The sequence below is a fragment of the Haemorhous mexicanus genome, chromosome 4, assembly GCF_027477595.1.
Source record: "Haemorhous mexicanus isolate bHaeMex1 chromosome 4, bHaeMex1.pri, whole genome shotgun sequence".
Classification (NCBI taxonomy): domain Eukaryota; kingdom Metazoa; phylum Chordata; class Aves; order Passeriformes; family Fringillidae; genus Haemorhous; species Haemorhous mexicanus.
Window position 1 is genome coordinate 59,450,128 of NC_082344.1, and position 60,948 is coordinate 59,511,075.

The window sequence follows — 60,948 nt, forward strand, 5'->3', positions numbered from 1 at the left end:
CCCACTGCTGAATACAAGTCAGAGCCCTCAGCCACTACCTTATCTAGTTTTATGGAGTTCTTCCTGGTACTGACTGTTTGATGCCTCCACGATTTGTCAGAGTGAATAAGCAAACATAGCATCCATCTCACTAGAACCAGGAGATTATATTTTAAATAGATTGTTATCAACAAGCATGAGGGAAAAAAACCATTCTCAGTGAAAGTTAAAATAAACAGTAACAAACCAAGAACAAAAAGGAAAAAAGGTATGAAATTCAAAGGTAGATCAAGCAGTAATAATCAAATTAAATTTATAGATCTACTTTCACTGGAATAATAACTTAGTAAGATCACAATATAATCAGTTAAATGGATAAGCCAAGTGAAATTCTGGAGTAATGTTACAACTTTTACATATCTACATCTTGTCCAGAGCAGTTAAAGGAGAAGCATATACTTGCAAAATGCTCCTAAGCCACATGGTAGTACTAGGTATAAGAGCAATTATCTGACATTGAACAATCAGAATTCACAAAGGAAAATATGCAGAAAAGAGACTCTTTTCTCCCCATACAAGAGAGCAGCAGGGGCAAAGAAAAGAGGCAGCACTCTAGAATAGCATCTACTCCAATGGTTCTTGTGGTAATTAGAAGGTTCTCTTTCTATGTGATTCAAACCTGGAGTATATAAACAGACCCCTTAATTACTTGTTAAATCTGTTGTACTTTTATAACTAAGTATTTATGTGAAGAGAGAGGTTATATCCTTTCTACGACAGTCTTTCCTGGGATGAGAAAAAAAGCTTCAGCTTCTTGATTCAACTGCTTTTACTAACTGGACCAGTTTCCAGGGAGGTAAGAGAATGCTCACCAAACTTCACTTAAAAAAGGCTGAGGCTGAAGTCCCAAGAGTTTGTGTAATTTGAATATAAACCAGGCAAACTTAGCTCAGTGCCATTGCTATTCGAAAGCATACAGTCAGGGTTTGATGGGAAATTTCCTCAAGAACCCAGAGAAACTTCATACCAAAGCTGAGAAATTTTGTTTTTTTCCAGACAGACATTTTCAAATGAAAAATTATTTTGCTATTATATTCTCAGTAAGCTCTGTTGCAATTCCATTTTTTTGCTCTTTGCCAGTGGGCTTTCTTTCTTTATTCTCTCTAAAATGACTAGAAAGAACAGGATCAAGCTGGCTGTACTTTATGTATCCTATCTTGTTGTTTGCTTACAGTTTGCTGAGTATTGACCACATATATAAAGTGATGGTCTTCGTGCTGAAGAGTCTGGTGTGGTCACAGCAATAAACGTCACTACAATGGTCTGACAGTTTTCAGGGATTTGACATACCCCACCAGTTGAAAATTAAACTTACAGGTCTGAAAAATCATATGTCAGATTTGATGGCAGTACTGGGTCACTCTTCAGTTTCATAGTAGCATAAAGCAGCGTGAATTTACCACCTGGATTTTTAGTAAAATGAACTATTTTTCATATTTTTGTAGTGCATTCAGAGGAAAATAAAATGCAGTACATGTTTGCTTAGTATCCATCAGTTGTGCCTGTCTGAGTCACTTGACAAAATATTTTCTCTGATCTTATACTCAATTTCTAGTTACATCAATAGCAAGAAAATTTTAAGGAAAATAATAATAATGCAGGAGGGCAGTGAGAGACTTTCAAGTCTCTTGAGAGACTATCTTGACAGGAGGAATTTGATGCCTCCGGGAAAACAGAATTCATTTACACTAACTCTATTCAACTGTAATGACAAGCCTTAAAACAGGCTCTGAGATGCTGTACTTGTTTTCTTTACCACTATCTTTTAGTTCCTACTAAATTTTCCTTATTCTTACGGTGTGGGAAGAGCCACAAATTCTGCTGGTGAACATAACTTGTTATTAAACCCTACATGGTTATTTGCTATTTCTAGGACAGACAACAGTGCCAAACTTTCCAGTACAGCCTGGATCAAACCCCTTAATTTTAAAGATGCTTATGGAGAACTTAGAGCCTTCTTGTCCAAGTTGGGTTTGATGCCACCAGCATCTTGTACAACCTCATCCACAGCCTGGTGTTTCTGGGGATTCCAATTGGCGTCAGGTTAAGTATGTCCACAAAAGAGAATGTTTGAACTGAACAGTTCCATGTAATGAGTGTTTGCAAGCAATTTTTAGGGGCTGGTTGCCTGCTTTAACACCTGTGCCCACCATGCAACCCATTTTTTGACCATTTCCACCCTAGGCAAGCTAGGAAGAACCTAATCAGCTGCTTTCCAATGAAGACTTTGGTATTTGGAGGCCAGAGGTTTCTCTAGACAGAAGTGTGCCTAAGAGTCAGATGCTGCAACATCACTGGGCTTGGGAGAAATCAGGCTTTAAAACAAAATTATTCAAAGCACTTGCATATGAACTTATGCATAAAATATTACTACTAGAAAATCTGTACAACAGAACACTCTTGACTTTAGATTTTCAGTCATTCAGAAAATCTAAAAGTTAGGACAGTTCCTTTGTGTTTGTTCATTTCCAAAATAATATTGTTTCCAAATTTGCAGTCTCTCCTCTGCCTCACCATCTTACAACTTTCCCCTCAATTCTTTCCATGGGCATCCTGCCCACCACCTGTACTCCCTGCTCTTAACTGCTGCTTTGCCTTGGTTTTCCCCACTTCTTTGGCCAGACCTCAACACCAAGTTTCATCCTAGAGTTGGTGTGTACAGATCATAGTCTGTTCCGTCTCCTCCCCAAAATTCTCTCTTCTCTACTGTCTGTCTAGAAGAGATACGCTACTCTGAATTCCAGTATTAAGTTGCACTAACAGTCATAAGACAGCTTAAAAAAGGAAAAAATAATAAGAAAATAAAGACTGCCTCAAATTTTAATGCGACAGGAAGCATCTAATTCACAAAGGAAAGCAATATATTGGAGGTCTGAAACCACTGAAGAGGAAAAGAAAAACACCATCATTTTAGTGATCTTTGTTGTTTGCCTAAGATATGTCCTTCACGGACTTGACTGGCCACAAAAGGATTCAACACAAATTAATAACTGCTAAACTGCTTCTGATCTGCAGATCATATTGTCCTGCTGACAGATCATGCATGGTGAAGTAGAAGAGCTGATACAGGATAGTGAAACCGGCAATGAACCCGAGAAAATTGAGAAGGTGCGGCTGGAATATAAATGGACAAAAAGCAGCCTCTAAAAAAAGGAAAGGCAAAAGTAAAGGAAAGAAAACAAATATGGAAACAGACATAAGCTAAACATAATGGTAACCCAAACAAACACAGTATACTTCCTCCAAAATGTGTGCATGAAGTTTTGAGCATGTGGTTATCATCAGATTAGCAAGAACATGAAATAGAATTATGCCAATATAAATTACCAAGATTACTAAAATGAACGATTTATCTTTTATAGGTTATATTCTCATTCAGAGGTATTTAAACCCTGATTAAATGGAACACTGAAACATCCATGAAGAATCAGATCGAAACATCCTTCAGAAGAGAAGCACTACATGTTTGCATTACATTTCAATTATGTAGCCTGTCCAGATCTTACGGATTTACACTGTCCAGATCTTACGGTTTTTACTCATATATTTCCTTACAGTTGAACATAGATATAATGATGGTGTAAGTGCAACAGACTAATGTTGACAAAAAGAGGCTGTGAAATTTTGAGCAATCCCTCCATTTGCTTACCCATGCATACAAACCCAGGCTATTTTCTTTCTTAATTTATAACAAAGATGATGATTTCTGAAAGCTGTGCTTTAGAAATGTTGATTAAATCTCCTACAAATGAAAACTGTTGTTGAAATCTCTTACATATGTTTACCTGAGTACTTGCATCAATTAAACACAGTAGCTTAGATCTGATTCTGAATGTGTAATTTGTCCAGGCCAAAATTTTTTTTCAGAAAGTTTGGAGCTTTCTTAATGAAATGTAGAAAATGCTTAGAGAAGTGGAGGGTAATCTGGTGAAAAGACAGATGAAATCAAGATACTAAGGGAAAGATTGATCACAAAGCAGAATTGCAGAGAAGGAAGATGAAACACTAGAAGCAGATAAGTTTATCTAGTGAATGTATAGAGGAAGAAAGCAGAGAAGATAACAGATCTAGAGACAAAGACAATGGGATGGTAGCTGAAGAGGAAGGTTGAGAGATGATTTTTTGTCTCAGGCATTCACTGTGTTCTTCTAATATCGGCAAGGCAATGGTACAAAAGCAGTTACTGCAGCAGGGAGGAAAAAAACAAGACACCCTGTTAGTTTTGCAATTAAAACAGCAGACTAGTACTCATGAAACCGGCAATTTAGCTTACTGGTTTTGTTTGAAACTTCAGTTTTCTTGGGCAAGGCAATCACTACTCTCTTCAGTTTCCTATTTATAAACTAGGGTGATAGTATTTCTTTTCTGTCATTTTAACTTGGTTGCCTGAGTTACGACAGGACCCACATCTCAATCTGTTCCTGCCTAGAGGCTGGAGAAATAGCCTGCTTCCAACTGGGACTGTTAAACTGGGGTTTTGCAGAAACCATGGGTAAGACAGAGAGGAAAGAAAAGTGAAAGAAACTGACAAAAGTTTTGATATCAGGAACTGAAAGGGACTATGAAAAAATACACATTTGGGTCCTTTTATTTTCTTTCTGATCCTATTAAATGTACTCCAGGCACATTTCAGCTCATTTTTAATTTATTCCCTTGAATCTTACTTTTACTTCAAAAGTAAAAAAAAAGAAAGTGGTTATTCTCATACAAGAGCTTGGGCTTTCTGAAAAACACCAGCTCTCATCAGCCTTTTGATAAAATCATAAGAGCTGAAAACATTGAAAATTCCTTTTGTTTTAATAACCTTTCTTGAATATTTACTTCTCATTTGAATACTTATCATCAATAAAAATTAAAACCCTACGTTGGTGAGGAGTGCGAGCATATTTGGGATTAAAATGAGTGACATCCCTCAAAAATGAGGGCTTTTGAAGGGCTCTCTTTCTTAAAGCAGTGCTTTAAGAAAGAGAATTCTGAGTCCAGCATGCTACACAACCAAGAAAACAAAGGAGAGAAATTCTGTAAATGAGATGCAGAACTAGGAAAAAGATTCTTTTTGGTTCATCTGCACTAGCAGTTGTATAACTTTAACTATTAACACTAAGAAAATGTTTGAGTTTCTAATATAATTAACAATTCTTTTAAGCAGTGGTTTAAATTACAGCTCTGGTTAATTTAATTTTCATTATTTCTGATTTTCCTGTGCAAATAAGGTGTTGTTTTCAGAAACAGTTTGCTGAGAAACCAGCAAGGAGATGCAGGATTGGAATATATCACACACATGACAACATAAACCACAGAAAAATAAGGACAAATAGCAAAGACAAATGTACCCTCTACACCATTAAAGTTACAGAATGCCTAGAGATGAGGAACAGCTAATAGAGGAGAAAATGGTTCATGGAGAAAATGTCTAAGTTAATAATTTGTAGGTGAAATGTATGAACTTTGAAACTGTCCAACTAAAGTTCCGGACTAAAGCTAGCTGCTCTCCTGGACTTTTTTTTTTCCTTTTTAATATGGAGATAACCACAGGCATTTATGAAAATTGATAATCTTCCATTCAAAGAGAGTTCCTGTTGAGTTTAGATATGGCCTAGGTTTCTTTCTATGTAAGCCATTAATTAGCACCTGGAACAGAAATGTTCTCAGTGGGAAGGCCAAGGCATCACATGCTCAAAGGGATGTGAAATTGTCAAATAGGGCTCTCCAAGCCTTTTTAGAGAACAGAAGGACATTGTGCCTAGGCACCAAACCACAAACAAATCTTAACAATGGGTAAATTGTGGTAAGGAACAAGGCATCCATATTTTATCATGCTGTTTGTGGTGTTATTTAAAACAAAGAGTACTTGTGCATTAAACTGTTTGAATACTCTAAGCAATTACGCTAGGATTCTGCCTGGAAAACGTAAGTCCTGGGGATACTTGCCGTGTTAGGAGTACAATAAAGATAGCACATGATGTGCCTCACGGTAGACCAGGTTCTGGGGATGTTGTACCGGTGGGAGCTGCGGAGGGCATGGCCGGAGCAGAGCCATCAGGAAGGGTGAGCAGCGCTGTGTGGGTGCCGTGCTTGGGATCCAGTGCGGATGGAGGAGCGTCTGTGCTAACCGGGAAATAAAGAAACCAGATCAAGTCCTGGGTCATGAGGTTACTAACACCTCCGTGAACCGAGCAACAGCAGAGATCTGTGCCCAAAGTGGGCAGTGTTCCACTATCATGTTTTGAGAAAGGGGTTGCCTTGTCCTCCCGCTGTGGTTTACAATACACACCCAACACAGGTGTGTACGTAATTTTGTTACACACATATCTAATACTAAAGCTTCCCTGATGCCGCTTCCCTCATGAACCAGTCCTCACGGAAGTCTGGCTGTCCAGGGCCTGGGATGGCAGCAGTGCCGAGCTGTTCTGCAGGAGGCGCACGTAAGGAGAGGAGGACCCTTCTTTGGGACACACACCCCGGACACTCCCGCACAGCCCTCGGCAGGTGCCGCTCGGGCCCCACCGCTCTGCCCCGCGGCCCGGCCCCGCCGGCAGTTCGGCCGTGCTGCGGCGGCGGCCGGTCCCGGCGGCGCTCGGGGGGCAGGGCGGGCTGGCAGAGGTGGCCGCAGTCCCCGCCTCTCCCGCGGGTTGCTCGGCGAAGGCCGGGCCCGGAGGAACCGCTCACCGGCACGGCGGCCCGCCGAAGCCATGACCTCCCACCGCAGCGAGAGCGACTGGCAGGGGCTGCTGAGCGAGGTGAGGCGGCGGGGGAACCGCGGGCCGGGGCGCCCGGCAGCGAAGAAGAGCGGCGGGCGGGCCCGGCTGCTCCCCGCGCCTCGAGGAAATGCCGGGGAGAGGGGGACAGCCACCGGCAGGGGACCCGGCCCGCCGCCGAGCGGGTGGCGGCGACTGCGGCAGCGGGCGGGGGGCGCCGAGCTGTGCCGGTCACGGCTGCGCCGTGTGGCCACGTCTGCCGCCGGCCCTGCCCTGCTCGGGCTGCCGCCGCGGCCCTGCGCTGCTGCGGAGCACCGCAAGAAGGGCCTGTGAGCCGCTCCGTGTATTAACCTCCTGGGGCTGCGGAGAGCAGCTTCTAGGCCCTGCTGCCGCCGCTGCTGCTGCGGCTGGTTTGAAACCGCCGAGGATTCCCTGAGCTGCGGGGATGGCCGAGGCCTCGGGCCCGGAGAAACAGCGCAGCCCAGCCTAGCCCAGCCTAGCTGCGGCACTGGCCTGGGTGACCCGGCTGCCCCTGTGCCGTATGCCTTGCTTTTTTACTTCGCTTCAATCGCATATGAAAGGCTTTTGAGACCCATGGTGACTTTTATACTGTGGGAGAAAAGAGTGTTATAGCACTGTGTCCATGAGCCTCAACAGGTGTAGGATTTTCCAGTTACATGAATAGAAACTTTATTGTCCACTGCATTCTCATTAAAGCATCCACAGCGTTTACAGGTACACATAACTTATGTAGGGTAAGTTAGCAAACTCAAACCAACTTGAGGTCCGTATCATTTAAAGGAGTATTATTGAAAACAAATCTGTTTATTAGCCAAACTCATGAAGCAGGCTGGCATGCTGATTTTTACATTGCATTACTGTAAAAACTGTAATTTTATGCTTATAGCTAGCAGATAAAACTTCTGTGCAAATGGCATTGGTCTGGATAAACTTGAGTCTACTGTCCTACAGTATGATACACACAGGGAAATTCCCTTGTTTTCAGGTGGGCTTTGCCTGCTAACTGAGTGTAAGGCTTAAAGCCCTGACCTGTCAAAAAGATATTTGAGTTTACGTTGTTGAACCTGTCACTGCTCTTGGTGCTTTCAGTGGGAGTTTGTATGGGCCCAGATCTGTGCTAGCACAGTACATCCAGAATTGGAGACTGTGAATACAGGACTTCCAAAGACACAGAATGATCCAGGAGAAAGTGAAAAGTGCACTTTTAGTAGTATCCTGGTTGTGCAGTGTTGAATCTGACATCTCATTTATTCAATAGAGTTTTTTTTGGGATGGGGGTGATTTCAGATGGGAGGCAAATCACCAGGTGTGTTCAGAGGAAATGTTGTGGTTGCCTGCTTTAAAATGTCATTTAGAATTACTTTGGAACTTTTTTACTTTCTATATAGTTAAACCTAAAAAGTCTATCCTAAAATTGAACACCTACTTCAGTTCAGGGGGCTTCTTGATTGTAATAAAATTTAATGACTGTGCTAAGCTGCATTCTTGTAGATACTGAAACATACATATAATTTCTTTTTATCAGGAAAAAACAGAGGCATAGTGACTTATTTTCCACCTTTCCTTACCTTCTCTCTGTTTCCACAGCAGGCTTACAGCCTGTTGCTGCTCTTGCTATCAAGATACAGGTTTTCTTCTTTTGCCTACCTCTTACTTTGGCTGTTGTAATTCACTCCATGTGTTTTACCCATTAACTCCAAATCCTAATAGGTCTGTGAGAAAGTGGCTCAGACTTCTGAAGTAACTTGTAATAAGTTTTTTGAATTTACCATATCCCTCAGTGGTACAGATTTTCTCAAGGCCTCCTAGCTTCAGTGTCTGCTGGGCAATTTTTTTCCCCTGTGCATTTCATAAAAATCTTGAAATGCTTGCAAAATACAAGGTAACACAGGCAAGAAAAGCCATGGTAGCTCCAAACAAACACTCCTCCATTGCAGGTGGTAGACAGTTAAAACATAAGATGGGGTTAAAAATCTTGGTGTAAAAGATCAGAAGCTGGTGGGTTCAGACCTGTGGTGAAATACGTTTTCATTTGCAGAAGCCAAATCTTCTAGCTTTGAAAGGTAGGAATAATTGAAATACTTGTCAAAGCAGCTGTAACTTTTAAAACTATGGTGCTACAGGTTTAAGAAAAGTGGTAAGGATGCATGTTAGGTCCTTATGCACAAACACTTGAACACACAGCATTTATTTTTGTAGGTTGCCTTTTCATTTTTCATTAGAAAAGAGGATATGTTTTTGTCTGTTTCTGTCTTTTTCTATGTTTACTCTTCTTTTTCCTTATGACTTTGGTTCTATTTCAATGCTTTTTGCTCTGTACCCTTTCACATATCTTTCTCTGTTTTTATTATGCTCACCACTAACTTCTTGCTTGTTCTTTTGCCTCCATATTTATGTATTTTTCCTCTTACTTTACAGCCACATGTTTTTCAGGCCTAGAGTGCACCTGGTACTCTGAACAATCTTTGCACCACATATACCTTGAGCATTCTTTAACTGAATAGAATGACGTAGGTAGGAATACTGGGACAAAGCCAACTTAGCAAACACTGAAGGAGCATAAAAGAGTCATTATTTCCATTGATAATCTCACAAACTGGATGCAGAAGAACTCACTTCAGGAGCAAAATTCCACATTTTACCTGTTCTCCATACATCCATCCTGTGATGGATGTATGGAGATATATATATAGAGAGAGAGAGGGATATATATGGGTATATAAAGAGTTACCATGTAATTTTTCTGTTTGGACTCTGCTTGGTTTTCATCTAACATTTATGTCACTCAGTGACCCACGTTTAGAGTGTTTAAAAGCTGGTGTAAAGTTGTAGGGTGAAGACCTGGTCAATAACTGCTGGTTTGACACAAGAAACTGAGCTGCAGCAAGAACTTTCTTGCTGGTGGCCCAGGTCCTCCATAAACCAGTGATCTTCATAAATCTCAAAATACTATACCAAGAGTACATTCCATTCCTCATCCCCATCCCTGGAGTTGTTCAAGGCCAGTTTGGATGGGAGTCTGAGCAGCCTGGACTACTTGGAGGTGCCCCTGCTTATGGCAGCAGACTTGGAACTAAATGATCTTCAAGGTGCCTCAGATTTGCCAACTTCTAGTATTAAATCCAATGTCAAAATGCTTCTCTTTCGTTTGTCACCTCCCACACATTAGAGTGTTTAGTGTATGCTGTTTACAGCTACTCATATGTGACTGTGCCTCCTACAGCTGAAGAGATGTAATTTCCGTTTAATTTTTCATTCACAAGAGGCTACTTCTTGGTTGTTGACTGTGTATGGTCTTCAGCAGCCCAGAGGGAGGTGATATGCTTGTCTCTTGAGCTCCCTTGCCTAGTAATTTTGGACTTACCAAACTGCTCAGCAGAGATACCTAGCCTGCTTGTAATTGGCAGAGCACACCTTTCCCATTGGTTGCGCAATTACTTATTGTGGGCAAGAGAGAAGAAGAAGGAAAACTGGTGAGATTTTCATGTTTGTATTCTCTCTGTAACATTCTGTCATGTTTCCTTCTCAAACAAAGCATGAAATGTAATTTGCCAAACCTCTATGAGGGGACCAACAGGCTTCGGAGCCACAAGTTTAACAGCTTTTCTTAATGTGCACAAATGCAGGGGCTGTAGGGAAGAACAAAGAGGAGCGGATACTCTAAGGTCTCTGGTTGGTTGGGTTGGCATTGTAATGACTTCAACATTTGGAAAATGAAATGAAAATCCTAAAAGAACTGGCATTGTGATTTACTGTGCTCCAGAATTCTCGGGAGCTGTGGGAGGGTGCTATGAAGACCTGCATGCTGGACTTTTGGACAACAAAAGAAGTGTTTGCTTTTCATGTGTCCGTGTTTCAGGTTGGACTAAGAGACCTGCAGGGATGTTGTGAAGCAAACAGAGAAATTAATAATGTTGTCTGATGCACAGCATACAAAACTTCTGAGGGCTGGGCCACCTAGCACAGTAGTGTTAACTGGTGTTTCTAAATGGCTGGTGAAGATGGTGTGGTGTAGCATTGCCATCAAGACAAGACATTGTGTTCTGAGGAGCTGCTTGTATCACTTCTATCATCAGGGAATGATACCAGCCTGCTTTGTGTTTCAGCAGCCGGGAGGCAGCCAGTCAAGCAAGAGCTGGGCAGCAGGAAAAGCAGAGTTGATACGGTGGGATAAAACCAAGGTCACTGCATTATTTCAGGTTTTATCAGAGATAAATCACATCAGGGAGTGAATGGCAAGCAAATGGCCAGTAATTTCTCTAGGTCTGAGTGCTTGACTCTTTCAGATAAGTTAACAGTTTAATCTGAAGTCAAGGGGAGCAACATTATAGAAACACAGTCAACAAGCATCCCCGACAGTGAGATTGTAGTGCATTTTGGGATCCTTTAGTTTCTACAACAGAATTGTCTCCAAGACAATCAAGAGAAATTTGATAAAACTTAAGGCAGTTTGGTAGCAGTTGGATCTCTTGTTAAAGATAGTGAGTAGACTTCATGGTTTCTCAGAGAATATGGAAGATGATAGGTTTCAAGGCCCAGTGTAATGTAGCAGCCCTTCAGTATATGAGGACACAAGGCCCTCAAGTGTCAAGAGAAGACAGAATATGATCCATAGTGATTCCAAAGCACAGACTGGAGATAGTATCTCTGCTTCTATTCTCAGAAAATTAGATTTTTTCCATGACATTAATTGTCATTAAATACCAAAATATAGGCCAGTAATTTGTACAAATTAAAAAAAAAATTTGATAGGAATTCAGTGTGTTTGTTGGTTTAAAAAAAGAAAGTCTAAAACCTTGACCGTGTCCCAGCTTCATCAGATTATTAGACCATGTCTACAGCGTCATTAATGAGATCTACCCAGATTTGTGACTAAAAATAGCAATGAACAAATAGTAAGTGTTCGATGTAGAGGGTCACCTTGGAGCAGTTACACTCTCCTGTAATGTCAGTCTCTTTTTACTCAATTTCACTAAAGTAGTCATCTGGCTGTAAAGCAGTTCAGGCAGTAATGTAGGATGTCATATATATTCCTTTAATTATTATGTTCTTCCTTGTAGCAATTATAATTTACTTTATTGCAGATAACAGCACATTGGTAGATAAAAGCCACTAGACAGATACGAAAAGTTGTACACTGTAACTTTTAGATTGAATGTATACCCGCTGGTTCTCATTTCACTTTGTTTTTCGAATTCATAGATTATTTTGTACCAATAATTAAAAAGAAAAAAAAGACAGTAAGAATATTTCATAGTTACTATAGTGCATAACAGAATTTACTTTTTTGACTCACTGATAAACAGCACCTGAGATGTGGGCATTCCTGCAGTTGCAGGGGAAGAAGTCTCTGCATGAGTGAATGCCAGAAGCATCTACTGAATACTTTTTTTCAGACTGAGAAAATTTGCCTTATTGCTTTCATTGCTCCAAAACAACTTGTCACACTCCTGTGTTCTTTTTGACAGCATACCAATTTTGTTGCATTTATTTGTCTATATAAGGGAAATCGCTGATGGGACTCAGTTATTTCCCTGACTAGAACCCATTTCTGGTATACAGCTGTTAGGTCATTTTATGGCCATTATTGCTACATTGTTTTTTAACATTCAGAAATAAATATATTGAATAACCTCTTTGAGGTCCATCTTTGTGAAATTTGGTTTTCCTTCAGTAATGGTAATGGCAACTGCAAACATAGCCCTGTTGAATAATCAGATTCTACAGAAATGCTCTGGCTTTATTGTTTCTTGTACCATAAGCCCATGGAAACAAATTATTATGTTATAACTGATTTTATTCTATTTATTTGGGAAAGTCAATATGTGTAGAAGGCAAAAATTACTTCAAAAAGTCTTTTATGTGGTAATTTTTGTAGTAAAATCCAAACAGTACATTGAGGAGAGATGCCAATATCATCAGTATATAGTTCATCTAGTTAAAACAGATTTTAAACAAGGAGGCCATCTTTATTCCATTTCATTCAGACCCTGAATATTACTGTCCCCACAATCTGTTTATGGTTCATTATCTTCAGGCTAATAGGTAGTGGAGAATTCCCCAGCCCCTGCCAGTGCTGCTGTAAAAGGTGAAGCCTTCTCGTATGCTCTGAGTGTGTCCTTTGCAGGGCTGTGACTCATGGCAGAAGCAAGATTTCTTTGCTGCTAGGTCTAGATTTCCTGCTGGGTAAGCACTGGGTTTTACAGTGTAATCCACATGCTCTGGTTCACTCCTGACTCTCATACATGGTTTCATCCAGCAGCACTTGAGGCAAGGCTTGCTGGCACCTGCAGGACTGTGGGCGTATAAGGCAAGATGTTTGGCTTCTTTCCACTCCCATTGTGTGTGTGGTATAGGGTGCTCCACTCCACACAGGTGTCGGCTGGATGGGCCAGCTTCGTTCTTCATGGGATTCTCCCTGGTAGAAGAACAGGACAGGCTGCTTGGTTCAGGAATTAGGCTGTTGGGTTGGGGTTTTTTTAAGTGATTGTGAGGTTTGCTTTTACTCATTTTTATTTGGAACTACTCTATCAGATTGTTAATATTTAAAAACAATTTAGCAAAGGCTTGCTTTAGAATTACTTAGGGGATGAAACGGGGAAAAAAGAAGAGAGAGTGACAAATATTTCACTGTAAGGGAAGGAATTACTTTATCAAGTTTGAAGCAGTTTACTATAATCACTTACTGACAATATTAAAGTTTAGCTTCTGATACCTTTCAGTCCTTTATCAGGGGATTTGGCATTTGTGTAAGGTATCAGTAAGGACATAAGCACATAGGTACACTTGCCTTTGTTGATGCCAAGGCATCATAATCCAGAAAATTTATGGCCGGATTTCAACTTCGGTATTGCCAGAAATAAAATTAATCCAAGGTGGAAGTGTCCTTTTTGAGAGTTCAAATCCTTCTTGGAACTGCTTTTCTCATTTCCTTCCCACTTTTTTGCAACTAAGCATTTACCATTTTTGGAAAAAGTTGTCTGTACTAGTATACCAAACTCTCTTTTTCCTTTCTCATTGACTTGAAATTGAGGTTAACAAAGTTAGTTCCAAGCAAGTAGTACATACAAAGAATGATTTTCATCCCAAAGAATAGCACTGACTTGAACAGTATGGAAGTGCTGATGTTGTTGCTTTATGCAAGAGCCCATAATGACAAAGTATTCTTGTCAGAGGATATAATGAAACTATAAATTGTTTTCATGACTGCTGTGGTATTTGGTCTCTTGCAGATCACATTCAGAAAGTAGAGCCACGTCATATGTCAGTATCATCAGAAATGGAAATACATACTGTAGCATGGGCAGTGTCAAGTGATGGGTAATAAGAATCTGCTGATCAAACATCATGTTAAGTGAAAAAAGTTGCCTGAAAATTCTGACAGGTAACATTGAGGATGACATACATGTTACTCTTCCTTTCAATGTGGAAAGGCAATGAAGCAGATCAGACTAATGCAGAACAGCTAAGATTTGCAAGTTCTACTTTGCTTAGTGCATGACCCCTCCACATGAGAAGTGATGGCTGCAGGGGAAGGCTCATCTCTGCCTTCCCTCCCCTTTTAGGCGTTTTTGCATTCCTGCATTATTTCCCATTTTTTTGCCTCGAATGAGCATGTGCCTGTAGTATCACAGCATAATTAAGTTTCTTTTACGTGTGGTGTTAGGGCATCACACTGTAATTGCTTCATAGTCAAGGTAAATTTTGGTTATCATTCATGCAGCCCCTTCTGCTATAACATAGCTCCATTTCAGTGTCCAGCTTTGAGGCTGAGCCCAGAATACACTGCTGGTAGTGGGGAAAAGGATGGCAGTGGGAAGTGGTGCAGGAATGAGTGGTTGCTGCCTGGGGGCTGGATATTGTGAACACGTGTAGAAAAGGGATTTTGCAAATGCTTCTTCCTTCTAGCAGCCTTGTCAGGGCTGCTGGGCAAATTGCAAGGTTCCTCATGCTATTGCGTATAAGAAAAAGAATGAGAAACTCAAACTGGTAAATATTTCTAAGTCACAGTGGTCAGGTGAACATGTAGCCTTACAGATGGATTTCAAGCTTTCTATACGAGATATCTTCCCCATGATTGTCATTAATAAGTCAAGACAATTTGTGGCAGACTTTGATCTTGTGCAATCTTCCAGCTTTTCACAGAAGAACTTGAGCCTCATGTATTCAGTACTGGCTTGGCTAGAAATGGCTTGTTACAGGTATGGGTTTTTTCTCTTCTGCAGTATCTGGTGTGCAAAAGGAAACTTGAAAGTAAAAAGGAGGCATTGCTCATCCTTTCCAAAGAGCTGGACACCTGTCAACAAGAAAGAGACCAGTACAAACTTATGGCCAACCAGCTGCGAGAGCGACACCAGTCTCTGAAAAAGAAGTATCGGGAGCTGATTGTAGGTTGTTCTTTATGAAGACTGTATAACTGGGGGACAAAGGTGAACCTCAAAAAAAATTGGAAAGAAGTCCATAATGGCTGCTGTAAAAATGTTTAGGTTCTTGTTTGCAGTAGTCCTGCAGTTGCACAGCCCTGATCATATTATTACTCATTTGTTCTGCAGTGATGAGGCAGTGCTTGTTATATAGGACACAGAAACACAGTGCATGCTCTGAGGAAATTCGTTTCAGTGATAATTCCATTTAAAAATTGACTGTGGTATTATTATTCCACAGCAGCTTAATGTACCAGTATGAAAATTAATGCAACACAAATTTGTAATGAACTGCTGTTCTAGAAATGTAAACAAATCTTCAACTTTCGAAAATTTTTTTATGTTAAAGTTAGTATTACTGGTATTAATCAGCAGTATTTAAAAAAATTGCTAACATTTTAGTTAAAATACATGTTTGACCATTAGACTTGCAGAATTAATATAGTTTCTGATTTCAGAAATAAGCTGCCAATAAAATATATCTGTTTATTTTTAGGATGGGGATCCATCGCTTCCACCTGAGAAGAGGAAACAGGTAGGAATTTTTTTTCAACTGATGTTATTTTATCTGCTACAAAGGTATTTCACAAAATAATAAAAATATTAATTCAGAGATCTGGTTAAAATGCAAGCATTTCTGAATATTGAAAAGCTCAGTCTTTAAATTGCAAAATTCTGCTTTTGTCTATGCATTTCACTTTGAAATACCTGAACTATACAATATATGGCTATTGCTTTCGTGTTCACCTGAGACTCAAATTGGTCAGTGTACAGAAACTTGAGGTTGTTCTCCTTTTTGTTAATTCTTCCATATTGAGTCCTAAAAAGGATTTGTGACAGGACTTCTCATACTTAAAAGTAAGCTGGGAATGCATTGTCTGCTTTCCATAATTGTTAATTTATTGTTGTGAGGGCTGTTTTTCATTAAGTATTCTCTCAGGACACTTGGCACTATGAGTTAAAGTGGTAAAACAATGATAATTGCATTTTATGGTTCCCCTGAAAAACTTTTTGCCTGCTTGCATGCATTTTTGTTCCTTGATATCTACATAGTGTGTCCCTGTTGCAGAATGTTGGTTGTCACATCTTAAAATTATCTTAATTTTTAGAGAAAAATGGCACCCAAAACTAAATGTCTGGAGCAGGGAGATGAGGACAACCTAAAAGAACAAAATTGTTGCTGTAATTGCTAGTTTTGGAAGTCTTTTAACTATGTTTAAAACATGGTTATTACATCCTGTTAGTGGATCAGAAATTTTCAGAAACTCATAACCCTTTCCCTGAGAGTTTGCAGTAGTTCTTGCTATTTGCTTAAAATTTTACGGCTTAGGGTTTTGGTTGCTTTAAACTAAACTTCCAGAGGCAATATAATTACTCCTTCAGGCACTTAAACAAATAGCTGCCAAGAAGTCAGTGACTCAGTGTAGAATCATTTAAGTTCCTCATTATTTAGCATAATTTATTTGCAATTCTGTTATTTCAACAGAATTCTAATAAAACTTTATGACCAGATACATGTTTGTGCATTCTGAGTGTTGCTGAGGAATATCCAGTTGAAAGAAAAAAACCAAAGCAGTGTATGGATCATTACAGAGATAAGTAGGAAGGGAGATTTGCCATCCCATAGCTCTTCTAATTCATCTTTCATCTTTCAAAACAAATAAAACTGACAGTTGTTTCTAAAATACTAGCCAAATTCAGTCTAAATTCAGAAGCTGTGATTGTATTAAGTTTTGGCCATTTGTCTTACCAGGGTAAGTGCCTTGAAAACCTTTAATAATCCACCTAGGAGTAATTTTTTTTTTTCCTGAGGAAGTTATGTGTTCATGCTAGGTAGCAGTGAAAGAAAGAAAATGGGGTCATTGATAGGCTGAACAGAACAATATATATGTTAGGTTGTGTAGTAGTAGACGGTTAATGTACTTCTTGAGGTTTTATTTTCCTGAGAAATGTGTCTGTAGCATACAAGGTGGATAACCTAGAGTGGTTAGTGCAACCTTTCTGAAGAAGAGTATAGTTTTGCTTTGAGAAATGCATCAGAGAACAATAAAAGAAAGTTATGAAGATTTTTCCATTATTACCATACATACATTTCTTAGCATTTTCTCACCTAAGAAAGAGTGAAATTCTCTCTTGCTTTTGTGTTTCTTCCATTCCCTTTTTTCCTGGCATCCTAGATGTGTGCTGGGAGAAGTTTGTGACCTCAGTTACTTTATGAAAGGAGACCCTGATCCTCCAATGAATTGTACACAACACAAAAGTGCATACTGTTTCTGTGGTCAGAAATAAGATGAAAACACGATATGCTAAACAGTTTGCTATCTGTTGCATTGGTTTGCCTCAACTGAGAAATTACTGCTTATTATTGAAATTCCAGTCTAGAACCTTAAATGTAATAGGTGTGTTGGAATTGCTACTGTCTTCTCCTTCTTGTCTTCATTTCCCCCCTTTATTATCAGTTATGTTTGGTGACTGCTTAAAATGTCTTGTTTTCCACCATGCCTTCTCATCATGTTTTCCAGCACAGAATTTTCATGGCTTTTATGGAAATATCATGTAACCAGGCATTTTCTGTCAGCAAGCAGCTAACTCAAAATCTGGTTTTGTACAATTGTTACTTAAAGATATCTTAACATGCAATGCTCTGTAGTGTGTTCCTGCTCAAAGCTGTGTTTGCATCTCGGATCTTTTCCAAACAAAACAATTCTATCATACTATGATGATTCTATCCAAAGATTGCTCTGTGTGTATCACATTCCGCCAACCAGCAGAAGCAGAAAATGAGAAACAGTGCTATGAAAATCTTTATTTCTGCTGTAGATGTTTCACCATTAGTGTTGTTCACAGCTTGTGAGCTGTCAGTGCTTTCCTGGCCCCTCAAGCCTATGTGGTTGAAGGTACTTTTATAATGTCTTATGGTGTCAGGTGTAGAGTAATTTTTGGATAAGTAACGGAGGGGTGAAATGTTTCAGGACAATAGGAATTAGGAAGAGGGCGTTTTACGTTAAAATTAATTTAGACATGTTTGTAATGGTTTAATCCCAGCCAGCAGCCAAGACCCACGCAGCCCCTCACTCACTGCCTCACCAGGGTGATCAGAGAGAGAATCAGAAGGGTAAAAGCTACGGAACTTGTGGGTCGAGATAAAGACAGTTTTATAGGAAAAGCTAAAAGCTGCTTACACAAGCAAAGCAAAACAAAACAAGGAATTCTTTCATGACTTCCATGGGCAGGCATGGTGTTCACCCATCCTTGGAAGAGCAGGGCCCTTTCAACCATAATGGTGACTTGGGAAAACAAATGCCATCACTCCAAACACCTCCCTCCATCCCCTTTCCTCTTTCTTGCCCCCGCTTTATATACTGAACATGTTGTTACATGGTCTGGTCATGGTCCCTTTGGTCAGTTTGGGTCGCTTGTCCTGGCTTTGTCTCCTCCCAGCCTCCAAGGCTTCCTTGCCAGCACGGCAGTACAAAAAGCAGAAAAGGCCTTGGCTCTGTGTAAATCCTGCTCAGCAAGAACAAAAGCATCTACGTATTATCAGCCCTGTGTTCAGCTCAAATCTAAAGCATAGCCCCATATCAGCCATTGTGAAGAACACCAACTCTACTCCAGCTGAAACCAGCACAGTGGTAAACAGTAGACACTCCCTGTTTTGAAAGAAATATTAAAATATTTCTCTGTATACATAGCATCTGCTGAGCATCTTATATAAATAGAAATTCTACCATTCTGCAGTTCTGCAGTGATATGTATTTATATGCATTAACTGGGATACCGGACATTTTAATGGAAGTTTACTAGGTATCTGTTGGCCAGTGTTGCTGCACTGGGAAACTTAAAGAAAAAGCATAGATTGGATTTCTAGCTAAATATATACTGCTTGTTATTTTCATCTACATTGCTTAAATTTTCAGTATAGCTTCAGTTTGGGAGAAGCTTTAAATAAAAATTGTTAAAATAACAAATCAGTGAATCCTTCTACCTTCTATATGAAACGGAAGTTCTTTAATACAAATGAGATTCTTTGAATAAACAAAGATGAAGTAAAATGCATGGTTAGGAAAACAACTGTGTGGGGCCACAGTCCTAAATATGCTTTTCTTAATTTGGTCTCAGTGAGATCACTCAGTTGGAGATAGTGGGTTTGCACTGGGGCTGTGTGTCAAGAATAAAGTTGCAATGCATATGTCCCTGGGGAGGTCTGAGATTTGCATTTTAAATGTATAAGGAATCAAATTAAATGGAACTGAATGCTGCAAGACCACAGAAGAGTTAAGGTGGGAAGATAGGTCTGAGGTCAACCTGTCCCATCTTCTTGCTCAAACATGACTGCCTAGAGCAGGTTGCCCATTTTCAGTATGGTTTTGATTCTCTGTGACTCCACAGCCTCTCTGGGCAATGTTCCAGTGTTTGAGCATTCTCACAGAAAAAAGAGTGAGGGGGCAAGACCCTTCCTCACTGTCTTGCTGTCCTTTCTAAGGAGCCTGTATCCCTTTATCACAGCACTCCAGTTGCATGAGCTATCCCACTGATTGTCCATGATACCAGAGTTTGTAACCCTGTAACTGGACACAGTCTTCAAACTCCTCTTCTTTATTCCCCCTGCTGCATGTATTAGAGATCTTGGAGGGGCATCAGAGTGTGCTGGTTCTGTGGTACAGGCTTAGAGCTTTCCTACAAGGCTGTTCTATGGTAGTCTCCTTCTGTACATGCCTATGGTCAAAGGAATTACACTTCAACTCAGTTGCTTTGTGAGTTGCTAAGTCCTTTCTCTTCCCATTATCCCAGTCTCTTGACTTGCCCGCCCTATCCTAGGCTTCCTTATTCCCTCCCACATAATTTCAAGAGTAAAGCTCTCCTTTTGAAGTTCTCAGCCTACTGGCAAAGGTACTTTTGCCTCATGTAGTCAAGTGGATCCTGTGTCTCCCAAGCAGCTGCTGTGCCTTATAGAGGATCCCATGGTCATAGAACCATCTTTGAGGCTCCCAGTTCTGAGTCCCATAATGTAATGATGACGTATTCCTAGTACAGAACACAGCTTGATGGTTGATCTTCCTACCAGCCAAAAAGGCCCACCAGAGAACCTGAAGGTCACAGCCCTTAATGCTGTTACAGTTATCTGTGGATGTCCCAAGGTGATTCATTCAAACCAACATTCTGACTGCTTCAAGGACCGTTGGTATCACAGCAGCATGGTACCCACTCACTGAGATGCTGCTCAGACCCCTTGTCTCCTGCTAATGAATACATCTGTGGGCATGACTTTTTTGGGCAGGCATAACATCAGAAGGACCAGAGGTTCCAGACAGGATTATGCTGTGACATACCACAAATGGACCCATTTTAATCCGTTTCACTTCCAGCTTCTAGCTCGATGTACTCGGCTATCACAATTCACTTCTGAAACAAACTTCAGGGATTACCTTATGACTGTCCATGACATGATCATAAATAATGACTAATGGGGCTATTTCTTGTAAATTAATGAATTCACTAAGTTTTGCTAGCCTTGTGTTAAGGTGGAAAAGCTGCATTCAGAGTCCTATGAGATAAAATCTGTGGATAAAATACACTACAGGGTAAGGAATAATTTTGTATTTATCTCACAGTGGTGCTGTGAAGATTAATGTGATTTCCTCCTCTATACGAAGGGTTTGAAGATGAAAAACATTCTGCATGTGCCGAATGTGGATTGGTGCACTTTGCTTGGGTTTGTAGGTGCATGTGTTTGACTCCCATAGCATGAGGTAGTAGTTGGAAAACAGTGACATTGTTTGTCCTTGCAACACACAGAAAGCAATATTCCCATGGATTTCAAAATGTACCAGCTCCAAGAGCGTAGCTAGTCGAGAGATTTTTGTTTCTGGACTTCGAAATCTTTGATTCCGTTGGTCAGAGCGGGTGGTAGTATGTAAAACCTAGAACTTGTTAGCCACACTAGGAGTCATGTTTTGAGAAGTGACACTATTGTTTCTTCAACAAATAGATTTTGCACTAACACAGAATCGTAGAATCATTTAGATTGCAAAAGATCTCTAAGATCATTGAGTCCAACCATTAACCTAATGCTGCCAAGTCCACCACTGAAGTCTAGGAGAGAAGAAATGCTCATTCTAATAGACGTGATAGTCCCTCAGGCCTAATGTGTACAACAACTTCTGTGGTTGCTGTGTCTTACCTTAATGGAATAGAGAGATACTTGTGTACACCTCTGCATCTGAGTACTTTCAATAAATATTCCTTCAATTAATTACAACACTCAAAATGTTCAAGGGATTTTGATTATTTTTGTGCATTATCTCAAAGTTTAAGATATCTTCAGGAGTTCAAAATATTTAGGAGAGGATTTTCTTCTTCTCCTGTTCTATGTCAAATGACTGCTTGACAAAACTTTGATTTTTGGTGCTGTTTTCCAGCATGAAATATGAGTTAATTAAGTGTATTTTGGTTTATAGACCAGGATCTGTAGCTTTAAAAGTCTTCTCTGGTTTTCCATCTTAAAAGAAAAATACAATAATTTTGGGATTTTATTGCAAGGAAGCTAGTGCTAAGGGCAGTCATCAGTTCCCATATCTTGGAGTGAACAGTGGTAATTGGTAAGTAAAACAGGTTTTTCTGTATTAATTCAGCCATGACAATTGTATGAATGCATTGGAGGAGAAACTGCACTTAAATTTGTGATCAGTCACACCCATCAAGTGTGCTGAATGTTTCATCAAACCTTTTTCTGTCAGACCTATAATTCAGTGTTCTTTGTTTGAAGGTGTGGCTGGAACAAACTTATAAGACTGTGAATTGCAGTATAGGAATGTTTGTATTTAAAAATATTTCTAAACTGTAATGGTATGTTGGAAGTTTCCCCCTCTTCCCCCTTGCCATATTACTTTTTCAGGGAGTACCCTAAAGGAAAAAAGTTACTTTTTTTTTAATTCCCTTTTTTAAAGTGTTGCATAAGATTTATGTGCAAAAGAATTGAGAGCTGTATTAAAGACTGTTACTATCCATCATTTTTAAAGTGCTGTGAAGAAAAGAAATGCTATATGTATGTAGCTAGATTTACAAAATGATGAAAGGAGCCAAACTCCATTGTAGTGCATAATGCCAGGGATGACTATTTGGAATTACTGGTTTTTCTCATCAGGCCATTGGTCACTAGTGAGCAAAGATCAGTTGCTGCCTGACAGGTATTTACTGGCTTATGCTAATATGTATTAATTAACAAATTATTACAATTATTAATTAATATTAATTATTATATTTATGTTAATAAGTATTTATAGATATTTTTGTCAGTATTTTTTGATGCTCATCTGTAGCTAAAGTTCTTTTCCACCTTTTGTCCCCAAAAAAATGTTCTCGCAAATTTTAACAAAGCCTAAGTGGCAAAGGAGGAAGTCTGTAATCCCATCCCTCTGAATCTTTGGCTTTCTGGTCTGTTCTATCATGTTTTTTTTCATTTATGTAATAAAGGTAGGGACTTCCCACTTGGCACTCTCAGAACTGTCTTTTTTTCCTTTCTTCTTAGCTTCTGATGGGATTGTTGGCTGTGGTTGCATTTGCATTTGGTCAGAGGAAAAAGGAATATGGGGACAGTGTATTATGTCTAGCACTGCAGTGGGGGTTTAGACAATGCTCAAATCATGCTCCACTGAGAAAGTGGTTGGGCACTTGAACAGACTTCCCTGGGAAGTGGCCGCAGCACCCAGCATGCCAGAGATCAGGCAGCATCTGGACCACACTCCAAGTATGTGGCTTCCTTCTGGGGCAGTCCTGTGAGGCAGAGGCAGTTGGACTTGGTGATATTTATGAATCCCTTCCAGCTATTCTTTGAGTCTGTGATAGATGCAAGCTTTCCATAACAGATGTATATAAAACCAATAGCTTGTTGTGCTGCAGAGACTCCAGAGAACCTGCCAGAAATGGAATGTGGCTGGAGCTCTGGAAGCTTGTCTGATACTGGCCAGCTACAGAGACAGGGCTGAAGCAATACTTGTTTTGTATTAAAAACAGCTGCATTGAGAAGAGGGTAGGAGAAACAGTTTCTACTGCTGCAGGTTGTTGCAGAGGGAAGACAAGATGAAGCAGCAGAAAGGTACACCTGCATCTTTGCCTTCTTTATTCATGCCTCAGAAACCTCTCTTCATCAGTACTTTAGAGCTAGTTTTGTGTAATGTGAGTGAAAGAAGTAGTCTTTCACAGTTTCAGGAGTCTTTTAAAGGCTTCACCTAAAATCGAAAGAAACTCTTGAAGAAATTGACTTTAGAGAAGCTGAATTTGGCTAATTTACAGGGAGTTGTTCTCTGTTGCATGGGAAAATGGTATGAACTTTATTGTCTGTTGAAGTAACTAATCTTGGATTTCTGAGTGAATTCTGTGTTTGTTCTATGAATATTGAAAAGAAGTTGCCAAATGGAAAAATGCATAAATTTCTCCCCTTTCCTCAAAAAATACGTGCTTGCAGGTTCACTAAGGCAGTCCTCCATTGTTAGTTTTATCATCTTTCAAGCATATGGTATGTTTTTCTGTATATGCCAAAGAAATGGTACCAAGTCCAGGTATCAATCAATATATCCTCTTGGCTGGCTGTCCTTAAGCCTAATAGAGCACTTTGGAAAATCAAATATTCTCCATCTATCCGTATTTAACCAAGAGCTTTAATGAGGTCTTGCCAAAATCTTTGAAACTCGTAGCAGTCTAAATTATACATTGTATGGAATCTCTAAGCCAGGGAAATGAGTAATTGCTGGAGACTACTTCTGTGACATAGCTTGGTTGTTTCAGTTTAATAGAAGTACAATACAAGGCTTACAGGAAGGAGCAAATCTATTCTTAGCTCATTGTAATGCTCTTGGCATGGTCAAACAAGGCTGGTTTATTTTGGTGTCTAAAAGTCTTTGTTTCAAGTTTCTTCCAAAACCTCTGTCGTGAGTATAAAGGTTTTTGTCACGTTAAGTCATTTATATGACTGACAAATAAAATTCAGCATAGAATTGCAACCCCAGAGAAATGGTTTTAAAGGAAATAAATCTGAGCAGTAAGATTTAGTATAGGCATGGTAATGCCTTTCCTGCCATTACTGTGAGCCAGGTTTTAACTACAGAGTGCTGAAATCCTGGTGTTACGGTTGTAAACACTGATTAGTGAGATTGAGTTCTTTCCAGGTGTTGAAATTACATGTGCTATTGCAGTGTTAAGAGTTGTGCCAATTCATCATAAACAGGAGCTTTATAAATAGAGGTGTTTCTGAGAGGTTTGTGCAAATCATACTCCTTTTGACTAACGCAGGCTTTATTGAGAGGCAACTTTGTTTAAAAAAAAAAAAATGCATCTAAGCAGTAGCCATAGATACTTGAGTTTAAATACAGTTTCCTGCAAACATGGGTTCTTTGTTTTCTTTCTTTTAAATGGCCATTAAGAAGTACTTTTCAAAACCATTGATTGAATGTGTTCTGAAGCTCCTTGATTCATTCATCCTGTGAATGACTATTGCACTATTTTTTAAGAGGTAGGAAAAAGATCAGTCCACCAAAGCATACATGAGGAATCTTTTGTATTGCTTGAATGGTTGTTGTCTTGAAAATAAAATTAGAAGCAGGTTAATTTTAGTCCTGTATTGGCTATAAATTGGCTATTTATAGGGGTTCTTTTGCTATTACACTCTTCCCCCAGATTATTTATTGCAGTCCTCAGTTTTGTCAGTAGTTTAAAAAATGCTTTAATCTCTTCCAAAATTGTGTGAAATTTACCTTACTTTCTTCTGAACTTTTGGTCTCAAAGCATGAGAAGTGCAGAAGCCGTATCAGTGACTTAGACTTCTTGTTCATCAAGTAGGATGTTGTCAGTTTCTTGAGTTATTTTTCCTGTTTAAAAGTGTGAAGCTATTACTAATTTAGACCAATTTGAATTTGGAGTTATCTTCTTCAATAGTAACGTACAAAAGTTCTACTTGAGGGTAGCTTAATAGTCTAATCCTGCAAATGGTCATATGCATGCGCAGCTATGTTCATGTTACTATTCACATTCACACATTCCTCTTAATAGTTCTCTTATATGTAAAGCAGGACATGTAGAAATAGCAGTTGATAGTGAACAAGGAGCAAGATTGCAGTAATGGCTATCAGATACCTTGTTGATTTGACAGTGTATGAGTTGTAAAGGTAAAATTCATGAAAACATCCTATGAGACTCAAGTGGTAGTAGAATCACTGGGTAAAAGAGTCAGATTGAAAAAGAGAGAAGTCAGAATAGAGAAATGGGGAGTTGAAAGAGAAGCACAGCAGGTAGGGAATCTAAAACTAAACCTAAAATACCAAAAGAGAACTAGGAACAGTCCCTTGATGAATTACAGACAGTTAATGCATTGGCCTCAAATCCAGGGAGTATGTGTAAGGGTGGCTCAGAGATACTGACTCGGATATATAAGGCTTTACTAAGTCATACTTAGAAGATCCAAAAATTCTTTTTAAATTTCTTTTCATATTCTTGAGATATATGGCAATGGATGACACACCTGTCTGTAGGCAATGTCTTGAAAGGTTGCACCTTAGCCACTATGATTCTAACTCTCTTAGAAAAGCTGTCATTGGTAGGCTTTTCCTGTGTTGAGTCAATGTTTGTGTATTCATGAGACGTTTTTAGGGTAAAAATGGAATAAATTTGCCTGTACTATTTGCTCATTTTCAGGTAGCATATATAGGAAAAGAGCAGATTGCATTTATTTTTTGGTTAGTGATCATACTGATGTAATTAAATCGTAAGATCATAAACCCGACTGCTTGCCCTGCTAACTTAGTAGGTTAATGTGAGTGACTGCTTTTAACTTGGATTATTGGGTGGGGAGCAGTGGTTGGGTTTTAAACTCCAGCTTTCACCTCTGTTTTTCCAGAATCTAGGTGATACCTAACAACAAAAATCAGGTCATATTTGAAGTTTTGCAGTAGTAGATATCCATGGTATTGCTCCATACAGGGGCAGGGACTTTGGCTGACAGCCTCTTTACTGGCTGGAAATCTGCTCTAGACGCTATTAAGGACGTCCATTGTATCATAATTCTTTCTCAGCTGTGCCTTTTGTCTAATTATGTGCAAGTTTAAGACTATTATTTTGGCAGCGTTGTATAAATATTGTCAAAGTGTTCTGAATTTAATTCTTCCCACCAGCCATGATGCTGGAACTAGCATAGATGTTTTCACTTATTCTCGTTTGGGGTTTGTGTGCTGTTCTGGGAGTCTGTGTGCACTCATGCTGTATAGAAAGTATAGACTTTTCTTGTTATCTGTCTAATGAAGCATGAAGTCTGGGTACCACCAACAATAAAAGTAAAGATTGTTGGCAGATAAGGAGTAATTCAAGGGTTTCTTTTCAAGCACTACTTAGACTTCTCTCCACAGACACTGACTTCTGACTGATCTTTACTCCTTTTCTAGGCAAATCTTGCTCAACTACTGAGTGAGGCTCAAGATCGAAATAAACATCTTGGAGAAGAGATTGGAGAGCTTCAGCAGAGACTGGGAGAAGTACAAGGGGACAATAAGGTATTACAAATGGCATGGCATGGAATGTGTAAACTGGGCTAGAGTTTTGCATTTACTTCTTAGGAAAGCAAATAAAACAATGGGTTACTAGAATACTTTTGTAATTCAAATGTGCTTAGAACAGTGAAACTACAGAAGCTGTAAAGGATACCAGTAAGTGCATCTTCTTATGTATTTTTGTATGCTGCTTTTGCTCTGTTGTCCTTAACTATGTATTTTGTATTTAGCCTTGCTTTAATGCTGTCCATGTTCTTTTCTTTAAAAAAAAAAAAAAAAATCCCGTATTTTATTATTGGTCTTTCCTCTTAAAAATAAGTACAGATCAGCATGTGTTCTACATGGGATAATTTCCAGGTTTTTGTACTGAACTGCAAAATTCTAGTAGATGCTGGAGGAGCATTATTTTTCCCTTAAAAAAATCTGGAGTAGTTGATCAGAAACATGTATAGTGAGCTTTCTATTAAGCCCTCATCCCATTACCCTTACATAACCAATTTATTTCATTGCTAAATTTAGCAAGTTATATGGAACATTGCTCAAAATCTGCCATTTGGTATTAATCAAACTCCTGTTGTCTCCATTAATTGAAATATTTAAACTCAAGCCAAATGTGTGTAACATTCACAGCTGGAGCTTTATGCAAAAGTACATTCAGAGATCAAACTACCGAGAGGTTGAATTGGAGAGTTCAGGTGGTTAACAAAGTAAAAAATTGAAACAAATAATGATAACTCCCCTCCCTTAACTACAGTTTTAAAATTATGGCATTTTAAAATTTGAATAAAAATTACATGGCTTTTAATTATTCAGATGGGGTTTTTCTTTTTCCATTCACGTTTATTTTATTTATTTTCTTTTAAACATAAGTATATTGTGATAATGCAAGTTTTTTCACTGTTTGTCACAAAGACCTCCCTTCAAGGTGTTCATAGAGCTGGGAAAGGTTCAAGTGAAGCCTGATTTTGTAGTATGCATAGCATTCAGCATAACTTGCTCAACTCTTCAAAGAGCAGATTTCCCACTGTGTATTTTCATTTGCATGTTACTGTTTGAACTGCATTACAGTGTAGAAGTCAGTGCCTTTCAGTTCTTCAGTACCAATATTATGCCACACATCCTTTCCCAAGCCAGTCCTGAACAGATAGCAAGGGCTTGTAAGTACAAACAGAAAACAAAGGTAGGAAAACTACAACACATTTAAATATCAAGGTTATGTACCTCTTGTAGTTCCTTATGACAATATATGATCTTGGTAACACAGAGCCTCCTTCTTTGTGCCTGAACTGGCACTGTTTAGATTCACCTTTGTGGGTTAACATGGTATTAGATAGTTATCTTTGTGACATCTGTATTCTCAGCTTGAATTTAAATTTATGATCCTCAAAATGAATGGAAAAATACAAAAGGGGTTATTCTGCCCAGTGTGCCTTTCTCTGAAAGGTACAAAATAGTGCATCATTAAATACAGAGTGGGAGGAAAGAGCTGCATCAGACACAGATTAATTTAGACTAGGATTTTCATTTTTGGAACACGTTCTTCAGTCTCCGAGTAAATGAGAAATAGAGCTTATTTTAGAGTCAGGTTGCTGGTTTTCAAAGTGCCTAAAAAAGCATTGCCATCTCTCTGAGGGATTTAACACTCTCCTCCTGTGTCAGATTTCTTTCCCTACAAGCTTCAGTGATAAAATTCTAGGCTTGTTCACAAAGCCATTCTCTTCTGCTCATCAGTTCTTCTGTACTGGCAGCTGGGCTACCTCAGGCACTGGAGTCCAGATAATGCATGGTATATACAAAAACAAAAAAACCCCATAATAATTTGCTTGTTCTTATATTTTTCCCCTGCATTCTTCTCTCTGCTTTTTCCAAAGTGAGGGAGGGCATCCTGCCCAGCTGGTCTACGTCAGCCTTACTTCTGGCAAGAGATGAACAAACAGCTGCTTTTGCAGCAAGTGAAGCTGCTTATGGATGAACAATTCTGCCTATGTCTGAGCAGGGGTGACTCATGCAGGCTTTGTCACTGAGTGGCAAGAGCTTTGCAGGACCAAAAAAGAAAAAAAAAAAACCTCTTTAAATATCACACATTAGTTCTATTGATAAAGAAATGTTTTGATGGCTTGGCTTGTTTTTCACCACTTTAATGTTTGCTACAAGTAGGATACAGTCACTTGGATTAGCAAGAAAACCTTGAACCAGAGATTTTTTTACTTGTTGAAATCATGTTAAACACGTCATCAGGCTTAGGCAATAACAAATTACTTGCATTTGGTTTAACTGGAATAATTTTTTCCTCTCATTTCAAGTAGAATTTTGTTGGCACAAATAATAAAACTAGTTCAGACAGTCTCTGGAAGGATTTGTTGCTGCAGTTTGAAAAAATACAGCAATAGTTAGACTGCAGCATTCTAGTGACAGATATCTAAGGCTATTTATTTTTATGATTGATCACAATCTCGCAAGTTCTGACACATGAAAACCCTTCTATCTTTATGGTAGTTATTTGTAAATCTTTTTCCTTCCTAATGTTTTGGCAGCAATGCTTGGAAACAATTACTAAAACATATAACGAAATAGTTAAAATATTCAATTCTCTCATGTGAAAGGGTAGAAATGGAAAGCTTAAGAGAAACTGGAGACTTCTGCAAGAGAAGATGACTCAGTTGCCTTTACCTGAACCCCTACCCACGCAAAGAATTGCTTTTGTAAGCTGCCAGGAGCAGTGCTGAGCGAGAGGAAGGTGCATGGGGAACAATGGCTGCGGTGTTACTGTCAGTTCCTTACTGCCAGGCAGACAATCATTCATGCAGCAACAGGGAGAAGTCTTAAATGGGGGGGGTGTGTTTTGGCAGAACTGGGACTTCAGGTAGCATATTTGCAAGTTCTGGTCCACGTTTTAAGATTTTGTAAGATAACATGGTGAAGACAATTGCTGTGACTGTGGCTAAACATGATGGTTTCTGCCTTCCATGAAGAATTGGTTGCGCTTGTTTTCCTTTTCTTTCTGCATGTTTTATTGGTAATCAGGAGTGTCCAGCTTTGGTGCAGGGATTGTCTATGGACTCCTGGCCTGCGCAGCACCAATCCCAGTGATGCTGTTTTTAGGCGTTTCAGGGCTGATAAAGTGTTGCTACTTTATAAATAATGATTGCAGCTGAAAGTGATGTAAAAAGAAGCTGTGATATTAAAATAAAAAGACAGTGCTTGCAGCAGTGGATTGTTTTGGTTAACAATTTATAGGTTCTTGACAAACAGGAGTTTTCTCTGGGAAGGTGCCATTAATTTAAATCCATTCAGCTGTGAATGCTGTTTGCTGAATCCTGAGGGGTAGTGTTAACTTTAATGAAGTTGAATGGTCGTTTCCTCAGTGATTTCTGAATGACAGAAACAAAAATACTAGCAGCTAGAGGGCAGGTGTATAAAGTTTATAACAAAGCATTAATATATAAAATAAACCCTTAAACCTCTGCCATAACAGTGTCTCTTTGGGTCACAGCATTTTCAGGGAAGAATTTTATAGCAGGTGGTGCTGCCTCATGAGACATTGGCAATGCAGAATTAAACGACTTGGCCTGTTCTGCCCTGTCAACTCTCTGATTGGCCAACTGACTGGAAGAAGCACTCTGTTGTTTTATGGATTGATATTTTACTGTATTTTGTGTATGTTAATAATGCTGCTTTTACTGGATCAATTTGGATTTTTGAAGCATTCTTTTCATAAGGCTTTATGGGTTTTGGGTTTTTTTGCCTCAAAATTGGTAGCAAATAAAGAGTTCTCCTTTTATTGACAGACTGTTTGACCTTGCAAGTTCTAATTGCTTGCAGTAATATTTTATGCCTCACCCCCTCCTGGGCTGGAGGAGAGTTGGTCATAGTGCATGAGTGACAGCTTTGGTCCAGTTCCCAGCCTGGTGCCAAGAGTTATGCAGAAGTTTTCCTCTGCTGCAGGCTTTGGAGACATTAATAAAGTGTGATTCCTCTTTCCATTTCCATTTTTTTTTGAAAAAGACTGAAACCTCAAAATGTTATTACATTTGTTTTGTGTGGTATTTGTCACTAGAGAGAGATTCTAGAAATTAAAATAATTTATCTGAATTAAATTACATTACATGATCACACCTTTTGTTCATCAGCACTTTAGCATTTAAAAAAATCCAATAGCTATGAAGCCATTCTAGGGTTTGCTAGTTGCCTTTCTTACTTGTTTTGATAAAGAAATAATGGGAGTTACATCTCTTAGTGTCCACTCAGCCTTACTAACTATGCAGTAGTTTGCACTTCACCTGTGGGGATAGTGAAATACAGTTTGCCAAAACCAGTTACTTTGCAGCTGCAGCTTCCCCTGAACAAGTGAACTTCTTATCAGCACACATTGTACTAGCTTCAGTGACTTGCACTGAACTGGAGCTGAAATAAGCGGGGAGGATGATTTTGGTAGTCTGTCTTGCATCAGCAGGATTTAATTGGCACATTGTAGCTATGGTGACTGGCATCCCATAAATACCAAAGATAGATTTTAATGTACAATCTTCTACTTCAGAAGATTGATTTTTTTTTTCCTAACTCTGCAATATAATGATGGCATTAATTCCTTGGTGCAGTCAAAGATACAGGAAAAGTCAGACTGATTATTGTGGTGGGTTTCCTTGGTCTCTGTGGAGCTCCTAAAGATGAGGCCTAGGTGTACTGAGTATAAACAACTGTAAATGCTGAATGTCTTATAGATTGGTATTTAATACTCCATGGTCCTTGAAAGGTCGTTGCTTTTTGCTTTGGATATTGAATGTAAATGTGTATTAATTCAAGTCAGACTGTTTTCAGCAGTCACAAGCCCAGAAGTTCATTAGCTGCTTGAGCATTTTGGCCGAGTGTCTTTGTTGTTGGCCCATTTTGTTGCTTTTGACATGAATTAGCTTTTGTGAGTAGACTAAAATAATAATGCATAAGCAAATGTATTAGCAGCTGTTAATACAAATTCTGCAGTGATGTAGCACAGGAGGGGTTTTAAGTAGTGTCAGTAACATGAAGCTGGACAAGCCACTTTGTTCCTTTTTATTAACTAGAAAGACTTCTATGCTGCAGAGAATTTTAATATTTATATATTTACTAAGAGGCTTTCTCATAATTCTCTAATTTTAGTCTGAGTGGAATTAGCTCCTGTCACTCCTAAAAAACGTTGACCACATGTCTGTGTTTTCTTGGTCTTTCATAATTTGTGTACTCTGATGACTGTTGTTGCAGGGTCTGATTGAATTCCTGTGAATGCTTTGACTGTTCAACTGGGTTTTCTCACTAAAAACTGGATTTGACCCTCAGCTCAGAAGCCTCCCTCTGATTTAAATAATAGCAGCTGTTTGGCCTGGAAGAGCTGAAGTCTAAAGCTGACAGCTTTACTCCTTCTAATACTGATAAATTCTGCTGCTACAGCCTATGTTTTCTTGCTTACCAGATTCTGTTTTTGTCATGGCAGCTCCTTCGAATGACCATAGCAAAGCAAAGACTGGGAGATGATGAAGTTGGGGCTCGCCACTTTGCAGCACATGAACGGGAGGACCTTGTTCAGCAGCTGGAGAAGGCTCGAGAGCAGGTAGTAATTAAATGGGCCTACAGTGTCATGTTTTACAGAGCTGTTGTAGTAGTAAGTAAATCATTTCTGTTCTGTTTGAAGGGCTGGTAGCTGATTAATGTTGGAAGTAGTGGTTAGAGTGAATTCCTAATCTCCGGAATTTTTTCTCTAGCTCATTGATTCTCCTTTTTTTTTTTTAATGTCCAGCAACAAATTGAGACAATTGGATATTGTCAATGAATGTCAGTATAAGTACCCTTTAGTGAAGGCTCTTACAAGTATTCAACACAGTGTACAGTGGCTGATGTACCTCCTAAAGATACCCTCTGAATCAAATTTTCTGTAAAAGTGTTGTTAGTGTCCTCTTCCTCCTGCCTCCAAGCTATTTCTTCTCCTCTTCTGAAAAAAATCTCACATGAGACCTATTTCCCTTCCTCAAGTCTGTATGAATGCTCTTTACCATGCAGCATCAGACTTTTTCCCTAACACTGATCCACACATTTCTGGACAGTTTTGTGGCTCTGCATTCTCAGTTTTCCCCACACTTATTCCTACCAGTATCAGTTCCAACTTGAATTAGCCATTCTGTGATCCTGGAATTTCTAGTTCTTAAGTCTTCCCTCAATTGCAGGACCACTGTACCTTACTGGAAAGGCTCTTGGTCTTCTTACAGTGTGATCCTCCCTGCTAACTCTGTTACCAAGCTTGTGTTCTTTCTGTTCATCACCCAGCCTCTTTTAAATGGTGGTTTGTTGTCCTTCCCGGCCTATCCATGTTTTCTAGGGTGTGGGTGGAGACTTCTGTCTCTGCAGACTTTTCTCACACTCAGTTTCATCTCCTTGGAAATTTGAAGCTCTTTGTCCTTGAGTATCTTTCCCACTGGTCTTCTTCACTCTTTTGCTTAATAGCACAGCTCATCCTGTTGCCTCCATGATTGCTTAGTTTTGTACTTTTTCAGTTCTTACTCTATGGAACCTCATTGCTCAAGTCCCATGATTAGTGCAAATTCCCACTTACAGGCTTTTTGACAAGGCTTGTTGACTTAATACCCCAAGTCCTAGAAATTATATGATAAAACCACCTTAATATGTTTGTAGAGCAGAATTACAATAGGGATTGAGATTTCTTTTGCTGTTAGACTTTAATTATTTTCTAGAATTTTTTTCAAACTAATCTAACTGGTAAAGTTCCTTAACTCCAAGATAATGAAATTGAGTAAAAATACCTGGGGTTATGAGCTTTGAAAAGACTGTTCAAATTTTTGACTGTCCAAAATCAATACTGTTCAAACATGTGTTTGTTGCTGTTTTCAGGCTGGGTCCTATGTTAGCTGTTGTTTAAAGTCATACTGATATAGCTCTCCTTTCTTCTCAGATTGAGACTCTGAGATATGATCTTCAGGCTGCCCTGGATGAGCTACAGGATGTGAAAGAGGAACGCTCTGTTTACCAAGATAAGTCTGACAGACTAAACCAAGAGTTGAATCATGTCTTAGGAGGGCATGAAAACCGTATCATTGACATCGATGCTCTCTGTATGGAGAACAGGTGAGTGCATTACTGTTTCCCTAGAAAAACAGTGTGTTATTTTAATAGGAGGATCAGGAAGTCAGTCACAACAAAACTTTAAAGAAAATGTATCCAAGAATGAAAGTTAAGAGATTTTGGAAATTTGTTTTGCCCATTTTGTTTCTACTGTAACTAAGCATTAAATAATATTGAGAAATCTAGGCTACAGGAAATTACCAGTGTTGTATTTGGCTACAGAGATGCCAGTGATGTTCCCAAATAAAGCTAAACAAGGAAAAGGAAGAGAAGGCCTTTTTATTCCCATCCCTGTATGGCACCAAAAGCAAGAATATTAAAAATTTGTCTATTCAGAAACTCCCAGTGAGTTGTAAAGGACTAATCTTGAATTGGAAACAGGGACTTAGAGTACCCTGAATTACAGTTACAGACATAATTTTCTCCACAGGGAGAGGTTGTCAGCATGGGATGATTTCCCAACAGAAGTTGCTGTTGAAATCACCCATGTAGATATTCTTGCTGGTTTCTTGGGAAAAGAATGTGTTTTATGGTCTCTACTAAGGATGACAGGGAGGAGTCACTGACAGAGCCATAGCAGGTATCTCCCTTAATGTCAACAATTACTTTAAAGTGAAATAGAACTTGTAAGACAGTTTCCATTTACAAAACCTATGCTTTAGGGAAGAAGGTGTACTACCAAAGGCATTACTTCTTCCCCACAACTTCAGGGTTTTTTTCTGTTTTGTGTGGCCTACAGAGTTCTGTATCAATTTAAGCCCCCTGCTCCCCTGACAGTGATGTGAATTTTTTCCTGTGAAATAATTAAATTGTCATAAGCCCTAATACAGCTGCAGTGATACTACATGAAAGAAGATACCTTATAAACCCTTTATTCATAAAAAAGATGTTTTCCTACTTGGAAATAACTATCTCATCCAAGTGCATAAAGTCTAATAGGAAGAACTGTGCTGTTTCACTTAACTGTGTTCCATTTTTCAGCTATACTGTTAAATTTTCTACTTTGTGATTGCTAATGAGAAGTGCCAAGTAAATGATGGATATTGCAATGCAAGAGTTCTGCGTAGCTGAGTCTTGTGTTGACATATATACAAATCTTCATGTGTCCATCTCACAGACCTTCAAGTACAGAGGGCACACATAAATGCTTCCTGACTATTTCTTCTAGACATAAATATATTCTTTGAGCTTTCTTCCCCAGAAACCTGACGACCAGTACAAAATAGTTGTGCAGCATGCTTGACAAATCTAACAGGAGGGCAGCCTCCTGTTCTGATGCAATTTGTTTCCCTACTTTAAGTTTTATGGGGTCAAGAACAGTAAGATTTTGTTATTTCATCCCTCAGAAAACTGCAGAGGGAAAAGAACTCTCACTAGTTCAAAGAGAGGACATGCCAAATAGTAAAGAACACTGCTTGAGGCAGTATTTGAAGGTTCTGTGAAGTAAAGGATTATATTTCTTTTTCAGGTATCTTCAAGAGAGATTAAAACAACTTCAAGAGGAAGTCAACCTTCTGAAGTCTAGTATTACTAAATATAAGGTAAGATCTTCTCAGTGTATCATCTAAACTGTGCTTCTTTGTTCATGGAAGTTACTCTTCATTTTCATGTTAAATGTGTTTGAAGAACAAATTTGTTCTTGAAAGAAAAGTCCACCATTGACATTCTGACAATATTAGTATGTATACATATTATGTGCTCATTATTCCTTGTAGGCTTCTTAGCTGAGGGCAGTACAAAGGGATACCTGTTAAGAGTACTTTGAAAAATTAATTAAATACATTTTTTAAGTTCTATGGGGGAACCATCAGTCTGCTGAGGGGCAGATGATCAGCCTTCCAGCCAGCTGCTAGGTGAAAAGTAGCAGATCATGCAGTGGTGAATAACTGCAGCTGTGTTGCTGTCCCCAAAAGATCATGTCTGCCTGTTCTCTGGTGGCTGTGCTATTTCTTCATGTAGCTTAATGGTAACTAAGCTTTCATTATTCTTCTCCTGAGTTAAAGTATATGCTGTTTTACATAAAACCTTCAGGACTGATTTTTGCCCTTCCCAGAAGCTGTGCACTCTTATTTCCTTCTGCAAATCATTTGGGAAGTGGGAGGGGAGGGCTGCTTGTCAGACCATGAGAAGAGTAATCTTAGGATTGTTGATAGGACTTGTTCATTTAGGTTACTATAAAGTAATCACAGCCCTGATTGTTTTTTGTGCAAGAGCAAAGTTCCTCAAAGTACCAACTTCATTTCAGCGTCTGTTCCCGCTTGCAGCTTGGGTCTCTTGGAGTGTGAGTTTATTGGTGAGAACTGAGCATCTTGGTGGTCCAGTGGGCTTCACAGAACTGTAATTGAATGATCTGGATTTCTGTAGCAGGACCATTCTGCTTCTAATTCCTGAAAGTCAGTATTTGGTACTAAAAGGCCTTATAGGAACTCTGACAGAGGAACTGGAACTTCCCCTTTGAAACCTATCCAAAGAAGTGCTGGGAAAAGTCTGCTTTTGTTTCCAGTTCATGTTGTCTACAGCATACTGCAGTATTTTCACTGGCAGTCAGCAGATTATTAAAAAACAGGCAAGTCTTAAATATACATTGGGGGGAGTGGGTGGGAGAGACTGCACTAAAGTGATTAGGATGAGACAGATGAGTCTTTGTAACTTTAGGCTGGAGAATAATAATCTTTGAGAGTTACACCCCCATAGTTTATTATAGTTGTAGGGTCTGGGCCTTGCAGAGTTGCTCTGAGACCAAAATCCAAAGTTCCAGATTCTTACCTCCTAATGACAGGATTTGTTGGCTACTGTTTTTCTAAATAAGATATTTGTTGTTTCCCTAGAATGCACTAGAGAGACGAAAAAATTCAAAGACTCATAGTAGATCCAGTAGCAGTGCTCTGACTGGAGTCCTTTCTGCAAAGCAAGGTATTGCATAAATGCAGCATGGTGTTGCATATCTCATTGAATTCCTTTCATCTAACCTCTTAATTTTCTAACCCTTTCCTTACCAACCAAACCAAAAGCTCTCTTCCTATTCCCTGTTTACTACTATGTGCTAATTCTGTCCTCTTCTCAGTTGACTTTACAATATAAAATTTGCCTCTGGATTACTGCTTCTTCTTTTGTTAATTCTTTTGCCATTCATTCTCTCCCCCATTAGTTTTATCAAATATTTCTTTACTCACTAGACCCTGACAAATCACTTCTTTATTCATCTCTTTGCTCTGCTAACAATGGCAGTCACAATTCGCATTCCAATGAAAAGTAGACTGGGTGGTGGAGGAGGGGCACTAAGTCAGGTTTTCTGCTGCTGTTCTTGGCAGCTTTTACATTCATATGTTTTACAAAAAATCTTTGTGTCCCATGTTTCTTCATGGGTAGCAAAATAATCTCTTTTCCCTGTTTCAAAGAAAATATCAAGATTAGGGAAGAAAGGGAATGAGAAAATTCTTTGAAGCAAACAGTGTATCTTGCCCACTGTTTAAATATAGGTATATTCATACACACACATGAGATCAGTAGTAAGTGTCATGGTAAGTTGAAACTCATTTTACTGGTTTTGACTTCTCTTTTCTCCTCTTCTCCATGTGCTTGCATACAGGTATATGTATATATTTATGAAAAGAAGCAGAGCCAGATTCTAGTTACAGATTTTAATGATACTCGTGAACTTCCTGATTTGGCTTGAAGGTACAGACTCTGTGTTGCCAAGGAAGAGTTCGTGGGTGACTCTATTTTCACACCAGTCTTAAATAACCTGAAGGATTTAATGGTTCTAAAAATTAGTATAAAATATTCCTTGGAGGCTTCAGTCTTAATGACCAGTTTTTACCTATTTGTAGGCCTGCAGAAGAATGATTTTGTATCCTTCTGAACAAAAAGAATTTTCCAAAAGCAGAATCAAGTTAATGTAAGATGTGTCTGCCTATACTTGTTCTGGCTATTGCTGTGAATAACAATCAACTTCGAAAGCCACCATACTCAACACAGCTAGAAATTGCAGTTCTGATCTTTTGGCTTTGTTTTTTAATTCAAACAAAAATATATGTATTAATTTAAGTGACCGGAATAGTTCCTTAATGCTAAGTAAATGTTTGTGTTGCATTTCTGTGCATGAGGAGCCCAAACTCATTTGTGTTTTTAACATTATAGTCCAAGAGTTGTTGTCGGAGGATCATGGATGTAGCCTACCAGCCACACCACAATCCATTTCAGATCTCAAATCACTGGCCACTGCATTACTGGAAACCATCCATGAAAAAAACATGGTCATACAACACCAAAGACAAACCAACAAGTAGGTGGCATGACTTCTAAGTAAAATATCAAGCTATGGGAAAGTTAGTTTGGGGAAATATTAAGGGGAATGGGAAGGAAGATTCATTTTCACAAAAAATTCATCATCATTATTGAGTGGTGGATTCTTTAAAGACCAGATTTGCGATTTGAGAAAAATTACATTTTCATCTTAAATTCTGAGGTTGACAGAGACCTGACTGCCTCTGCTAGGCAAGGATTTGGTTTGCTGCTTAGGTTATTACAAACTGTAATAACTCAAAGTAGACTTCTAGCAGGAAGTTTGTAGGAACAGCTAAAGAAAAGCTTCTGGGAGGAAGGACACCCTTGAACTGGAGAGATACGTGGTAATTGGTAGTCAATGTAGGAATTTTCTTATAAGCTCTGATGGGGTTAGTAAGTGTTGCTCCTAGAAAAGAGTCTGAAAGGGTTAATGTAACATTTGACAAATGCTAAGTGGCCTGTGTCATACAGATGATACCTGTTGCTCCTATAGTTACTTTGCTAAAAGTTGAAGCAGATAAACACAGTTTGATTGCTACTATATGGTTTTTTTTAAATCTGAACTGAACTTTAAAAGAGAATTTGTTTACTCTTAGCTGTTCTGCTCATCAGTAGAATTCTTTGTGGCTTGTACAGTTCTATCATGGCAGACTATAAGAATTTTTTACACATTTTGTGACATTCTGATATTATTGTCCTTATACAGTATATAAAAATCAGAGTTAGAAAGTGTTCCTTGATTTTGTGCTCACCCCCTCTTTTTTTGTTAGTGAGTTTTTGTTGGGTTTTTTTTGTTTTGTTTTGTTTTGTAATTTTTTTTTTAACCCCGAGTCACCGCTGGTAATCAGAGGTTATTCAGGCTTCTCAAAGCACATCAGGACCAGATGCCAGCAACAGCCAGACATCTTCCCTGAAAAGAAGTAGTACTGAAGTAAACTGTATTACACTAGAATGGATGATTCACTTTGAAAATTGATAACTTAGATATTAGGCAGACTCCATTGCATAATTCTGAGTGATGCGGCAACAGAAGTGGAGGAGCAATTAATAGCCACTTTTAATACTTTTGAGACATCAAATGGCTAATCAGCTAAAAGGAGACTAAAGTGGTGAAAATGTAGCCCAGATCTAACTGATGGCAGCTCAGTCAATTCTTGGCCTGTAATACAAGAGGAGATGCTGCACAGAGCAGTGCTAAGGAAGGGCTAACAGCTGCTTACTCCCTTCTTACTGCTAATGTAACATCAGAAGGAAAACAGAGAGAGAACAACTATTGTTGTTCCAGGTGTAACCAATCCTTGCCTTTTACATCCTGATACTGTATCATCACCCAGTGTTTTATTTTGTATAATTTTTCTTTTTTTGCAAAGCTCTTAGTTTTGTATTCCTCTTTGGTGATATGCAGTCTCTTGCATCTCTCAAATATTATTGCAATGATTGTTTTCTGATACTACTTTTTCTGCTTTCAGCCACTAAGTATGGGTTGTTTTGAGATAACCCACACGAGGAGATATGATCCTTATGTCTGCGTGCCCCACTGGTCACATAAAGCCATCAGAGTATAGAAGGAATAAATGCAAACTACTATTCTATGGCCAACAGAAGATCAGGTCTTAGAGGGAAGTGACAGTCCATATCAGTCCAGGATCAGGAGTGTTTGCAGAACTGTAGTGTTATACTCAGTTCAGGATAGTTCAGGGAAAAAAAAAAATAGATAAATCCTGATCAAGTTGAGTGAAGAGCCTCAAAAACATTCCTTTGTGGTATTCTCATTCTTTTTGTCACTTTTGACTTTAGGTGGATTAAAGAAGCTGTTAAGGAGCTAGGAGGAGTGGGAACCACTACAAGTGGAAACACCTAAGACATAAAAATTTAATGTGAAAAAGGGAAATGCAGGTAGAACATCAAGGAAAAACATCCTTTATTTGAGATGCAAATAAATGAGGGCACTTATTTGCCCTGTAATAAGTTAAAAGTCTGCTGACTTGAGAAAATGGGAAAGAAGCTGCCCACCTGTTGGAGAAGGTTAGATGTGAGATTATGATCAGTGCACAAGTTAAAAAGACAGGGTTGTAAATTGGTACTAGAAGATGTATTCTTTTGTTGAAGACATTTCTCCATTCAAAATAGGAAGTTGAGAAGGATGTGAGGCTAGAGAGAACTGTAGTGATAAAAAGTTTTACATAAATCACAAGGCAGCAGTCTTTCCCTGTGCAAAGAGCATATTTGGAGGACACATTTACTCTTTCAGATTGGTGTTTGAAGAAAGTGAGATTTATTGGGTAAAGAACATGAGATTTTGGGGTGGTTGTTTCTTTTTGTGGAGGAAATTCTGCATTTGATATTTGATGGGTGAATGACCTAGTAGTGATTCTCTCACTATCAGTAAATGAGATTTTTCAGACCATATGAACTTACTTTCCCCCATACAGTTAACCTACTCTGAGGTCTAGACCTCTTTGGTAGCTTGCAGATTGAGAGTTGGCTATATAAGTTTACAATAGCAGAATGGTGAATTTGCTTTCTGAACAACTGAAGCAATAACAAGACAGTGGATTTTTTTAGTAGATTGGAATTTGGATGTTCTGTTGAAGTTTACTTTCTGTTCTTACACTGTTGTTAAAAAAATCCATTGCCATTTGTTCTTGGAGAAGACACTACTGTTATTGCCACTCTTCTAAAGATGTGGCATGATAGAAGGAACTGTGGGAGTATGTGCCTAGGGACAAGAAGGCTATATCTAGCCTTCATTTTTTATCCCCAGTTTTCAGAAGAAAAGAAGTTGTGGAAAAAACCAGATTGTTTTTCCAAGGTGGTTGGTAGCTACTAATGCTAAGTTCAAGTAACGTCCTATGTTTTTCTTCTCAAGCCCATTAGCTTAATTTGAAAAGGCAGTTGTAAATTAATTCTCTACGCAGTAGTGTGTCGCAAGATTAAACAGTTCCATAAATGCAAAACCAAATTGTCCTAACTCTGCTTAGCAAATGGATAAACATCCTTTTTTATTCTACCAGCAATAAACCATTTATTAGCTGTTCTTTTTAGTGCAATTTGTTCCTGAAATTGCCAGCACTTGTGCAAGCTGGATCAGCGTAAAAGCTGCTGTGGTGGTTAGATATATTGCACTAATTTTAACATTTCTAACTTGGGCAAGTTCAGTCATGTCCAAAATTACAAAAAGGATTGTGTCAGTCTGTAACTTGAGCACATGTTTCCATGCGAGGTGCAGAGCCAGATATGGGACTGTGGCAGTCCTGTTTACAGGCATTTAGGTGATGGTATCTGTATGAGGGTGTATGTCTTCTGCAACAAGAGCTAAATTAAAGTCAGGTGAAGGGAGCTCAGATGGGACCATTGCTACTGTTGCTCAAACAACAGATTTCTGCAAAACCTTGTCCTGGAGGGAGGTCTATACTAACTCCCTTGTTGCATTAGGCACAGGACCAGAGAACAATGGAAATAGCTATCACCTGTGTCTGTGACATAATCCTTCTGTTTTAGTTGAAGGATCTGGTTCACCGTGTCTAGAGATTAAAAAATAGATTAGGGAATTGGGTGCTACCAGCCCATGCAGCCCCTTTAAAAATACCCACCCAGGTAGGCTTAGCCAGGCCACCACAGCTCAGTCTTCCCACAGCATGTATGGAGGTGGCAAATTATCTGGAGGTCTCAGGGGAAAGGAAGAAATGTGATAAACCACATTGTGTTCAGAATAGCTTACACATTTATCTTTCAAAAATTTATTGCTATAAGAACTTGCAGCTTTATTTAGGTTTTATTTCTCCCATACCTGTCTTAAAATAATGGGATTTTTTTAGCAAACTAGAATGATATCACTAAATGTATTTTGCTCTCTTCCTGAATGAAAGGAGTGGGGTTAAATATTGTCCTCTGCTGTTGCCAAGCATTGTTCTGAGACACAAAATCATCCTTCTATATGAGAAGCTGCAACAAAGGTTAAAAAAAACCCTCAGTGCCTCTTCAGAGGATTCAGTAGGTACTATCAGGATATATTCTCTCCAAAACCATGAGAACTAGTGTGATACAGCTGATAAATAAATTATAAAATTTAAGAGAAGCAAGAGAAAAGTGACGTTGCTGTTGTTATCAGAGCAGTAGCAATAACTTCTTACAGAAGGTTGAGATGTGTGTGGTATGGCTAGCTGGCAGGGAGGGCAGCATCCTTCCCCTGTTTTCTGCCCTGGAACTAGTAGTGAACTACTTATGAAAATAATAAGGATTAGACATGTTAAACTTCTGACTCCTTTGTGGTGACAATCATTAGCCAAATCAACATTGTTTTGTCAGCTCCCTGCCAGAACTAACATGATGTGGAAGAAGTCTTACATCATGTCTCTCTGTTCCCCTCTTAGCCTGGGGAATTCCATGTTCTTTAGCCGACCCTTGGTGAGGCCTTAGGCAGGACAGTGGGAAGGGGCTCCCAGTGTGCAAGGCAGAGTTTCCTGAAAGCTGCTCCTGCCTTTTGCTGTCAACTGGTGTGTTGTACTGCAGAGCCCAACTGCTGGATGTCAGAGTTATGAAAACAGTGTTATTAAGGCTGAGTTTCTCATACCAGATGGAAGCATTCTGAAAGTGAAATCTGGACCTGAATAATTTTGCTTTTAATTGGAGAAGACAGTAGTAAATCCATCATAACCTTTTTAACCTACTGAAATACTGAGTTTCATTGGGGAAATAAACATAACTGCTTCGTCTTTTCTCCTCTGCTTTTGAATGTGATGGACTGTTCTTTTTAGTTGACACACACCCCTATACCTCTCAGTGCTTTCTTTGATGTTTATTATAAGCTTTCTCTTTCTGTTTTACATTCTGTCTCTCATCTTGATATTTTTGTAATCTTTAAAATACTTATAGGCTTTTATTGTGTCATTGCAAAGCCCTCACAGTAGAGATTTCAAAAATGCTTAGTCCTTGTTAATCAATTTTCCTAGCCCCTTTGATATTTGCTGGGTATGCTACTCTTCATGTCCTTCCCAGAATCTGCCATCTTGACAGTACTGACATTCCCAGTGTGCTCAAATGTCTGCACATAAAGCCCTTGCTGAGGAGCTCTCAGTGCAGTATTACACAGCTCTGGTATGCACAGGAAGATACTATTGCCTTGCTGGGGTGGGATGTGCTGCTTCTCAGCATTCAGTTCAAATTTAACTGATTTATCCTGTTGCTGTAATTTGATGAGTAAAACTTGCTGTCCATAATCTCTGCTGTCATGTTTAGAATTGCTGCCTTGTCTACGTTTCTGAGTCTAGTGAGTATTGTTTGGGATTTATTTAAAGATTTTGACTCTAGCAGACTTGCTGTGCCCATGAAACACTTGCAAAAATTCACTGGAGAAACAAGCCTTCTTTTCAAGATAGAAATCTCTCATTTGATCTGGGGAGAGAATTAAGACTAAAAGTTAAATCCTGCAGGAGAGCTAACTGCAAATAGCATTTGTGTATGAAGTCAGATACAAAAGAAGACATGACCCAAGAAATACAGTGAATACTGAGTGGGTGGTAAAGGCACTAAAGAGCTTGAAGCTTTTTAGTGAAGTAGAAAGCAGTTCAGTGTTTAAAAAAAAAAAAAAGTCTAATAGAAAAAATATTCCTTATATTCCTTACAATTTTAAGCAATCTTAGTGATAGGAAATATTCCCTGAATAAAGGACTAGCAAAAATGTATGTCTTGGAACTTCAGAGCCAATCTGGATGCTGTCTTGAGTTTTCCATATTTTGTCTGTGTAGCTTTTACCTTTTGGTTTTAGCTATAAAGAAAATAAAGTCATATTTGCAGGTGAGAAGATAGAAATATTGTGAGTTGCTTTTCTTTTTCTTTACTGCAAAGATAGAATGTCCAGTTACATCCTAGACCTTTTGCTTTTTTAAAAGCATGGTATAGATTAGACAAATATATTTAATTTTCTTTTAACTCCAGGAGAGGTTGTCCATTGCTGTTAGTGAAAAGAGATGACTGTATGCAGGTTTATTGCACTAGTTAAGTAGCAATTTAAAAATTCAACTGTAGTCATATAACTAATTGGGCTTTGGTTACCTTGGTATAACAGCTGTTCTTTTTCCAAAGAATTCTAGGTAATCGAGTGGCAGAACTAGAAAAGAAATTAAGAACTTTGGAAATTGCTGGCTTGTGGAGTCTTCCAGGTTAGTAAAATTTCAAGCAAATAGTTTGCATTATTTAATTTTCAAGGGTATGTTTGCATTTAAGAGAAGTTTGGACGTGGTTTTTTTTAATGACAGTTACCTTGTGAATGGTCTATTCAGCACATTTCCAAAATTAGAAATGTCTAATAAATGTTAAGTGGAAAGCAAAAATCACTAGACTTTGTAAACTCTTAAGTCAAATAGGTACTGAAAATAACATGAAAAGTGCTGAAAAAAAGGTTTAAATATTGAAGTAATCAAATTATTTCCATAGACAGCAGGTGAAGAAAAAAGTGAACTATTTTATTTAAACATTGCATAAAATGATGCACAGGTCATTGGTCATTATGTTTTTCAACCAATTTTATTTATTAATTTTGTACTTCTTTTAACCACTGATTTTGTTTTTTACTGTTTTTAAATGCTTTTCTGTAGAATCATAAACTCCTAGAAATTGGAAACGTAAATGTTTCTAAATTTTCTAGTCCATCTCTCCAGAACAGGCTTATTCCCTATAGTCCCTTAAGTCTTGTATTTGGTTTTAAATTACTCAAGTAATGGGAGATTAATCTGCTTCCTAATAGACATCGTTGTTAGGAAAATGTGCAATATTTAATTTACATTTCCTTTCTTGCTTCTTTTCTTCCCATTGCACCTAATTGTGTCTTCTGTAACCACTGTAAATTATGCTACTTTGTAGGTGGTGTTGGCATCATTAGGCTTTGTTGTTTACAGATTCCTCTAAGTGCTAGTAAGTGTGGGAAAGAATGGTTTAGGCTTCTGGTTTTATGGCTCAGGTTTTTCCACCTAACTTGTACATCTAGAAGAAAACATTTGACGGAGCTGAAGAGCCCTTGTGACAAACCTGTGCTGTTCAGCTGTTTGGGCTGATGTGGTGTGGTTCTGCTTCAGCTTGCCTGTTTGGGCTTTGTCAGTCCTGCTTGACTCTTTCCAGAACTGAAGGTCCAAATCTGTTTCCACGGATTTCTCCACAGTTAGTCACCTAACATGTGTAGTGTACTTACTGCAGTTGTGCCTCCCCGCATTCTCCAAGAGATGAAGGTGAAATGTTTGTCTAAGACCTTGCTAATGTAGTTTAGTACATTACTACAAACATGTCTTTCAAACTCATTGGTTCAAGGTACTGTAGGGGTTTGTTTGTTTAGTTTTGTTTTTCAATACTAGTGTTCCATAAAATTTTTACACTAATAAATGCAGCACTTTGCATGTTTGCAAAATGTATTTTAAAAAACTGCAAGTGGGAACTTCTTGTACCATATTGATCTGTGTAGGTAAAGCATCAAATTAATGTTTATACAATAACAACTGTCTCTTTCCTTCCTTTCTTTTGCTGCCTGAAGGCCTGAGCTACAATGTCTCAGTGGGATTTGGGAGTAGGTTCTGCTTAACGTATTTTTTTAGTAACTGATCCTAGCAGTACGTTAAATATTGCCATTGCATGTAAATAAATGGAAATGTTATCTGAACATTTTTATATCCAGCAGATTAAGTTGTTCAGTCAGTTGAGTTAGATGACCACAGGAGAAATAGAGGCTGCTCTACAGGAAAGTTCATTTGCATTATGGAAAATAGTAAGAGGGGATGATCTTATATATTTTTAAAGAAATTTTACACTTGATTGTGAGTTCTGTTGAGCCCTGACATTTTGTTGATTTTTTGCTTGCCTTTTAAATCAGGAGTGCACTTTTGTTTCCAAGTGCACTCTAATCCTGGGGTTGTCAAAAAGAGCATTGCAACAACTGGTGGGTCACCAGTTTTCTTTTCAGAGTGTGTAAAGCTTCTGCTCCATAAAACAACAGTATGTAACAATTAGTGTGGGAATACCACAATGGTTTCTGCAGCTGAATATTGGCTTAGGTGAGGAGCAGAACATGGAGAGTATCTCATCTGGTCAGTCTTAAATCCAGAGTGAAAAAATATTATTTGGTTGTGAGTGGAATTTTTTTGTCACTGGAAAAAAAATGCAAATAAAAGCTGATGTTCATTCTAGCGCTGAAAGAAATGCACATTACAAATTGCAGGATTTTAATCTGAAGTTAATGTTCCTACTTAGTCATCATTGTTTATATAACATTTATAACAAACACTGTCACCATGATAATAATATCTTCCAAATGCTGTTAATATACTTGATCATATTGAAGAAAGATCTTGAATGCCTCTGGTTTTTTGTTAGGTGACATATTTGTCATCTGCTTTTTGAGAAAGCCATGAATGAACTATGGGGAAGCTAATCAACAGGAAGTGCATATTTGATTTTTGAGAAGGTAAAATTTCATTCCCTGTGGAAGTTCTGCCTACCAGACTTTATATTGCCCTGCTTAGAAAATGGGCTTTAGTTAAGTGAATCTCTTGTGAGGTTTGTTTTCATTGCTGAAAAGAAAGCAAGTTTGGGCATAGATTTGGCTTTGATTTTCTTTTTATAATCCTGCTTCCCTTAAGAAGGAAGCAGAGAATGCGATGTTCACAGAAGCATTTAATTCTTTGCTTTGTCTTGGCTACATTGTGGTTGAAATATGCACACAAATAAGTTAAATGCATTCAATAACACTACATAATGAGCGCCATTTAATTCTTTTCGCAGTCTGATGTCACTAGACATTCAGATGGGTAATTCTGTATTTTTTTAAAATCTATCATTTCCTGAAAATTCCAGATTTCCACTGAAAAAAAAGTCTAAGAAAGAGCCAACCATGACTCAGCCTTCTTCTGTGTGGGATGATAAGAGAGTTTCAATGCTACTTCTTGCGCTGCAGTAATCAGCGTGGAGCAGAGGCAGGGTAGAATTAAAGGCCTCTGCAGCTGCTGTGGCTGTAGCCAGTTACAGTGGCATAGGGTGCAGCAGAGGTTATAAGAAAATACCCAACCCTGGAGAAGAAAATGAAAAATTTACTATTACTGAAAACTTATAGGAATTTTGAGATCCGTATACTTTTCACTACAGTCCTTGAAAAATTCATTAGAGGAACATGAAGCTATATAAGTTGTGAAATTGAGCTTACACAGCAGCTAGTTGAAATTCTTTGTGTGTAATCCAGCTTCAGATCGTGATTCACAGAATGTAGTGCAGCAGTACCCTTATGTGCCTCCTTCATGAATGGATGTGAATCGCTGTTAATAAATAAATAAATATTCATCAGACTCTTTGGGTCACATCTATTGTTAAGATGTGTGGATACTGAGCTTAGCTTTATTTTCTGTAACCAGGCTGGTTTTCAGAGAAAAATAGGAAAGTAAATGTGTTTACTCTGTAAATGCTGGCTGGAAAGTCAAGAAGTATCTTTTGTGAAGCTTGTCTTGCAATCTTCAGGGACTTCAGCTCAGGCTTTACTTTTTTTTATTAAATAAATTTAAAAGCTTCTGCTTTCTACTTTCATATTAAAACCACTACCCTTTTTTTTTATTCATCATCTTTTAACTTCTTCCATGGGATTCTTTTGTATCTTTTTGGATATGTGGCTGCTTCTGATTCTGTGTGAATATCTGTTGGGTATTTTCATACCACAAGTTCCCTGTATAATTTGGTTCTTCCAACACAAAATTCCTTCACTGTTACAGGAAAGTACATTCATCTAGGAGCTTTTGCTTTTTTAAATATTGGTTGGATTTGTTTTGCATTTGTTATGTTTTTAATTAATTTTGCCTTACAGTGGGAGGGTTGTCCTCTTTGCTGTTAGTTAATGCTGGGTTTTATTACTGAATCTGGCAAAGGCAGAATTCTGATGCATACTTGACAGGGGGATCAAATATCCACAAGATTCATGCTTCAAAAGCATGAATTGCATTCATATTGCTGCAGTGTATTGCCCGACATGGCAAGGGTATAAAATGATTATTACTACCTTCAGAATCAAGATATTTGCAGCCAGTGCTCTTAAAAGGAATTAGGGATTGGAGTGGTCCAGTTAGAATCCATGGGAACAGCTTGACTTTCATTATTCCTTAGTATGCACCAGAACTTTCTCAGAGCTGGATTTATTCCAGGTATCTTCTGACCTGGTGTTCTCTTGAAAGTCTTTGTCTTGGATGGGTGATTAGATTTAGGATGTTGCCTTAAGGTGAAACGTACTAACAGATTTAGAGGGGCGAAGTGGCTGTTACATAAATGTCGTTCTCATGGAGATAAATAGAGCAGTGTCTTGCTGCCTCCCCAGCCATTACTTATCAGTTGGCACATGTTCTGGAGGCCACACAAACACCACGCTTAGCTGATCTTGCACATTTCCTGCCGTTTCCCCTCTAGGTTTAAGGTAGTGTCAGTCACTAAAAACATGAGCATCCTGAATAGTGGAGGACTTCCTAAAGGATCTGCAGGTGCTGCTTTCTGCATTGCTAAAATATGTAAACACTAAGCATCTACAGCAGAGTCCTCAGATGAAGGGTTTCTTGCACTGTTTTGTCTGCAAAAGAGCTGGAAAATTGCCTTTTTCCATTTGGTTTAAAACTAAAATGCTCAGAAATGTTTTGGGAATTTTCAGATTGAAATCCCTCCGGTTTCCCAGCAATGTGTACTTGTTTGCTCCCTCAGTTCTTAATTATGCAGTTTTTAGGGTTTTTTTAAGGAAGCATTGCAGGATAATATGTAAATCTGAAGCATAAAGCTACATAATGATGAACCTGCTTGTATCACATGAAACAGAAGAATAGAGAGTAAGAGTCAGTGCTGAACATTTGCTGGTAATAGCATGCCAGTGATCCATTACTTTGGTATCATCTGATTATTACTATTTTTAATTGAATTCAAATTGCTAATTCGATTTGCTGCATACAGCACCTGGTCTTTCAAAATCTGGCCTTTACTCAGTACTGCAGATAAAAAAATGCAGCTTTTCTGCCTTTGCCTAGCATATTGTGGCTCCAGTACAGAGTATTTTTTTTTCCCATGCTGTGAAAGGATCATTTGAGATGCTTTTCCTGTTTTGTACTTTTCAATATCATTGTTAAAAATTTGTAGGGAACATCACTGATGCACAGTGGTTGTAATTGGTGAGCCAGCAGTTCTAACAGTGTGATTGTTCCAGGTGGGAAGGATACGATAACATTCAGTGACCCAGCCCTGCCTGTGATACAGCGGTCCAGGTCACCCTTGTTAGCGTTTGCTGATAAGCCTCAGAGAACTGAAGTACAAGGTGAGCACCTGGGACATAAGAACATGATGAGAGCTGAGCACTCATTTCTTTCCAAATAAAATGTAATAAATTTTCATGCTGGGATAGCAGAAGGCAAAGTTTCAGTGATCGTAGAGATTGAATACATCATATGCAAGTAAAACAGATAGATGGTCCCAGTACAAATAGCAAAGAAATGACTGAAAAGTTACTATTGAATGGATTGCTAAGGCTAGGGATCAGGTCTTACACCTCAGAGAATTTTCCTGCCAGATAACATGACACTGTGTGAAGTTATTCATGCCATCTGTGTTGCAGTTAACTGATTCCTGCACTTTTCCCCTCAGTTAAAATGCACAGTAGGAAGCAGTCTGTGGAACTGGTTTAGCACTTTCCTGCATTATAGGTGATGTCTAGATGAATGGCTTCCTGATTGCACATGTTAAATTGAAATACCCAACTCATTTTCCCAGAGAAATTGACTGCTTTTTTCATAGTCTTACATGTGTTTTGTTAAAAATCCTTCTCCAGTAGCAAGCTTTAACATCTCCCCAAAGTCAAGCTTAACGTTATTTGACAGTTGCTGATAACCTTGATATGTTTTTCCTTAGTTTTTCATAATGGATGGGAGATGGATTATTATATTTGCTTATTGGCATTTGGATAAAGTCTTTAATGGGCATAACATTATGATATGCCCAGATCTTTCTCAGCTAACCATGAAGCATCATAAACAATTTATTTGTTAGTCCTGAAACTAAATAGATTCTGGCTTAATTTTGACTTTATAGTCCATGTCATTATCTGATAAAATGTGACAGCAAGGCTGATCTTTTTTTACGATCTTGATCAGATGATATTTTTGCTAAAAATAAGAAGTGAAACTGTAATGAATGGTTCTCTGGTGAGTAATAATAACTCATAAATATCCATTTTTTTACCTACTTAAATGTTGACTTTTAATTAAATCTGCAGTTTTTGAAACTATTTACTTGGTGGCATTATGCTCTTTTCTTTCCATATTTGTCCTAGGTGAGGCTGGTATTACAGTTATGATTACAGGGTGGTCAGACAGGCAGTCTGATCTGCCTGTCACATCTCATCAGACCCTCTTGTTGTTGCTTTGTAACACTGCCAAACCTTAACTCTGGGCTGAAGCTTTCCATGTTGTGTTTTCTACGTCAGCTAATTTTTTTTTTTTAAGATAGCCAAATAATTTTTTGTGTGTGTATGTTAAATACTGATGACCACATGGAATTTTGGTGGGCCTTTTTTGTCTTTTGTATGTTTGAATTTGGGTTGGTTTTTTTTTTTTTTTTCCCCCTGTATCTATAATTATAGGAATTTGAAATCTAGGGAAAAGGTTTCCAGCCTGAGGAAGCACTCTGGAGTTTCTACCTCATTCTGCATGATTCACTTACAAATCTCATCTGCTAAAAACAAACAAGTTATTCTGTTGATCTTAATTTGTGCCACCAGTGCTGGTAAAACTCTGTATGTGCGATTCCTTTGAGATAAAATAAACTTAGAGGGGAAAAAAAACTGGAGCAGAGTGGGAAGAAAGGCCAAGATCAGGACTCGAGTAGATGGGGTTTGACAAAGTTGATGGAGTCTGAGTGAGGAGGGACTTGCATGTGGCTGAGCAGAGGTCAGAGCACAGCAGGAGTGAGGAATCAGAACACTGGCAGTGAAAGCAAGGTGTGATTAAAAAATATTGAAAAGTGGATGAAAAATGGGCAGAGTGAGTATAGGGGCTGGATAAACAAGGGGATATGGAGCAGGAACAGAAAGATAGGCAGGGGAAGAGAAGAACAGAAGTAAACAGCCTTGGATAGGAAAGGACAGACCAGGATTAGACCTGTGGCAGTCATAGGGAGAATCAGCTCCCACTAGGTCATCTCCTTTTCTCCTCTCTGTCCCATGACCATAATGAGAGCCAAGGTTAATGATAGAAATTCAGTCATCAAACTGGAGCAGGTTAAGAAATTACTGTTCTGCCTACACTAACAGCTTGGGTTTCCCCTTATCTATGTCCCAATATATCTGATAACCTGCAGTGAGAACTGAGACAAAAGTTATATCTGTGGGCCAACTTTTTGGTGGCATAAATGAGCACATATCTATGACCAGCTGTGCAGGGGACACCATAGTTTCTAGGAGTAGGTGACACAACAGCTGCTGTTCCAAATACCCCAGATGCTTTTTCTGAAGGATGTTTGGGGCTGCTATTTTCCCTTCAAAGCCTGAAAAGGAGGCAGTGTGTTTTCACCTGTGGGGCATATCCCTGTGCTTGGAGTCACACAGCTCCTCTGCAGTCAGTATCTGTATGGGAATGGTGCCTGTTTGACTCAAGAAATCTTCTTAGCTTTTGAACAAACACTTATTCTTCATCAGAACATTTTATAATGCATCAAGTGTTGCTCTAGCTAGATCTGTAGATAATCAGAGGCTTTTGCAGGCTTTTTTTATCCAGTCTATCTGCTTACCCTGGCCTCATCAAAGCCTCCTTTAATCTGCACTTGTTATCATTGTTTCATTTAAGCTGGATGGTGGATGTCTGTAAGATCTACTGTGCAGTTCCTATGTGAACATGCATAATGACAGAGTACAATCATATGAATTCAAGCCTGTCCTGTGCCACGAAATCTCCCTTTATCCGATGCACAGGATGGATAGTGTCATGGGATGGATTGTACCTGAGCATCTCAGCTGCTAATGAACAGCTGCTCAGGGTTTTTCCCCTCCATCGTTGAATGCCTTGTCCCTCCTGTACTGCCTGGGTGCTATTTCAGGCATACCCTGAAGAAAACAGAGCTGTTCTTCTATGAACTTTTCTCTGGTGATTTAGTGCTTTGAGACAATTTGTCTTCAGAGAGTGCAGCAAGGTGATAGGTTGGTGTTTTTCTACTGTAAGAGAGAGGAAACTGAGGAATGCAAAGAGGAAGGTAGAGTCCCTGCTAACTTCAAGTGCTAGTTGGAGCTACATACATTTTGCCTCATTTGGAACACTTTGATGTACAGCACAAGCAGAGCAGTACTGCACATCAAGCTCCTAGTTTTCCAGCTGACTTCTCAGATAATGAGGCTTAGATCCAGTGGGTGATCACCTTTTAAAAGTTAATTTATCCGTGCCTTTTCCACAGACTTAAATTCCAGCTCTTCAGAGTTCATTCCTAGCTTTGTTGATGGCAGTAAAGAGTGTCTGCTCCCCTCATGCCAACCCTGGTCTCATTCACTCAGTAGCTCCCAAGTTGTAAGTGAGGCGGGTATTATAGAGACAGTAGGCTGGTCCTCTGCAGCCAGACAGTCCCATTCTTATGTGAAGCAGGATTCCTGTGGGAGAAATGGAGTAAATTCTTAAATACTAAAATGAAATGTGTCTGCACAACAAGAGTAATTTTAAGCTCTCAAGGCAGAGTTGTTTCTGGCATTTCCTAATTTTTCTTACTTTACTTTGCAAGCTTATTTTTAGTGAGGTTTCCTGTCCTTTAATGGGCACATTAAAGGACACTTTCACAAGGGTGTTTGTTTGCACATTGATTTTTTTTCTCTATTTTGACTCTTTTTTCAATGTTTGCATTTTAGTATAATGTTATACTTAAAATTCTTGTGCTGCTGCTTTGTTTTATGCTGTTACCCTGATCAAAGTAATCTTTTATGTTTGGAGAAATGTTGGAGGACCAATAACAAAACTTCATTATTGGATGAAAACCTGTGAAAAGCTCCAAATAAATGGAGCTCATGTTAACCGCTGAAACTGGTAGTGATGGGGGGATTAATGGTAAGCTGTGCCAAAAATTTCCATAGCTAAGTGTCTTGCTTGGAGTTGATATTCCTCTAGAAAAGTTTTCCTGACCTTGCTGTTCTACAGTATGGTACTGTCTGACTTTTGGAATTGTTGATATTCAGGGAAAGATAGGTTCCAAAACAAGGCCAGGTCCAGCAAGAAACTTAGTGTTGATTCTTTATTGTCTAAGAAATAGGCCTGGGAGGGATAGGGAAGCACTCTTAAAAATTCCTTACTGAGATAAACATCTCTCTGGTCCAGCACTGGTTGTAATATTCTTCAGATCAGATATATAACAAATGCCTCCAAATGACTTGAGTATCCTGCTGTTCCATTTCTCTTTCAGCAGAACAGAAGGGAGAACGTGATGAAACTTACACTGTTGCAAGTGAATCTCTGGCTCCAGAGGGAACAAACTTAAATAACAGAATCCAAAATAAACATTTTTACCCTTCATTACCCCAGCTGCCTTCTGAGGAAGAAGACAAAAACAAGCTTGGAAATCAGATAATTAAACTGACAGTTGCAGAACTGGAAGGGAAAAGAGGAGGCACTCCTGTGGGGGAGCAGAACGTGGGAGTTGAAGCAGAGCTTAATGATTCATCAGAGGCAGAGTTCCCACTTTCCAGCCCTGATCCATCTGACCCCACAGATCCCTCAAACTCTGAGAATGAACGAACAGGTGAAACCGAGGCCCTGAAAGACAATGACAAAACCTTAGAGAGAGATTGTGAAATTCCAAATGAAAGAGAGGATCAAAATAGCAGCACCATAGATGTGGTGCATACTGAGGATGCTGGAAGGCATGGAGGGCTCAGTGTTCAAACTGCAGACACAAATAACAGCTTTGAGGAGCTCTGTGAATCTGAAAACAAGAAACCATCTGATGCCGCTGAAAACCGTGAATATTTGGATAACAGTTTGGCTTGAGGTATGAAATCCAGGCCCTCAAGCATCTCACTGTAATCCATGTGCAGTGTCTGTGCTGTTGCTGATATAATCAGTAAAATATTGTGCTGTAGGGTTGATTATTTTATACTGAACTGTTAATAATTCTTTAAAAAATATGTTTTTCTGTTAGTTCTGGCTGTAGTGTACCAAAACTAAATTACCTAAGGGAAAGAATTCATGATGAGGTTTAGTCAGTTGGTTTTTTTGTAATGATTTGAAGTTTCTATATAGATTGATGTAATTTACATTAGTGTAGGAAAGATGCCAGTGATAATGATTTATCTTATCACTAGGCTCCTGAAACATGTATGGTCCTAGTGCTGGACTCTATTTTAATGTTGAGAAATGTCTCTCAAGGATGAAAAATTTGGAGTGATAAATTGAGAAGCATCTTAAGGCTGCGAGCTTTTGCTTCTTTCTCAGACTGTGTTCTGCTTCTCTTTACATACAGTGACTGTCAGTACATCCCTAGTATAAGGTCACTATTCCTTTAGAGGAAGTTTCTGAAAACCATCCCTGCATGTATATAGTTCTCTCATTACAAACCTTTACACCTTTGTATTTTGTCAACTGTACACAATTTTTCCTTTCCTCTCCCAGCTCATCTCATGAAAATGAAGCAAGTTATTTCACCAGATACTGAGAGCCCAATTTAATGAAGCTCTGAAGGAAACAGCATCAGAGAAGTCAGAAGTCTTACTGTAAGAAACAGCAATGCTGTTCTAAAGCAGAGAAAACAGCAAGAGGAGAACCAGTTCAGCTTACTTGGCTGTCAGTTTCTGGAATTGCATTCCTCTACTTACAGGATCTGGAACGGGCCCTTGGGCTTAGTTAATGGGTGATAGGTTTCAGCCTACTCCATCTGTGCTCTCATTTCTGAAGGAATGTTGTGTCTTTTTTATTTTCTTATTACTTGGAATTAAGGGTAGCTCTTCCTTTCCTCCTCATTTCACCAGTCTGTGGTATGACAGAAGGATTATTTGCATTGTTGCCACTTTTTTAAACTTCTCTTGAAGAGGTTTAGTCATAGAAAAACATTCCTATAATAATGGGGGAAAAGGGAGCTGCTGTGTCATTCCCTGGCTTGGTCCTGATGCTGGAGCTGTGCCACTCTGCTTCTAGGAAGGCAGCAATGAGGGAATACTTAACGTTGAAGTTGGCAGCTGTTGGGGAAGGGGAGGCAGGTCTTTCCTCTCCTGTTTGTAGCATAAGGAATAGTCTCTGCAGCTGTGGAACTTCTGAGGGCCAGCAGCCATCAAGGCAATTTTTCTGCTGGCTTGGGACCTAATTGTCTGTAAATGTTCATTTCTCACTCCTAGAACTTGAAACCAATCAGAGAGAATTAAAGCAAATTTAATAAAATACTACTAATAAAAAGGGAAATCCCTCCCAGACTGAGTACTTCTTTGACAAATAACTGCCAGCTGCAAGTTTTTACAGCCCACTTGTCAGCTACTGCATAAAGAGAGTTTATATTAGCAGTACTGACAAACTCTTCTGTATGTGTAAGATGAGGTAGCAGGTGCTGCCATAATCAAGGTGTCAGAGCCCATGAATGGTTCGTATTCAGAAGAAGAAAGGCTGTATGTAAATTATTACATATAAATATAAGGAGTGATAGTCAGAAGGTGGAAAATGTGGCTTGTCTCTGTTCTCATGTGTTTTCCCTAGCAGGTGCATTTGTGTAACCCTTTCAGTGTCTGTCTGCAGGATACAAAGCCATACTTACAGTGCTCTTCAAATATGTGTACTTTGTCTTTAAGGGTAATTGGACATTGCAGCATTCCACTGATGTTAAGAAGCAGACCTTAGGAATAAAAGTTATATAAATAGTTAAGCGTATTAGGGACACGAAGCAGTAAAATGTTTTTATTTTGTTATCTTGCTCACCATTAAAATTCCACATTACCTGAAAAAAACCCAAGAGTTTACATGTTTGAAAGAGTGTTAAGATGTTCCCAGTAATTGTAACTGACTCATTTTTGTGACGGTCTGAAGAAAAATAGCTGTAGAAACTAAAATCTCCAGGAGAATGTGCAGGATTTTTTCTAATGCCTGAATGTCACATGAAGTAGCATTTTGTTTGAGATCTATTTTTTCCATCCTTCACAGACTGATCCTGCACAGAGCAAAATATCAATGCAGTCAGAACCGAGGCAAGCAAATAGGAGGTCAAGATTTCATGTGCTGAGCTCAAAAACATTGAGGGTCTTTTACTATTTCCCTGCCCTGTGTCTTTCCTGACCCAGAGAGGTGAGAATGAGCATTTTGCTCACAGTCCCTTAACAGCCAGTTAATGCTATTAGTTAATGAAGAGCTTGGTGTAAGGTTGAAGCAATGCTGGATCAACAGCTTTTTAGTGCCTCATGTGCTGATTATTTTCTGTGAGAGCATATGATGTACAACCCAACAATTAGGGAGTCTTGATAAATGTCCTCACACCATTCTCCCTCTTAGATGTAATTTTTAAATCTTTGCAATCACTGAATTCCAGTAAGACACATTAGATCTCTGAAAACCTCATTTCCAGTGTGATGACACTGCTGCAATTCTGGCCCTTTGCTTTCTCTTCTAGCAAATGTGTATTCTAGCTACATTTTTAGCTTTATCCCAGGAATACAAGACCTCAAAGCAAGGAGACTTGTAAAAGTAAGACATTGTTGCTGCACTAGGTGATAAGTAATTTAATATTCTTGTCAGTATCTTCCTCGAATATTGCTTTAATTGATATTGTTGTGCTAATATAACTTTTTTTTTTTTTCCCCAGTAAATTTAACTAGTGGTTTTTTGTGGACTCAACTTTACCTTAGATTTGGAGGGGTTGGTTTTGGTTTTTGTTTTTTAAGACCTGTGTTCCCTTTTTCTGCTACTTTAGAAGTGCAGAAATCACAACCAGACATGTAAGCCTGTCTGGTCTTGGGCTTTGGGTAAGCGAACTGGGAAGGGAATTTTGTGGCAGGAGTATGGAAAAGCTGCATTTCACAAACTGATTTTAAGGAGGCTGTCGTACCTAAGGGTGAAGTCATGCATTATGTGTGAGAGGGATTTCATTTGAAAGTATGATAATGTGGTTATTGGAAAAATAATGTTCATTGAATTTGTAAAATAAGTGTGTGAAAATGACAGATTAAGAAGTATCTTTTAGAATGCTGCTTCTTTTCTAAGTGAGACTATTTTTAAGCATATGGGAATTTGTATAATAAAGACAGTGGAATTTCTTTAATCCCTGTGAGCTCAGGAATGTATTTCAGAATCTTAACTGAGATTAAGTTGAAAATCTGCTGCATTTCTAAAAGATAGCATTTTGTTTACCAGCTTCTGTTTTGTAGTTTGCTTTCTAAATTATGCAGTTTAATTTATTTGCAAACTAGTCTTTTGTTGCTGCCCGGATTAACAGCACAATGTGGTTAAACTATATTAATAAATTTTGTCATCTTTAATAAAAATATTTACAGATACACTTGTTCTACCTGCTTGTTTCCTTTTCTCTTCTTAATATAAGATGAATGATAACCGTGGAGTGGTGTTTTAATATCGAGTTGTGTTAAATTTAAAAAGTAAAGCCTTATTAAGTTAATTATCTTACTTAAATCTTTTCACTGTCACTTCTTCCTGCCCAAACTGACTTTGTTCCTACAGTTTTGTATGAAGTAAAACACTCAGTATTTTTTTTGCTTTGAAAATAATATCTCTCCCTGATCTGCTAACTTTATCATCATTGTCTAAGTAGCTTTATAACTTTTGTATATAACTTTGCTACTAACAGGCACAGACTGGAGACTTACAGAAGCAGAATAACTTAATGGATCTCAAGTTCAACACAGAAATTTCTGTACTTTCCCTTGTTTCTAGGGGAAGTCCACTACCAAGGTCTTGCAACACAACACCCAACACTGTTAACAGCAGGGAGACCTTTTTGCTCTCAAGTTGGTGCCTAACTACAGAAGAGTGTTTAATGAGAGGCAAATTCTTACTTTTTTCCTTTAGCATCTAACAGTCCATTAAAAGCCCCTTGCAGTGCAGAGATTCTTTAGCCCACACACCCTGCACTCTTGCTTACATGCATTCAGCTTCCAAACTGCATAAAAGGGAATCTTTTCTCCTTCAAGAAAACACTCACAATGTTGAGCTGATGCTGGTTTTATTGATGGGCTTACATAAAGGAAGCTCTACAAAAGTGATATACATTTCATAGAGGAGCAAGCAAATAGGAATCCTTTAGCCATATATCTTAGTGGGCAACAGCACAGCCTGAGTTACTTTGTGCTGCCCAGGCTGTAGCTGGCATTTTGGATTTCCCCTAAGCCTGGTTGTACGTTCTTCTGTTGAGCCCTCTCTTCTTCTTGTCCATAACCTCAGGCAGCTTCTCTTCCCACAAGTTCTTGTTGCTTATCCCAATCACACAGCAAGCCAGACGTTTCCCAGCATTTCCATTTTCCAAACTGGCTTTATTATTGCCCTTGCCCATGTCATCTTCCTGCTCATGGATCACAACAGATCTGCCCATGATGGAATATGGACCAAAGACCGTGGCAAAGAGGTTTGTTTTGTATTTTCTGATTTTGCCTTCTTTAGGAAGGAAGTTGCCAAAATCTCCTGGGTGCCGAGGGTGATTCACTCTGAAAGGGTTGTAGTGTCCCCCTGTAGAATCACAGCCATTGCTGAGGTCTCCAAGCTCGTGGATGTGTATAGCTCTGCTGGATTGATTGTTATCCAGTGGAAACCCATCCAAATAAAATAAGGCTTCCAGTCTTCCATATGAGTAACTCTGCCTGAATAAGACTTGTCCAGTCACTTGTGGCTTGTCAGCATCTATTTTGGAGCTGGGCTTCATTTCACAAGTGGCGTAAATCATCCCATCAGTGTCATTACCACGTATTATTGGGTAGAGCAAATTCTGCCAGAGGTCGTTCACTTGTTTTTGTATTTCATGCAATGACTCCTGGCGTGGGTCAGTTTCCTTGTCTGTCATGACACCAGAGGCAGCCAGGGTGAGCCCAGTGACCAGAGAAAGAATCAGAAACATCTTGGCAGTTTCAAGCCTGCAAAAGATACAGAAGGTACAAAGAATTCAGGGCGTTTTGCAGCAGTATGGCTGAAGAGAAAGCTCCCCACCGGCTGTGTGTGCCTGAGTGAAACAGCTGGAACACGGTCCCAGGGGACTGCTGCTTGCTAAACCTGTCTAATGTGATGAACTGAAACTCAATCAGAATGCATACATGTATTTAAACACATACAACCAGCACCCATGGCTAAAAGAAATTCTAGTGATTACATATTTTAAATTAGATCTTCATCTCAAAAACTACCTCTGTTTCCCTGCAAGAAGCAGGCAAGCCAAAATGTTTTAAAATCTATTTCTGAGTTTGTATTTTTGTATTGTAGAAAAGTAGGCTCTTCAACAAATTCCAGCAAGGCAGTTTGCCAGGAAGTTTTTTCTTGGTCCATCTACTTAACCATTAGTTAGGCATTACAAACAAAAAGCAAAAATCCAACAAGTTGATTACCTTGCAGAACCCCTCAGTAGTAGCTCTTCACCTCTGCTCCCCTAAACCGAGATGTGACGGGACACAAGGCCAGAGCTGCTTGAAGGTGATGCTTATAGAAACTGCGTGTTTGTGTAGAAATTAGGTAACGCTGGCTCAGGGGAGGCGGGAGAGATGTGGGAGGGGAGGGAGGCGGGGACGGAGGGAAGAAGGAAGGGAGGGGAGAAAGTTCTAGGCATTTTTGCTTTGGGCAGGGTGAATATTTTATCCTTTCCTGGTGAGTTTGTTAGTCTGACTCTCGGTCCTCACAGGCATTAAAAAAAAAAATATAGCCACAAAACTTTGAAATTAATCTGCCTTTTGGTGACTTCATGCACTCATCTAAAACAAGTGAATTTGAGCAGGCAGAGAGGGGAAAGGGAGAAGCTTTATAAAGGCACAACTGGGCAGTTTGCTCACTTGTGTGCTGGTTGTCTAGAGGTAGTTTGCATTTTTGTTTTTTCATTAATCAAAATCAAAACCGGTGCTTGGGCAACATAAACTGTTCTACGTGGATGTATACAAAAGTTTTTGTGGATTTAGAAACAGTTTAAAGTGTATATGTTGAGGTACATACATGTCAATGAAGTTTTGGGGTTAGCATCTTCTCTTCTATATCTGCTCCACTGAAGCCTTTCTGCTTTTTTTTTCCTTTTTTTTTTAAGTAGCAGTGATTTCTTTCCTGAGAGAGAAGTAAGCGGTACTGAGGGAGTGCAACATCAGACTGAGGTGCAGAGAAATTTCTCAGAAGCTGGCTGGAGCAGGGAGAGTTCACATGTGTTTCATCATCCCATGAACTAAGAAATGCTCTTCTCTCAGGGGCATTGCCCTCCCCGCAGCGCTTCCCAGTGATGTAGCTGAAATGTGGATTTGGCTGTAGCAAGATCAGTTTGACAGGGTGAGATTTCTGTGGAGAGAATAGAGGAGCTCTTACTACTCTGAAGCAATTCTTAATACAAGAAAATTGCAAAGAAAATCCCTTTACCCAGTTCACGTCTTCTGCCAGCTGGGTAAGGAATGGGACTGTCAGCTTCTGCAATGGTAAAATCATGTGTGTTAATCTTACCAGTATCATATACTACATCAGATCCTAGATACTCAGTTATGTGAGAGAGACAATTTTTTTTCTTTATGTATGAGGGAGAGTAGAGCTAAAGGAATGTCAACTACTCGGATCATTAGCCAGGGAAATACAGAATTAACTAACTTCATTTTTGAATATTGGGATATTGAATGTGTTACTTTAGCTCTGGGCTCAGTTCCTAATATGTGTAACAGGACAGCTG

General features: G+C 38.9%; 2 protein-coding genes across 6 annotated transcripts; one reads left to right on the forward strand and one right to left on the reverse strand.

Moving 5' to 3' along the window:
* The first annotated feature begins 6,587 nt into the window (after positions 1-6,587).
* Positions 6,588-57,595, forward strand: CCDC149 (coiled-coil domain containing 149). 5 transcript variants are annotated; one of them, XM_059845072.1, is made up of 14 exons: positions 6,626-6,779; positions 13,991-14,142; positions 14,984-15,145; positions 15,678-15,716; positions 26,611-26,718; positions 32,183-32,299; positions 33,653-33,825; positions 35,291-35,363; positions 36,651-36,735; positions 37,963-38,107; positions 44,194-44,270; positions 49,313-49,420; positions 53,533-54,117; positions 54,738-57,595. In XM_059845072.1, exons 3-13 carry the CDS (start codon positions 15,086-15,088, stop codon positions 54,114-54,116), a joined length of 1,569 nt encoding a protein of 522 aa, XP_059701055.1. In that variant the 5' UTR covers positions 6,626-6,779; positions 13,991-14,142; positions 14,984-15,085; the 3' UTR covers position 54,117; positions 54,738-57,595. The 5 variants fall into 5 exon arrangements, with proteins under 5 accessions (XP_059701051.1, XP_059701052.1, XP_059701053.1 ...); XM_059845068.1 differs by lacking the exon at positions 13,991-14,142 and having other exon boundaries at positions 6,588-6,779; XM_059845069.1 differs by lacking the exon at positions 13,991-14,142 and having other exon boundaries at positions 6,588-6,779; positions 53,536-54,117.
* Positions 57,596-58,261: 666 nt separating this feature from the next.
* SOD3 (superoxide dismutase 3) lies at positions 58,262-59,805 on the reverse strand. The gene is made up of 2 exons (XM_059845073.1): positions 59,645-59,805; positions 58,262-59,179 (listed from the first exon to the last, which is right to left on the reverse strand). The coding sequence occupies exon 2, from the start codon at positions 59,161-59,163 to the stop codon at positions 58,438-58,440; it is 726 nt and encodes a 241-aa protein (XP_059701056.1). The 5' UTR covers positions 59,164-59,179; positions 59,645-59,805; the 3' UTR covers positions 58,262-58,437.
* Between the last annotated feature and the right edge of the window lie 1,143 nt (positions 59,806-60,948).

Excerpts from the sequence above, each read along its gene's own strand:
- SOD3 (XM_059845073.1), bottom strand. The coding sequence starts at position 59,163 with ATGTTTCTGATTCTTTCTCTGGTCACTGGGCTCACCCTGGCTGCCTCT.
- CCDC149 (XM_059845068.1), top strand. The coding sequence starts at position 6,732 with ATGACCTCCCACCGCAGCGAGAGCGACTGGCAGGGGCTGCTGAGCGAG. Across the intron at positions 6,780-14,983 it reads GGCAGGGGCTGCTGAGCGAG|TATCTGGTGTGCAAAAGGAA; the intron begins GTGAGGCGGCGG and ends TCTCTTCTGCAG. Across the intron at positions 33,826-35,290 it reads GCTCTCTGTATGGAGAACAG|GTATCTTCAAGAGAGATTAA; the intron begins GTGAGTGCATTA and ends TTTCTTTTTCAG.